The sequence below is a fragment of the Grampus griseus genome (assembly GCF_964374135.1).
Source record: "Grampus griseus genome assembly, chromosome: 6".
NCBI lineage: Eukaryota > Metazoa > Chordata > Mammalia > Artiodactyla > Delphinidae > Grampus > Grampus griseus.
Genome location: NC_139000.1, coordinates 72891174 through 72963262, shown reverse-complemented (window position 1 = coordinate 72963262; position 72089 = coordinate 72891174).

The following is a 72089-nucleotide window of genomic DNA, read 5'->3' as shown; positions in this document are numbered from 1 at the left end:
CTTTGTTTTCAAGAATGATAAAAGCAAGGCTGCATAGCTTATTTTCCATGGCTGTGTCTACGATCCTCAGTGAGATAATGCAGCTAAGTACTAAACAAGATACCTGAGATAGTATGCACTGAATACATGTTAGTAATTCATACTTCCATCATGATTAAAGAATTGCAACTGATAACTTGCAAGCTCCCCAAATTCATTTCCTTTTAGATTCTGTTGGACTTAGATCTCATCTGTTTCTACTAAGTAGGAGTAAGATTGTGGATCTCAAAGCACATGGAATGTGTCCCTTCTGGAATAAAGCTATTCAGAGAGGGAGGTCCCAGCAGCTTGGTCTCTAAATTAAGAGACCACAAATTCTCAGTGTGCAGAGAAAAAATTAAACTAAGTGCTACTTCTGATAGAAAAGTAACCAGTGCATACTGAATTACAGAATATTTGTATACAGCAAGGTTAATTCCAGCAAATACTTACTGAAAATTGGTGGTATTTTGCATTCTAATCCTTGCAATTTTTGCATTCACTTTTACGAAATTAAATTCTTTCATGATATTTCTGAATTACATTTAAATTCATCCATGGAACTGTGAACAATTCTTATGTGAAATTCTGCCATGTTAATCTTGCAAACTCAACCAGAGTGCCTTAAGATCTATGCTGGGAGAGGAGATAAGAATGCTAATTTCATTTATTTTTCTACCTGTTTGCTTTCTGTAGGGAAAACGAATTGTTTATAAAAAAAAGTTAATTTTTGTGCCTCATTTTAATGGCTGATACTACTTTCAGGACTGAACTGCTCTTGCAAGCAGAAGTTAAACACTAATTGGATCCAAAGGGTAACTACTCTCATAGACATCTGCAATGTGAATTTTTCCAGGTAAGGAGCTGAAAGGAGAGAGCCTCTGAGAGAAAATTTCTAAATCAGCATTCCAGTATCATTTCATTCAATAAATACTGCTTAGATACCTACAACGTACCAGGAACTGTCAATACAATGATGAATGAAAACCCTTCCCCTTTTCAAGGACCTCACTCTATATCAATACATGAGGCCGTCTTTTACCTCACAAAGTGTAAAGTCTGAGTAAAATATAAAGCAAAATATAAGAATGGGCATAAGGAAGGCACAAAAAGAAATGCTCTGAAAAATCAGGGAAAATAAAAAGCAGCTCTACTGGGTAAAAAAAAAAACTTCGTTATGGAGAATATATTTGATATGGACATCAAACAAAGGTAACATTTTCACAGATGTAGGTCACAGGGTAGAGGTAGAGAACTTCAGGTGTGAGAGAGGCATGAGCAAAGGCATTAGGTACGGATCTAGAAATCAAAGCATCTGAAAACAGAGCAAGAGCCAGAGAACTAGAAAAAGGCAAAATTTCAAGGTGCAGAGTAAACAGAAGCCTGCTGAAAGACAAAACGGCAACCTTAACTAATTTTTCACCCTTCACACCGAATTGAGCCAAAAGTAGCAGCTTCATCTTATGATACTGATTTCAGTTTTCATGAATTAGCAAATACACATATGAGGATGGCAAGATGGTGTCTCTAGATGCCCCTGTAGGAGTTAGGATACTTCTGACTTTAAGTGACATAATTTAAAGTGGATTATGCCACTCGGCCACATTATCTCACTGAGATGCCCAATGACAGATTCTTTCCAGGGCAAGTGACTTCAGTAACTCAGCTAAATTTTCATGGATGCTGGTTCCTTCCAACTCACCGTTCTGACATTTGTGGCATGTTGGTTTCTCCCTCACCCCTGGGGCTCCTGTTTGTAAATTCTACTCAAATCTCCAGAAATCACATGTTCAAAACCAAATTTCCCAAAACTCAGAAGAGGGTTAGAAGAGCATCTAATCGTCATATACCTTTTAAAAGAAGAGAGACTTACTCTAAAGTAACAGAGAAGGCTTTCCAATACATCTCCTTAGCCAGAATTGCTTTACAGGTTGATTTGTAATACTATGACTGACAGGGAAAATAGTTACCAACTATGGCTGCAACTAATGAAATTTCACCCATTCAGGCTGAAGACACCAGCTAAAACACATGGATACTGTGGACTGGAAGCAAAACACACAACATAAGAGTTGTGAGTGTCAGTTTTATTCAGGGACCTTACTGAGGAATACAGCCCAGAAAGCAGCCTCTCAGTAGCTTCTGAGAGAACTGCTCCAAAGAGGTAGGGAGAGAAGCCAGTGTATATATATGGTTTTGGGTTAGGGAATACATGTAGTCAAGCATATGCCTCAATTAAAGGTTACTGCTGTTCGAAGGAACAGATATCTTGGGTAATGATTTTAGTGTTTTTTTTTACTTATGGGAAGAAGCAAGAATCTGGGTTCATTAAAATTCTTCCTGAGATATACATCTAACTATCTAAGGAGCCTGTTTTTCCAAAGCACAGAGTGCCTCATTTTGTTTTTTGTCCTTGATTCCTCTCAGGATGCACTGTCAGTCAGCTACTACAGCAGCTAATCATTTAATCCTTGTAGAAAAGGATAGTGAGCAACATTCTTTGTTTTACAATACTCAGTAAGTGATCAAAAGTGGGGTTTTGTGCTTCTACGGACACAAACTTAGAGGGGTCGGGGAGGAGATAGCTATTGAGTATGCAACAAAGATGTTTACCACATTATGGCTTTTGTGCTTTTTTTAACTTCATATCTACTTGTAATGTAGTCAATGTATCCAAAGATAACAGCTTATTTATCCATACAATCCAAAAGATGCTTTCTACCCAAATTATGTGTGTCTTTACTAAGCAGATAGAAATAGAAAAAAAAAAAAAAACACAGGTATATAAACACACACACATTTTAGAATAAGTTAGGGGGCTTCATCTGGCTATAATGGGATAGATTTAAATAGACTAATACTCTGACTGAGAAGACCTACAAAAGCTGAAGAAAATATACAGAAAAAAGAAGTCTATTTATAAGCATTAATGAGCTTCAAAAGCAGTCAAATTAGAGAGGCCAAAATCCTAGGAAGAAGATCTCACTGAGCCAAATCCAAATTGCATTTGATGCTTTTCCCTTCAAGGCATTTGCAAATTCTTCGGCTACATGCAATGCACATAGAAGATGCCCAGCAGAGGGTGGGTACCAAGAAGAAAAAAACATCAGAGCGTTAGGTAATCGCATGGGGTCAGGTAGAAGAAAAATAAAGTTCTAGGCTGCTAAAGGAACCTGGAATTGGGTGTTCTAAATCTCAAAGAGGATCGAGGCATTAGGAAATAAACCTGACACAGTGCCAGTTTTCTCCTGAAATCATGTTATTCATAAAATGCAAAACACAGGAGAATTAGAAGCTCATACACATGTTGAAAAGCTGAATGAATCTTTCAGTAGATATACAGTGCTGAGGATAAGAAAAAATAGAAGAGCTTAGCACCTATCAAAAAAAAAAAAAAAAAAAAAAGCAGCCTTGGTAAACACAAAGGACTATCCAGAAGAAGACTGATTCCTCTAACAAACTCTGAAACACCAGCTGAGATTACCTCAGGCCCTGGTAGGACTGTGTAGGGGAGGAAAAATAAAATTCCCTCTACCCTTCTAGGTTCTTTGCTGAGAGTCCCCTAAAAGAAAAGATTAACAGGAGAAACAGAAGTTTAATAATATACATACTTCCTGTAGACATGGGAGATATCCAGGAAAACTGAGAAACTCCCTGAAATGGCCCAAGCCACCCCCTTTTGTCTCCAGCTGAAGACAAAAGAAAGATGTTAGGGGTGGGGGAAAGAAGAGTAAGCCAGTTATGGCAGGTTTCCAGGAAAAGCACAGTAAACAAGGGTGTGGTTCTTATGCATATTTAAGTCATTAAACTGATAAGTGTTTTCATAGATTTGGTCATCCCTCCTCTCTCTGGTATAAGTAGGGAGAGACCCTCACAAATGGAGATTCCCCTTATAAATGTAAATGTCTCCTACAAAAGGGTAACTTCTGCTCAGTTTTCAGAGCTTCTCCTTTGTCTGCTGTTTCTTAAAAATAATCAGCCCAAAATAGTACTTATGTCAAAGAGGCAATATTTTGGGGTGACAAATTCCACTCTATTTCAATTGAAATGATTTTTCCCATGTTTGGTGCTTTGCAAAAAATAAGGCAAATATTCAGTGGAAGAATATAACATTCTGTTTTATGTCTTTGAGAATTCTCTAAGGAATAATATAAACTTTTGTATAGTTTTTTTTTTTTTTTTTACTTTTTTTCAACTTTAAAGACTATGGCCAGTAATGAACTTTGGATAATATTTCATGATCTCAATATAAATCCCAGATTATTCATATTCATGTAGAAAAAAGATAGGAAATGAACAAAAAGTATAACTTTCTATAAACGTATTTTTACTAAATATAAATGTGTGCATTATTAATATATGTCTCTGTATAAATACATATATATATATATATATATATATATATATATATATATATGGCCATGTGTAACAAAGCAAACTTTTAAGGCACTATAAATTTTAGGGAGTAAAAGTGACTGACTTCTTTGTCTCATTGCTTTAAAATTTGAAAAATTTGTTTGGAACCTGTGGACAGGTTCCCTTCTGACAACGCATATGGAAAAAAAACAAAACAAAGAAAACCACATAAAAAGGACAGAACAGATTTTTTTCCCCTGAAGTTTTATATTTTCCTGAAGTCTTTAAATATAATACAGAAGACCTGTATTGAGAGTTTGCTAGGTTCTTGGTCACAAAATCCTACAGAGAAGTATTATTTAAGGTATTAAGAGTATAGACACAGAAGTATCAACTGAGTCCTTAAAATAACTACAGTGAAGGTAGGGAAGAAGAGGGGTTTCCAGCAAGAAGAGATCCTCAACAAACAGCTATATTAGTAGCAGATCCAGGAGAGAACAGTAACATAAAAAATAAAGGGTGACAATATCAGTGGACATCAACTTTAAAATCAAATTTATCTAAAAAATAATTATAATATTTCTAAACATTCTAAATAGTAGCGTGTCTCTAAAACATAAGTAGGATGGAGAGAAAACAACACAGTAACACAGATTCAGTTCAAAAACATCAAATATTGTGTGAAGACCTAGGCAGTCTTAATATCATCCTTAGCCATCTTTAGAAGGATATTTGTCTTTCCATTCATTCTGTACTCTACATAATAAGATGTGAAACTCTCTTGCCACTAGTTCTTTGAACTAATAATGTGGTGGGATTTTTCTGTGTAATGAGAGGCCACACATTTTGAGGCTGGAGAGGAAATGAAAGCTGGTTCATAACCTTATACACAAATTTTGACTGGAAGTGATTCTTTAAAATTTATTCAAAATAAATATAATAAAGTTTTTTCTTGTAGAAATTCAACTGAGATTTTCACAAACATTCTTTCAAAAATTTGATTTTTAAAATGACTACTTTTAGAAGTTATGTTTGCTGCATAACTTCTAAAGTTGAAGTATTTTGAGAATAAGAGGAAGTATCTGGATCCAGAAATTGTACCAGGAGTCACATAGTCTCATGTGATAGTGCAGTTACAGAGAAACAGTGAAAGGGGAAGAAAAATTAAAAGATCAGCTCGGTGCTTTGTGTCCACCTAGAGGGATGGGATAGGGAGGGTAGGAGGGAGACGCAAAAGGGAGGAGATATGGGGATATATGTATATGTATAGCTGATTCACTTTGTTATAAAGCAGAAACTAACACACCATTGTAAAGCAATTATACTCCAATAAAGATGTTAAAAAAATATATATGAATGTCAAAAAAAAAGTGATTCAGCCTGAATTATGAAGTAGGATAGCACGTATAGGCCTTCATGAAGTCTGAGGTTTGACACTGAACAAAATATGAGGGCTTTCTGGTTGAGAGAGAAGTCTTGGGAATATTTCATATTGCTACATAAATTTCCCGTACCTGACACTATTAATGAATGCACAAATAATTCATAAGCCATGAAATTTTAATCAAAGTCAACTTTACATTTTGACAAAATACCATTTAAATTTTGTTACAAAAGCAATAAAGTTACAGAAAGAAAATTTCTATTTATCAAATTGGGGTCAGTTAAAAGTTAGGTTTGTTCCTTTATCATTTACTTAGCATTTGCTTTCTCTCATTTGCTCTCTCTTCTGGTAACTGCAGCACCAATTTTTCTCTAAGGAACACCTTTCTCCTACCTGTAGTCACTTCCACCTACAGATGGGGACTGGAGCAGGTGTCCTGGCCCAAGCCCATTGGAACATTCCATTAATTGTTCACCATGGAAGATCTTGAGTTAATCAGAACAAGTGAAACAAGATAATACTGTTGATGGAACTTCTGGGAAAGAAACATGTCTTCTACTACCCAATTCAAACAGAGGTATGTAACATCTAAAACTGCTATGAAAGTCCAGGAGAGAAAGGAAATCTCAGAGAATATGGAGTGAATTAAGAGAAATAGAGTGAGAGAGAAAAAAAAAAAAAGTGCAGCTGTGAGACATTGTTGGAATGCTTACCATCTAACTTCCTCTTAAGTAACATTGTACTTAATATTACAGGGACATCAACCAGTAATTTCCCCTTTAAGACAGTTTGGTTTGAATTCCATGCCACTTGCAAACCAGAGTCCTAGCTAATATACCAACTGACCTTATTGATGCCGAAAGTTCAGCATTAGCATTTAATTTTTATGGAGAATTACCCTAGCCCTTCCTGCTCTTTGTCTAAAGTGGTGATTTACATGTTAAGTCACTAACACATCAATTTCAACGTGATTATAGATCACTTTTCATGAGAACTAGAGGAGCTGCTGCATCATAAAAACAGTGGAAACCTGAGGTGAATGATACAGTTGAAATGGTATAGGAAGAGGAATTAGGAAAATAATTGGAGACAGGCTTTTAGAGCATTACATTTTTCCCCCATTGGATTGAAAATAACAGGTCTTTTTACAGTAGCTATTTAAAAGATTATAAACTAAAATTTGACACATAATTAGTGCTCTCAGGGCTCATCTTGGCCTTAGGTTTAGTTTTCAGAAGAAACATTTTGGGTTTCAGTTTTTTCTCTGCCAAAGCTTATTTAAACAAGTAATATGCCAGTTATACAAAGTCAATGGAAAACTTGGGTTAATGAATATGATTTGCTCCTTGAAAAATTATAATCAAGACAGTCATTTCAATAAATCTCATTGATATCTGAACTCCTCAGCTGGATATTCAATTCACTCACTGTACCAGACAATGCTGACAACTACGTCCTAAACTATTTTCCTTCTTACATAGTTTCCTTCCATCAAACTTCAAGCTATTGCTTGGACTCATAATAAGTATTTTTATCCTATAACTTAGCTCTTTTGGAATATTTACAGTTCTTTAATGATTTCCAAATATTTGATATTTTCCAAATTTTACCAATTTTTCAAGAACAACATCAAATGCCATTTCTATTATAAACTCTCCCTTAGTTCTTTGGAAATAATTGCCTTTTCCTCTGAACACAAATATTTTCACCTTTATCCTTTTTTTTTTTGTATTTATCACATTTTATTTGTATTTCTTTATGGTTTTATTTCCATATTTATTATCCTTTTAGACTGAAAAGTTTGATTTCTACACACTCTTAATCTTCAAATATGATTCAGTATCCAGAAGAACGACATTTACAGAGTAAGTGAGAAATGAACATCATATGTTAAATTAATTAAACAAGAATCCCATTACACTGAAGTGGCTCTAATGCTTGGTGGCCTAAGTATACAAACCAAAACCTAAGCCTGTAAATACCTCAAGGTTAAGAAATCGAAACCTAAGGACAACCAATCAGAAATAGCCAACTAGGCTTTAAGCTACAGCCAATCAATTTTCTTCCTTTGTTTCTGTAACTTCTCTATAAGCCTTTCTCACGGCTCCTACCTGAGGAGTACTCATAACCACTTCCAGTTTGGCACTGCCCTATTAGAATCGATTTTTGCTCAAATAAACTCAACAGTTTCAATATGCCTCACTTTATCTTTTGATGGCTGACAATTTTAGACAGTCAAATAATGAATCAATAAGAATGCTTTCTTTTCCAGATAGCTGAGACAATTTTAGTCTAAAGTATTTAGTGCCCTAATTTTCATTTCTTACACAAACACAAAACCTCATGAATTGGTTTTTACATTAGAGACACTTCAAAAATTATAGTATAATAATATTTTATAAAACTTGTAATAAAAACTACAAAATTTCATACTCCATGAAAATTGATGTTATGTAGATATCATTTAGTGTTTCTAATTAAAGTTAAGTAGTTCTTATCAAGAATTTATTGGGCGTCACCTCTATACATCTTGATTAATTCATCTGGCCTATGAGAAAGATATAGAAGCCAAAAAAAAAAGGTTTACTACCCTGAGGAAACTTCACTATAGTTTTAATGACACGTAAACTTTATTCTTTGAAAACAAAAATATCCAAGAATTACAGAGGTACCTAACACATCAAAGAAGACATTTGTCCTGGTTAATTAAGATCTTAAAATTTACTTTTGGCTGAAATTATTTAGATAACTATTTTGGTTCTTTTAATTCATTTCATCTGTATGGGCATAGTCTAAATGACTTGCCCTAAACATACTTAACTAGGCATTAAATTGAAACTTAATAGGATCATTATTGAGGTTAGATACTTTAATGCTTTCTTAAAAGACATTTATGAGTGTATAAAGCAATATATCCATTATGTAGTTATAAATCCTCAATACCTAAATAATATATTATTAAATATCATTAAATTCATGAAGATCTAGTTATAATAAACATGGTTTATCATTCAACGATCATTATTAAAACATATTTTGGGGACCTGAGCTGTGCAACAACCTGAGCTGTGCAATAACACTGATATGCTTACTGATCAATTATCTGTGTTGACTGTTATGTGAACTTACATTAATGAGTGTTAAATGAGCTTAAATTACTTCCTTTTTAAATGAATATCATGTGGAATTTAATCAAACTATTTTTGGAATTCTCCATCTACATTTATATCACCTATAATTTTATTGGACTTCTCATCTTCAAATGTTCTGCTGTGTCATTATTTATAAGTTAGAACATTTCTTCAGGGATGGAATATTTTGAAAATAATATCAGGAGTAAATGAGGGGGACTGATAAATATGTGAATAAATAGATAAGATACCAATAACAGAAAGATCTCTGGAAAATTCCCCTAAACTCAGAAACTAAATAATATACTTTTTAAATAATTGGTATGTCAAAGAAGAAATCAAAAGAGAAATTAGAAAGTATACTAACCAAATGAAAATAAAAATGCAACATAAAATTTGTGGAATGTAGCTTCAGCTACAAAATAATGATGGACACAATAATTGATAATTTAAAAAATTATCATTAATGGATATTAGAAAAGAAGAAAAGTCTCAAATCAATGATCTCACCTTACAACATAAATAACAAACTAAATTCAGATAAAATAATATAGTACAAGCAAACTAGGAATGAATGAAATAGAAAGCAAAAAAAAAAAAAAGAGAGAAACAGATGAAATGAAAACCTAATTCTTTGAGAAGATCAATTAAGTTGATAAACCTCTAGCCAGATTGATCAGTGAAAAATGAGAGAACCTACAAATTGCCAAAATCAGGAATGAAAGAGGTGATATCATTACAGATTCTCGAGTTATTAAAAAGCTAGTAAGGAAATCATATGATGACAGAAAGCTGATCTGTTACTGCTTGCAGATGAGCAGCAAGGGTGGGAGGAACAAAAATGAGAGAGTACAGTAGAGCTTGCACAGGTTTTGGGGCTGATGATTATGTTCATTATCTTGATTGTCATGATTTTCCAATTTTATTCATTATCTCAAAACTTATTAAATTGTACAATTTAAATATATGTACGGTTTATCTTATGTCAATTATCCCTCAATAAATCTGTTTTAAAAATTAAGAGATGATGAGGTCATGAAGAAATCCAGAAGGTAAAGGGGATGAGGTTGCGTACAGAAAGGGAAAGTTGTATAAAGTTATGGGAATACAAAGGACAAAAGAAAAGGAATGAAAGAACAGTGTGAGAATGCAGGCGGCAAAGGTAGTGATCACAGTAAATTTGTTGTGTTGATGAAAAGAGATGGATATAATTTTTTTTAAGTTCTTTTTAATTCCTCATTTTGACTATGTTTGGAAAATTAATAACTCGTATTGCTTGGGAAATACAGTTACGTAGCACATGAATGCATACATGACTCTCCCTTTGATCTATGTAAACTGCAGGATGTAAGATTTTAAACGGTATGCCAGGACTTCCTTGGTGGCACGGTGGTTAAGAATTTGCCTGCCAGGGCTTCCCTGGTGGCACAGTAGTTGAGAGTCCGCCTGCCGATGCAGGGGACATGGGTTCGTGCCCCGGTCCGGGAAGATCCCACATGCCGCGGAGAGGCTAGGCCCGTGAGCCATGGCCGCTGAGCCTGTGCGTCCGGAGCCTATGCTCTGCAACGGGGGAGGCCACAACAGTGACAGGCCCACGTACCGCAAAAAAAAAAAAAAAAAAAAAAAAAAAAAGAATTTGCCTGCCAATACAAGGGACGTGGGTTCAATACCTGGTCTGGGAAGATCCCACATGCCGCGGAGCAACTAACCCTTGTGCCACAACTACTGAGCCTGTGCTCTAGAGCCCGTGAGCCACAACTACTGAGGCTGTGTGCCACAATTACTGAAGCCCGTGCGCCTAGAGCCTGTGCTCCACCACAAGAGAAGCCACTACAATGAGAAGCCCACACACGGCAACGAAGAGTATACCCTGCTCGCCACAGCTAGAGAAAGCTCGCACACAGCAACAAGACCCAACACAGCCAAAAATCAATAAATAAATTAATTAACAAAAAATAAATGGTATGCCAGTTATCAATTTATTGCCTCTCTACTCTAAATGTGCCCTTCAATATATGTGCAGACATAATGGACAGAATTCTTTAAGCATCCCTTCTGTATAATGAGCTGCATGCTATGCTTCTCAATGGAGGGCGCTGGAGAGACACTGTGGGAGGAAACCATCCTTTAGCTGTTTCCTACAGCTGCTTGGTAGGTTTATGTGTGGACTTGAAACACCCGGTGGATCTCTGCCCTAACACTGTGGCCTAGGTCAGACTTGGTAAATAGCCTTCCGCAAGCGATGTACATGGAAGAAAGACCTCCCACCTACATCTGCACAGTGATTCCTTAGTGGGCCCCTGTGCCACAGTTTTCTAGAGTGTTTGCAGCAAGATGCTCCACCACCAGTACAATGATGTTGCTTCCTACTTGTACAGTGACTGCAGACCAGCTCTGGCCTGGGCAAACTAATGAACTCTGCTATTCAGTAGGCTGAATTAAAGTTTTTCCCATCATCAAAATATCTACAAACAATAAATCCTGGAGAGGGTGTGGAGAAAAGGGAATCCACCTACACTGTTGGTGGGAATGTAAATTGGTACAACCACTACGGAGGACAGTATGGAGGTTCCTTAGAAAACTAAAAACAGAACTGGCATATGATCCAGCAATCCCACTCCTGGGCATATATCCAGAGAAAAACATGGTTCAAAAGGATACATGTACCCCAATGTTCATTGCAGTGCTGTTGACAATAGACAAGACATGGAAGCAATCTAAATGTCCATCGACAGATGAATGGATAAAGAAGATGTGGTACATATATACAATGGAGTATTACTCAGCCATTAAAAAGAATGAAATAACCCGGTTTGCAGCAACATGGATGGACCTGGAGATTATCATACTAAGTGAAGTAAGTCAGACAGAGAAAGGCAAATATCATATGATATCACTTATATGTGGAATCTAAAAAAAATTATACAAATGAACCTACTTACAAAACAGAAACAGACTCAGATTTAGAGAACAAACTTATGGTTACTGGGGGGAAGGGTGGAAGGGAAGGATAGATTGGGAGTTTGGGATTGACATGTACACACTGCCGTATTTAAAATAGATAACCATTAAGGACCTATGGTATAGCCCAAGAACTCTACTCAATACTCTGTATTAACCTAAATGGGAAAATAATTTGTAAAAAAGTAGATACATGTATATTATAACTGAATCACTTTGCTGTACACCTGAAACTAACACAACATTGTTAATCAACTATACTCCAACATAAAATAAAAATAAAAAAAAATTCTCCAACAAAGTTGAACTTTTCCACGTTTGGCCTTTCTTGACTACTACCCCTCATCCCTCAGCTACCATATACAGTTTCCTTACAATTATAGTCACTCCTTTAGCAGAGTTTCATAGTTTTTTATATCACATTTGCCCTGTTTAATCTACTATGTGATTCTAATTCTTGATTTGATATATACTGATATGAATGGTGAAATAGTGAAACTCAGCAAGGAGTATCAGGGAAAACACATTTAATTAAATTCCAATAAGGAAAGGGCTCTTCCGCTCAGAGAGATTAAACAAGCCTCCTCTTTCTAACAAGTGTGCCAGAAAGATATCAGCCAATGGGAAAAACAACAATTATGGCAGAGAGAATTCAAAGATGGTGTGATATGTCTGTTGATTAAAGGAGCTATCGAATGATGTTTTAGAAAAAAAAAAAGTTTGTTTCCAATTGTTCATTGCCAGTAAATAGAAATATAACTGACTTTTTGTATGTTGACCTTTTATTCTGTGACCTTACTAAACCCACTTAATAGGTTCTGTGATATTTTTTGTAGATTGTTTGGTATTTTCTACATAATCATGTTGTCTGCAATTAAGGAGTGCTATTTCTTTCTTTCCTATCTATATGATCTTAATTTTCTTTGTTTCTGTATTTCACTAGCTAGGACATTTAGTACCATGATAGATAGGAGTGGTAAGAGCAGATATTTTTATCTTGCTACCAATTTTACAGAGAAGGAATTCAGTTTCTCACCATTAAGTATGATGTTAGCTGTAGGCTTTTTTTTTTTTTTTTAGATGCCCTTTATCAGGTTGAGAAAGTTCCCTACTATTCTTAGAGATTTTCATCTGAGTGGATGTTGGGTTTGTGCTTTTTCTATATCTATTTAGAAGATCATATAGTTTTTCTTTTTTAAAAAAGTTGCATATGTGGTGAATTACATTTTGATTATTTATGTGTTAAACCAAGTTTTATTCCTATGATAAATCCCACATGTTCATGAGTATCATATATTTCTGTATATTGTTAGATTTCTTTTTCTAAATATTTGTTAAGAATTTTTGCTCTTATGTTCATGAAGAGTATTAGTCTGTAGTTTTACTTTATTTTCATGTCTTTTTTCTAATTGTAATATCAGGGTAATATTTACCTCATAGAATTAATTGGGAATTCCCTTTTCTTCTATTCTCTGGAAAAGTTGTATATAATTTTTATTATGTTTTCCTTAAATGTTTGGTAAAATTCATCACTGAAAACATTTGGGTCTGGTGTTTTCTTTATGAAAAGGTTTCTAGGTACAAATTCAATTTTTAAAATAGATATAGAGAGATTTATGTTATCAATTTCTTTTTGAGTGTGCTATTGCAATATTTTGTGCCTTTCAAGGAATTGTCCAGTCTGTCTAAGTTTTAAAAATTATTGATGTAATGTTGTCCATAATTTTATTAACTTATACTTTTGTTATTTGCAGAATCTATGGTGATGTCATCTCTCTCATTCCTGATTTTGGAGATGTTTATGTTTTCTCCATTTTTTTCTCGTCAGTCTAGTTAGAAATTTTTATTGATACTCTCAAATAGCTTTCACTTTCAGTGATTTTCTCTACTTTTCTCATTTCATTAATTTCATATTTCCATTCTGACGTTATTTCTTTCTTTTTATACTTATCTGCATTTACGTTTGTTTTATCTTTGTAGTGTCTTAGCATGGAAACTGAGGTCACTGATTGTTTTTTTTTTGCTTTTCTACAATATTATAGGCACTTATTGCTACTAGTTTCCTTCTATGTACTGCTTTAGCAGCACCCCACAAATCTCGTTATATTGTATTTTCATTTTCATTCAATTCAGAATACTTTTTGATTTTCATTTTTATGCTTTCATGTTTGGATTGTTCAGAAATTCTTAAGTTGTTGATTTATCTTTTAATTCCATTTTAATCAGAGATCTACTTTGTATGTCTTGAATCCTTTTAAACAATTGAAACATAACATGCTTTATGTTCTGGAAGATGGTTTATTTTGGCAAGTGGTTCATGTATCCTTGAAAAGAATGTGTATTCTGCCATTGATTGAGAATCTATAAATGTCAATTAGTTTAATTTTGTTAATAGTATTGATCAAATCTTCTATATCCTTACTGAATTTCTGTTTATTTGGTCTATTATTGAGAAAAGAATATTAAAATCTGTTCTTATAATTGTAGTTTTGGCTTTTCTTGCTTTTAATTCTACTGTTTTTGCTTCATGTATTTTGAAGCTCTGTTACATGCATAAATCTTTAGGATTGTTATTACCCCTTGAATAATTAACTTCTTACCATTATGAAATAACCTTTTATTTCTGGGAATATTCTTTGCTCTATAATCTACTTTGCCTGATGTTAATATCACCCTTTTATAATTAGTGTTACCACAGTATATCTTTTTTCCATACATATCTTTAAATTTATGTCTCAGTACATTTCTTATACACAACATATAAGTACACCTTGGCGTTTTATTCACTATGACAACGTCTGACTTTTAATCACTGTGCATTTACATTTAATGTGATTATTGACATCTTTATCTTTAAATCGATCATCTTGCTATATGTTTACCATTGATCTCATCTTATAATTTTTTGTGATTCTACTTCATCCCGTTGTTGGCTTTTTATCAATAACTCTTTTGTTGTTATTTTAGTGGTTTCTGCAGGATTTATAATATACACCTAATTTATCATAACCACCTTTAAATGATTTTATACTACTTAATGTATATGATAAGAAATTTATAATTCTATACCTTCATTTCTCCCCTCCCAACCTTTGTGCCATATTCGTCATATATTGTACCTTTACATACATTATATTACCTATGCTGCATTTTTATTGTATTAGTTTGCTTTTGCTGCTATAATAAATTACCACAAAATTAGTGTCTTAAAACAAAACAAATTTATTATCTTAATCATATTTGAATCATACCTATAGAGTAAGTAGACAACTTTGGAAAGGAAAATAGATTGTTTTGTTGTTTTGTGCTTACATCTATTTTTCTATATTTTTTAATTGTGTATTAACTTTAAAATTTGAAAAATGCATATGTTACAAATATGTGTATATAATGCCTAAATAGAAGAAATAATTGATATATATTTTAGTATTTGTCATCTTAAATACTTTTTCAATTAAGGTAGTATATTAATATATCATAAATTAATTTGAATTTTTTCAATTCAAGCAATTATACAAAATGAAAATGCATTGTTTTGTATTAAAATATATATTTAAACATAGTAATTAATAATTTAAAAATAAAAACAGAAATGTCAATCTTTTCCAGGGTATGCCCATGTCTTTCTATGTACCTCTAGGTGAGAAGCTTTCAATTTTTTTCCTTGAATTTAATTAAAGAAAATCAACTGGGTATTCTATCTTAATTGAACTTAACTACTGTGTATAAATTCATATTTGGAAACATTCTATGTACAACTGTTTACTTGAGAGTTTTCAATATTTATCTCAATGTCCATAGCCTACATTGAAGCTGAAGAAATTCTCATTCACCTCAGTTTCTTGAAATGATATGATAAAGCAAATGAACTTTGCAAAGAAGATATATTATTAGCAATATATAATATAGCTATGCACTCTCCATTGCAGAGTATTCAAAAATGGCACTGAAATATATTGACTAAAAAGAAGCCATGAACTATATATTCTGGATTAGGAATTTGTGGTGGCTACATCTACACCATCCTCTGTTTCTTAGAACTAGTTGGTAATTTTGAGGACTTTCAGAAAAATAAGAAGGAGAAGAAAGAGGGCAAGGAGAAGGAGGAGGAGAAGGAGAAAGACATAAAGCTTGAGAACTATGTCATTTCCCACCTTTGAACATATTACTCCCCATTGCTATTAAGCACCAGCTGATCACTTTCAACATCAGTGCATTTGTTTCCTCTTCATAAAGACAGGCTATGTGGTGTCATTTGTATTCACCTCAGGCAGACACAGAGCCTCTGCTCATTTCATCAAAGAACTATTTATGAGGCTGTAAAAAAGATGAGTTTCTCTGAATAGTCTCCAAATTAAACTTTTTAAAGTTTAATGTTGGCACACAAGAATAATTACAGTTATAAACCATTAAACATTTAGAAGAAATTTATAGGATTGGAGGGAGAAAATTTACAGCTGTGGCCTAATACAATAAATTTCCTCTGTAAAAGCAGAACCACAGAAGCATTTCTATTCCAGACTCCGGAAAAAGAAAATGCTTTATTAACATTACCCAAACATGGAGGCACTATATTCGGACATTATTTATACAGAAAGATGAATACCTTTAAAAAATATAGTTAATTAACCTTATAAGCAAAAGTCAATTTTTTTTAACATCAGTAAATAGAGTGTACTAAACTTATTTGTAAGATTAGACTATATATACTCTCTTATACTAGAAGACAATCTAGTGCTTTAGAGCATTTTTATTTTTTCTAAGAGTTATTAAACATCAACTATTACACTCCTGGGTGGGTTGGTGATGGCGGGGGGGATTTCTATGAAGTTCAAGCATGTTGTTTTAAAAAAAAAGTTACCCAGCCCCACAACTACACTTCAGTGCCTAGGGAGACGTCTTCCTCTGAAATTCTAGTATGCCTTCATAGTGCAGATATGTTTGTTTTTTACTGTTTGCTTAAACGAGGACTGTGTTCTACTGGTCCATTAGTGTGATGAAGTAGAGATGTCAGGCAACCACTCAGTCATTGTGAGAAAATATCTGGTCACCAAACAGATTGACTATTCAGTTAACTAATCACCTATGGCTTAGAGCTCACTTCTACCTGCCATGCCACTTTAGCCAAAAACACTCATGTCTTTCTGTTTGTTTGACTCTTCTTTTGTGACATTTAGTAGCATTTAAAATTGTTCTTCCAATAGATCTTGTACATTTCTTATTGATTCCTAGGTATTTTCTTTTGCTTGTATAAATAGATTTGTTTCCTTAATTGTATTACCTCATGGGTTGTTGCTGCCCACCTCTTTATTGAAATATCATATTACTTGTAGTGTTAATTAAGTGTCTTGGGTATTTGAGATAAACGGTAATATCATCTGTAAATAAGAATAGTTTTATTTCTTCCTAATTTTTACCTCTCATTTCTTTTATATACATATAGAAGACTTTTAAATGATTGCGGTGATAAAGGAGATCTTTACATTTCTCCTTGACTTTGTCGGAGAAGCCTTCATAGTTTCCTCATTAGATTTGTGTTGATTGAAATAATAAGTAAATAAATAAATAACTCAAGTATGCTTACAAAATATTTTTATGAGGAACTATTTTTTTTTCAGTGATAAATTTTTTATATGATGTTTAGTATAGGCAAACAAATACTCCATTTAGGTCAGCAGGCGGCATTTACAGAAATGCAGAAGAATTATACTTTTGCGCTTGTTCAAACTTCTGCAGTTACCAGTGAAGACAGAAATAGCCAGGGCTGTTATCTTATTTATTTATTTAACTAAACAAATATTTCTTTTTTCTATTTTCTAACATCTTTATTGGAGTATAATTGCTTTACAATGGTGTGTTAGTTTCTGCTGTATAACAAAGTGAATCAGCTATACGTATACATATATCCCCATATCCCCTCCCTCTTGCATCTCCCTCCCACCCCTCTAGGTGGGCACAAAGCACTGGGCTGATCTCCCTGTGCTATGCGGCTGCTTCCCACTAGCTATCTATTTTACATTTGGTAGTGTATATATGTCCATGCCACTCTCTCACTTCGTCCCAGCTTACCCTTCCTCCTCCCCGTGTCCTCAAGTCCATTTGCTATGTCTGCATCTTTATTCCTGCCCTGCCCCTAGGTTCATCAGAACCATTCCTCACGAGGAAGTGGTTTAATGAGACTTTTAGGAAGTGTGTGTCTCATCACTGAGTTTTTAGAATCTAAGAAGATAATCATATGCTTTCTTAAAATTTTGGTCTACTGCTGTACAGAATTATGTTAATAGACAGATTAATAAAGAGAAACCCTTACCTTCCTGGAATAAGCCCTACTAGATCGTGTTATATTATTATTTTGATATGCTGCTGAATGATTTGATAAAATTGTATTAAAATACAAGAATATTTTATTCCCTCTAGGAATGATGATTCAGTAATGAATCATGGAAATGATAATGATATAAAAGAAGACAAATAAAAGCATCAATATTCTTTGTCAAACATACATGGGAAATGAGACCAAATAAAGTGGCAAGTCAATGAGTTAACTTTATAACCTATTCATTTGTGCTTTTACAAAGCCTAAACTAAATATTAAAATTAAACATGAGTTTTTAGCAAGTGACTACTACATTTTTGAAAGTGATTATCCAATCATACTATTTTTACCAAGTGGCCTTTTACTATGATGGGTATGTCAGTAAAGTAATGACGAACAAAAACAAGGTGAAACAAAAGCCTCACACTGCTGCAATAAACCCTGTTTTTTCTTCTAGAGTGGTGGAGCGAGGACCTTGATGACACTGTCTCCAACAAGAGCAGCAAGCCTTTACCTACAAATAACTACAGCAAAAACATTTTAAAATCTCTGGAAATTGTCTAAAGGATTTACAGCAAATACAGAAACATCCACTCAAGAAGATATGCTAGATCTTAGTTAGAAAACAAGTGACTGTGGTATCTGATCCACAACCTACTCCCAATGCTGCTCCCCAGACCTGCATATGGAAACTCTACCCTGGGTGGGTGTAGCAAAAAGGGAGCTCCCCCTCCCTCTAGCTCCCGGTCTAGGGCTGTGATTTCTCCCCAAAAGGGGAAGGACACTAGTTTATCTTGTCCTCCTCAGCCCCATGTTGCAAAAACACTCTTCTGGGTGAGCACTGGCAACAGGACTGATGTTCCCTTCATTGTCACAAACCATGAAGATCCTGGGAGAGAGCAATTAAGAGGGTCTGGTAGCTCCATAATACTGATAGAAACAAGCAAAATGGCAGAGCAATCAGAAATATAACAGAGAGCAATAGAGGGACCCCTTGAGATCACACTCAACCCTGGGAATCATGAAGATTGTACACATTCACTAGGCTGCCCAATCGCAGAACAGGATGTGGAAACAATTCCTAAATATCACACTTATCTATTAACAGGGGGCAGAAAACAAATGGCACAGGGGACTTAACTACAACCTCTGATGAATGTTGCCTAAGCATTAGGCTACTCTAACCAAGGAACAACTTCTAGGAAGTTTATTTGTTTAAAAATAAAATCACATGCACCCTTGATAGTCTGGAAGACTGTGTGTATGCCCAAGGCTATGCCCTCTCAGAAGTAATCAGAATGAGAACATCCAGGCTACTAGTCCCTGGATGAATGTTTGCCAAAAACTGACTGTGTTAACAGCACACAAGCCACACACATACCCAACATTAAAGAGTAGAAATCTAACTGGTCAGGAGGCTTAAACACACTCAATGATCAATAAGTGGCTTATGCTGACAAAGGAAGAACCATTGGTAGCCATGCTAAAAGATAAAAACAAGCAAAAAGAAAAGTCTAAGCAGGGGTATCAGGAGATTCAAAACTGCAGGGAAAATAAACATCATAGTTTCAGTTCAACCAAGTCACTAGACAAATAAACAAATGACCAATCAAACAACAACAACAAAAATGACAACTCCCTATAGGTGTCTGTGGGTGGGAATCAGTCTCCATAGTCCTCACATTATATTATCTTGAGATATAATTTTCAACTGAAAAATTATGACATGCAAAGTTCTGAAAAGCATTATGTGAGACAAATGAAAAAACAAAACAAAACATACAATGGAAACGTTTCTGTGGGAACTAGATTTTGAACTTTGTCAATAGATTTCCAAGCAGCTAGGATTAATTTGTTCCGAGACCTAAAGCAAACCACGTACAAAGAATTAAAGGAATTCATGCTGACAATATCTCAACAATCAGTGAATATCAATAGTGAGATAAAAATTATAATAAAGAACTAAATAGAAATTCTAGAGTTAATAAAATGTTCAATAGTAGATTTGAGCAGGCAAAACAAAGATTTAGCAAACCTGAAGAAAGATTACAGAAATTATCAATCCTAAGAAGAGAGAAAAATAAAGCAATATAAATAGAGCCTCAGAAAAATGTGGGGCATCATTAAGAACATCAATATATGCATAATACAAAAGGAGAAGAGAGAGAAAAAAGGACAGAAAAATATTCGAGGACGCAACAGCTGAAAATATTCCAAATTTGATGAAAAATATTGATCTACACATCCAAAAATATAATGAAGTTCGAATAAGATAAACACAAAAAATCCACACTCATATGCATCACAGTTAAATGTTGAAAGCTAACAATAAAGAAAATATTTTGAAAGCAGAAAGAGAAAAACAATTCATCACATGTGAGAGAAACCAAATTAGAAGAGTCAGACTTCTCATCAAAAACAATGGAGACCAGAAAGTCATGGGCGACATATTCAAAGTTCTAAAGGTAAAAAAAAAAACCACCAAGAGTCTTTCAAAAATGAAAATTAAATAAAGATAATGCATTGCTATCATATCTATGTTACAAGAAATAATCAAAGAAAATTCTTCAGGTTGAAAGCAACTGATAGCAGACATAAATTCAAAGCCACATGAAAAAACAAAGAGTGCTAGTTAAAAAAATTATGTAGGTAGTTATAAAAGATAGTATAATTATATATTTCTTCTCCCTTCTCTTAAATAATTAAAAATTTAATAAAACAATGTATCTAATTGTGCTATTGGAGGTATATATATACATATAATACATTTATATATATATGTAATATATATGTAATTTGTATCATATTACACAATGCAAACATTATACAATAGCCATACAAAGGAGGGCAGGTGGGAATTAAGATGTATTTGAATAAAAAAGTGAAACCAGATGGTAACACAAATCTACACAAAGAAATTAAGAGAATCAAAACTGTAGTGATGAAAATGTTCTATATTATATACTGATAATGGTTGTCCAACTCTGTAACCTTACTAAAAAAAAATTTAAAAATTGAATTGTATGCTTTAAATGGTTTTCTGGAGAAAGAATCATTTGAGATAGATATATTACTAGCGAATAGAATTCTCTCAGAGAGATCATGCACAAGCCATGAAATACTACACTTAAATCCTAAGGATATTCAGACATAATATATGGTGTGGCAAATAATGAAAAGATGGTTTGCAAGCAGGATAATAAACAAGCAAAGGTCAGCCAATGAAAGGTTTTATATTACATGTTATAATACTAGGATTTTTTTTTTGTCTAATTGGATCCTAATTTGATAAGACACAGTATACTTTCATAACACGTCATCCAATTAAATATTCTTTCATTAGCTCATTCCACATTCATTTAGCATATGTTAAGTAAAAGCACTTTGCTTGGTGTTGGATCTTATGAAGTTGCTCTGCTTGTTTGAGAGATTAAAGAAAAACCAGTGACACTAAGGTTACCACTGAGACTTAAAAAAAATGCTTTAGGTTGAATTTCTATAGTGACTTCATAGACATCGATTATCAAAATAGCCTTCAGTAGACAACTGTTTAGCCATAGTATATGGATTAGGAGATATAAGATAAAAACAGCAGCATTGAAAAAGAAATTCTGTCTACCCTGTACATTGAGGATAAATCTTCCAGTAAGAAGAAAACAGAAAACAGAGGGGGGATGAAAAGAGAAAAAGAAGCAGATAAATATGTTTATACTAAAAACAAAATCATATTTAGACTAATATCTCATAACAACCTCACATTACCTGGGACTAGGTTTTCTTAGAAGTTCTTTGTTGATTCAGTTCTTAAGAAGTAGCACATTAATGGACATTTGGAAAAATCATATTTCTTCTTATTCTGTTTGTGTATTGGATACTGTTTGAAATGGAAAGAAGGAAGATGGTAGAAACTTGGAATGGTGAAAATCTGAGAGAAAGATAATAATTTCTTTAGTAGATAAGACTTGTGCTGTTCCCTATTTCACTGTCTTCCTGCCCAGGATTTGTTGACTGGTGTAATCAAGTGAAAGAGCAGTGGTGATGGATGTCAGATGATTATAATTTCTGTGTTGTTGTTCTAGCCATCACAAGTCTGAAATATTTTCAGAATGCTGCAGCTGCAACTGATGCCATTTCTGAGCAATGATCATAACAATTTGCAAATATACATGGATTAGCGTTGTACTAATGTGAGCCTTGGAAACCAGTACACTGTGCAGCTGTTCATTTACAGTGTATAAATGTCCAGTCCTATGGGAAAGGTAACTTTGTACCAGGATGAGCCTACCGCATGAATTTCAGAATGGTATAAATATAAATTAAAATTAAATACATACCTGGAAAGCATATTATCTCTACACAACAAAAGGCAAGAAATTAAAACTGACGTTTATATCTATGGATCAACTTCCTCTGCAAAGAATGTTCATGAAACTCTGGATTGATAGCTGCTGGCTGAGTTAAACTAACGGTAATGATTAGGAATTTTTAAAAATCATTTTTAAGCTGAAAATCTTTAGAGAAATTGGTTTCTCATAAAATTTAATTTTTACTCTAGAAGGGAGCTTCACCTAGGCAATCTATTAAGACACATTTTTTCCTTGATAAAATTCACAGAATGATTTGTGACTTTTACCCATAGGAAAGCAAAATAAAGACAAACAGGATAATTCCATTTTTCCTTTCAATTATATTTAGTATAAGTTTCTTCCTCTCTTAAAAAAGTAAAAAAAAAAATCTTTAGGAAGAACTAAGTGATATACACTGAATTTTCTTTAATAATGTCTTTTTTTGGAATAGGTCTATTTTAATTTTTTAAAATTAATTTGCTGTTGAGCATGAAAAGTGTTTCTTTCATTATACAGACTTGATTTCAAAGTACACAAATGAGATCGTCAAAAGATCTTTCACTGGTGTTACATACTTTCTTTTTGTCATATTCTAAATGTTACCCATGGAGAAGGCATATGTGGAATTAGAAGTACATATACTTATCCTAATAATACCCTGTTAATTAGTCTAAAAATTCCAAAAATGTTTGATGAATTGCAGGATCATTTCCCCTTTGATGCTCATCAACATTAAAATAAGGTGAGAAGTAATATTTATGTATTAGAAATCTACATCCAAACTCAGTTACCTGCAGCCTATACGCTGTATAAGATTTAGTGAGGCTCCTTTTTTTTTTTTTTTTTTTTGTGAGGCTCCTTTTAAAGAGTATTGGCCCTTACTCCATGGTTCTCAGATCCAGGGCAGGCCAGAAGAGACCATATTTCAACAAGCTTCTGGGTAATTCACTTTCATTAAAGAACCACAGAATTAAAAATGCTGCACTAGTACAAGATTCAAACAAGAATTAAATTGAACAATGCCTACTGTCTGCTATATACATAATACAATGCTGGGGAGTGTTAGAGATAAAACAGAAACAGAAGTCCTGGTCATTAATCTGAAGGGTCTAATGATACAGTTTGGAAAAAATTAAAAATGCACAAGACAAGTAATATAAAAGGGGTAATCAATTAAAGAGTATTTACTGTGGAACATCAGTATTGAAGATCAGTGAAGGCCAGAGTTGTTAATAATGTGTCATAAAGATGATAAAATATAAGATGTGGTTGGGTCTTCTAAAAATGAAAACCATTTGAACACTCAGAGGTGAGTAGATAGGGTCTTTCTGGTCAAAGCTATAGATTTGCAAGTTATGGAAGTAGTGTGAGATAAGAAATCTAATTACATATTGAAGAGAACTGAGAAAGTATACTGAACAAGTAGTGTGACATCAAATTATGAAGAAAATTGGAAACTGGGCAGAGTAGTAGATTCTGCACTGATTGCTGTAAAACTTGGTCTCTTCCATTATCAGAATATGCAGACTTTTTCATGTGATGCAAGAATGACTCTGATAAAACTTGCTTCAACATGAATAAAGCACTATTTTATAAAATCAAGGATGAGAATATGGAAGAAGTGATTGTTGCTTATTTAACAATCTATTCTAATCTTAATATATTATGTACAGTAGAAGGACAAATAGTTTAATTTTAAACCTGGAATTTGAAAAGGCCAGAAAAGCTTTCTAATCCATTTATCTCATTTTTCAGTGCACAATTTGGACTGTAGATGTGATAATATCTATTCCATTTTTTCCTATTATATCATGATGCAATATGCTGAAAAAGACTAACACTATGTATTAATTAATATCTCCATGGCGTTGAGTTATTGTTACCTTTAGAATATGCAATTAATTTTTTTTAAAAAATGCAATCCAAATGTGTCTATTATAACAAATATTTCTGTAAGTATAAAATAAATAATAATGAGGCTTCACCTCTATTTAGTGATTGTGACATGCAAATTGTGTTGTTTATTGCTTAATTAGTGGTATGTGCTTTTTATTTGTGCTTTTTACGTGCTTTTTATTTCACATTTTATGAAATCAGTGGTTGGCTATAAGCACTAGATGTAAATAGAAATGATCAAGAACATAAATGGAGGATCCACCTTAAAAAACAGTATCTCTTCTTCTGCAAAAAGAAAGAATGAGATGAGAATAGGCTGAAATTTGAGAATGAGAGGCAGATTTGAGAGACTTGTTGTAGAAGGTCTCTCTCTAAGAGACAAAACTGTCAAACTGGTAAGAGAGCAGCAGGCTTAAAATCTGAGGACTGGGGGGAGATGATGTTCTGCTATAACCACCAGGAGAAAGAGGAAATGGACCTAACTTGAACTTGAACAAAACTTCTACAAGTTTTGAATTCACTTATACTTTTGCATCAAATACTACGTGTCCTGTGATAGAGCCTCAGCTAATCATCCAAAGATGAGTAAGTCATGGCCTCTTCATTATCAGGCTTGACCACAGTGGTGAAAAGTTGATAGAAACATGGTTTTTTTGAAGAACCAATGACCATATTTATGGTTTTTTCTTCATATAATGTTTAGTTGTCTACCAGAAAGAGAGGTAAACAGGGTTGTAGCAATGTATCTAGATTGGAAATTGATAGTTGGGAGGAAGTGGGGGTGAAAATACAAGGGACTGAAGAGGGACAAAGGTCAGTGAGTGTGTAAGCAACAGTAATATGGAACTATATTGGGAAAGTCATTTAATCTCTAAATCAGTTTCCTTATTAGTAAAATAAGGATAACTGAACTTTATAAGGTTGTTGCATATATAAAATCAGACTATACATATGAAAACACGTTGAAAGAAAATACGATTCATATATACCATTTTAGAAAAGTTTGTGAAAGACAAACAATTCCCATGTTTTCTCCCATATCAATACATATTTTCTAAGGTAAAAGATAATAGATTAATAAAAGGAATAATGGCAGATTTCCATTATTTCATTTATCTTGATTTAATATGTAATATTCAGAGTGTTGTATGGAAATGTATATTCATTCACAAATAGTTTTGATGTTCTATGACCTACAGTGGTTACCAGGCAATCAAATTTATTGACCTGTGGAGAAAAATGAATAGTCCTGAGCTCTCTATAAAGGGTACAGTAAATCTAGTAGCTGTGTAATTAACTTATAATTGTGTAAGCAATAAAGGCATAATTATAAGATTATTAATATGTTAAAATTATAAGGAATTTTCTGGCATTTAATTAACATTTACCAAGGCAAGCTACAGCAAATTAAATATCAATTAATAAAAATAGTGACATTTATTTAGATACTCTATTAACTGTCACAATTATTAACTTGTTATCACTGGCTTTTAAAATTCTGATTAAGTGCCTAAATATTCCTTACAATTTTTATGTGTTAAAAATCTAATTATATTAGTGTCCCGTAATTTAAAATTGATTACACAGCATCTCTCATAATAAATCTCAATACTCTCTTAACTGTCAATTGATGCATAATTGACATGTACTCATTTATAAAGCCAAATAAACACTTCCACTGGAACTAAGCAAGCTTACAAAAAGTTCTCTCTTTAAGTATCCAATCTTAAAAACCTCAAATTAAAAAAAAAAATAGTAAACATATGGAACCATCTACATCTAGTACAAAACACTGGATATGGCTCCATGCCTTTAGCTCAGATTCATGATTTAGAATACGTTTTTCAAACACATAGATGGCTACCTAAGAGATATCCATGTAAATTTAGTTTATCTCTTTTAATCTTAAACACATGGCACCCCTGGAAAACTTACAGGTATAACAGCATTTCCCAAGTAACCACTGACTCCTAGGACCAGCAGATATAAAAGTATGCCTAGTTGGTACAGTTATAATGAAAGATGTCTTAACTAGTATAAAATATTCATCATTCATGACAGCCGTGTTAATCCCAAACTCTCATGATTCAGTTCTTTCATGCATAACTTCTCAGTTACCAAGATGAGATAAGAAGTTTGAGAAGTATACTACCAGATGAGCCAGGATCTTTGTAAAATATACATGATAGCATTAAAAAAGAACTGAAGTAAGTAAATCAAGAAAGCCACCAAAAGTAATAGATAAAATAGTCTTTGTTTTATGACATTTATTATAAAAATAATAATAGAAATGATTGCTGTTATTGTTACCTGGAATAAGTTTAATTTTACCAAGGCATAGTCTGCAAATCCTGGCCGATTAAAAACTTACTTGAAAAAATTCTATGGTCAAATATATTTGAAATTTTTTCTTTGAGAGTTAAGGTATACACTAGCAAATAGAAGAGTACGAGGAATCCTTCAGTGAAGAAATCTATTTAAATTTGTCAAACATAGCATTTAAGCACAGAACTTTTAATTCATATCGAGCTTATTAATCTATCAACAAATTAAACACAGAAAGGCTGTTAGAAGACAGGATTATCTTAAAAATAAAAAGACAGTGCAGTGTTCCCTAGACTATCTTAATTCTGAGCATTTTAATTAGAGAATATGATGTATGTGAAATTTAGTGATAAAAATTTCATGGCTTTTCTAGTTAACTTATGAAGTTATGGGTGAATATGTTCCTTTTAGCTAAATCTGTGACCTCTTAAGGGGACATGTGTCAAAATTCTTATTTAAAAAAAAAAAAGAATGTATGTATTCCTTGTTTCACAATAGCATAAACTGGCCCCCCCAAAAAAAGTAGGCTTAAATGTTTGATTGTCATCAGGTCCTCACATATTACAGACATTTGAACAGACTGATATCACATTAAGAGAAAATGCAAACTTCCTTTTAACTAGAAAACTTTTTAGAAAGATTAAACTATATTTAAATAAATAATAATCAGGTGAATTGTGGCAGAGTCAATGTATAAAATATATATGAAATCAATTAAGAATAATAATGAGCAAATGATAGTAAAGAAGAGCATACTATCTCTGGATGTGAGATGTCTTCTTCAGAAACTACGTCTTTGACTCTAATTTTAAACATAATTATTTATTATAACTGCCACTCAGACTTTGTGGTCCTCATTCAAACTAAACTATTTTCCTTGATAATATCCCCTTAACTGATCTATTTAGAAATTAACTTTTCAAAACAAAAACTGGCTTAATTTACTTATCATGACACAATGTGTCATTCTCACCACACCTGTCAATCTTCCTTTAAGAATCAGAATGCCCACTTAATCTCAAACATCTTTTAATGAATCACATATACATTTTAGTATTTAAAAAACATTTTACGGGGCTACCACGGTGGCGCAGTGGTTGGGAGTCCGCCTGCCAATGCAGGGGACACGGGTTTGATTCCTGGCCCAGGAGGATCCCACATGCCGCGGAGCAGCTAGGTCCGTGTGCCACAACTACTGAGACTGCGCTCTGGAGCCCGTGAGCCACAACTGCTGAGCCCGTGTGCCACAACTACTGAGCCTACGTGCCACAACTACTGAGGCCCGTACGCCTAGAGCCCAGGCTCCGCAACAAGAGAAGCCACTGCAATGAGAAGCCCCTGCAATGAGAGGCCCATGCGCCGCAACAAAGACCCAACACAACCAAAAATAAAAATAAATAAATTTATAAAAAAAAGAACATTTTACACTTCTTACTATGAAATATATATGGATAAACAATGTGCACAAAAAGGTATGTACTGTTCAATAAATTATTCTAAAGGAATCCTTGCATAATGCCTACCAGGCCAAGAGGCAAAATATTGCCAGCATTTCAGGTGATCCCTGCATGACTCTTTGCAATTAAAAATTCCTTTCCTCCCAACTGGATACAACCAATACTTTGATGGCAATGGTAAATAAATGCTTTCTTCCTTTTTTGTATAGCTTTACTGAGTAAGCATTTTGAAACATTATATTTTGTGTTGCCTATTTTTTCAACTTTATATAAATGGAATCATATATACTCTTTTATCACTAGCTTTATTTATTCAAATTATATTTGGAATTTCATCTGTTTTGTTGTATGTTGTAAAGTTTGTTCACTGTTCTTTAATATATCACAATTTGTTTACGCATTCTCCTGTTGTGGATGTTTTTATTTTTTCCAGTGTTTGGTTATTATAAATAATGCTTCCAGGACCATCCTTATACATGTACATGCACATGCATTTCTGGAGTAAAGAGGAATTACTTCATGGTAATTGGTTCAGTAAATGTATGTTCTATGTTAGTAGGTATTACAGCACAATTTTCCAAAGTAATTTTACCAATTTACATTCCCAAAAGAAATGCACAGAAATTTCCATTGATCTACATCTTTAATAAACTTTGGTATTATGTGTCATTTTTATTTTGCCCATTCTGCTGGCTGTGTAATTGTGTCTAACTTTCATTCCTCTGATGAATAAGCATTTGAACATCTCGTAATATGCATATTGACTACTGGCACATCCTCATTTGAAGAGCCTGAACAAGGTTTTTACCCATTTTTTATTGGCCTATTTGCCTTTTTCTTGGTATTTTTTTGGGACCATTATATATTATCTGGGTACAGGTCTTTGCTAGATATATGCATTGCATACATTTTCTCACACTATTTGGTTTAACTTTCACCTTCTAACTGATGCATTTTAGTAAATACCAGGACTTAATCTTAATGGAATTTAATTTATCAAATATCATGTCACACTGTATTCTGCTGAAGAAACTTAGCCTGCTCCAAGGTAATAAATATGTTTCATCTAGAAGATTTATTGTTTTACTTTTCTACTTTAAATCTATGATATATCTGTAATTGACTCTTGCATATGGTATTAATCAAGGGTTATCATTCCTTTTTAAAAAATGCAAATGTTTAATTGAACTAAAACCATTTATTTAAGAGGTAATTTTCCCCTTTTCTGGCTGTAGTCATTAATCAAAAGACCGTTAACATATGTTTCATTGTTATACCAAATACTATAATATGTAGATATTTATAATGGGTTTTTATATCTAAATCTTTAATTTCTCCAGCTTTGTATTTCTCTTTTGAGTTTTCCTTGACTATTCTGGACTTTTAATTACCATGTACCCTTCAGAATGAAGCTGTGGATTTATACAAATGTACAAAATTTTATAGGATTTTGAATATGATTTCATTGAATTTATAGAACAGTTTTAAAAGATAGTGTTTTCAAATCTTTTAAAATTTTCTAATTCAAGAAAGTTTACTTAGATTTTTTAAAAAACTCATACTTAATGACGTTTTATATTTATAAGTATAGAAATTTTGCACATATTTTGTTACATTTATTCATAGGCATTTGATGTTTTCTAATGCTGTAATAAATGACACTATTTAAAACTTTTCTGTTTGTTTTCTACAATGACCTGGTCTTCAATAAACTTGATACACTCACTTTAATTAGAAAAGTGTGTCCATAGTGTCATTTTGATTTTCTATATATACAATCACATTTTTTGGCAAATAGTGAAAAGTTCACGTTTTTTCCTAACCTTTATAATTTTATTTGCCTTAAATGTCTGGCTAGGAACAAATTTGCCATGTTGAATCAAAATTGTGACAGAGAGTGTATTACTAGAATATCAAACAGAATTAGCAGAAGACAGGATTAATGAAAGAAGGGCAATAAAAATGTTCAAACCAAATAATAGAGGAAAAAAAGAATGGAAATTGAAGAAAATAGCATAAGAAATAAATGAAAAACACTGAAAAGTTCTAACAAATGTATAATTGAAGAAATATTTAAGATGATGCCTGAGACTATTCCGAAACTGAAAAAAGTTATGAATTCACAAGTTGAAAACACCTAGTAGGACAACAAAGAAAACATACCTAGGCACATACAAGTCAAAGTACACAAAGCAAAAGACAAAGAAAAAAAAAGCTGGTATATCTTATTTTGAAAAATTAAAAATAAAAGTGACAGTGATGTCTCACGAGAAATCAAGTGGCAAGACAATGAAATAGCATGTTTAAAATGCTGATATAACTTCCAAACTAGAAATCTATATGTATTGGAAATGTATTTCAGAATGGAAGAAAAAAGTAAAGAAACATTGAGAGAAATTCTAAAATGAGTTTGTATAAAATGCAAAGCAAGCAGAAAATAACTAATAGAAAACTAGAGTAGAGGGCTTCCCTGGTGGCGCAGCGGTTGAGAGTCCACCTGCTGATGCAGGGGACACGGGTTCGTGCCTCAGTCCGGGATGATCCCACATGCCGTGGAGCAGCTGGGCCCGTGAGCCATGGCCGCTGAGTCTGTGCGTCTGGAGCCTGTGCTCCGCAACAGGAGAGGCCACAACAGTGAGAGGCCCGCGTACCGCAAAAAAAAAAAAAAAAAAACTAGAGCAGAAATCAAGGAAATTGGAAACAGGAAATCAATAAAGAAAAAAACAAAATCAAAAGCTGGTTCTTATGAAAAGTCAACAGAAATTGATAAACTTCTAGTCAGGTTAACTAAGAAAAAAAAGAAAAGATACAAATTGTTAATATTGGAAATGAAAAGAGATCATCTCTATTGATTCTTTACATATTAAGGGATAATAAATAAATATTATAAACAACTCTATGCCCACAAATTTGATAGCTTAGATGGTCTAGTTAAATTCCTTAAAAGACACAATCTACCAAAACTCACACAAGGAGAAATATGTAATGTTAATAGTCCTATATTTATTAAAGAAATTGAATCAATAATTAATAACCTTACGTAACAGAAAGTACCAGCCCAGATGTGTTCACTGGTGAATTCTACCAAACAATTAAAGAGGAAATTACACCAATTCTCAACTCTCTCTCCCAGAAAAAAGAATTAGAGTGAATACTTCCTAACTCATCCTGTGAGGCCAGCATCACCCTAATACAAAAACCAGGCAAAGACGTTACAAGACAAGGAAACTACAGACCAATAATTCTTGTGAACATAGATGCAAAGATCCTCAATGAAATATTACTGAATGAAATAATATTCAATGAATATTGAATCCAAAAATATATAAAAAATTATGCAACACAACCAAGTGGGATTTACCTCAGGTATGCAAGGCTGGTTCAGTATTTGAACATCAGTTGATGTAATCCATCATATCAACAGATTAAAGAAGAAAAATAATATCATATCAATGTATGCAAAAAAATCCAACAAAATTCATTACCCATTCATGATTTAAAAAAACACAAAAACTCTCAGCAAGCTAGGAATAAAGAGGAACTTCATCGACTTCATAAAGAACATCTACAAAAAATCTACAGCCAACCTCATACTTAATGTTAGGAACTAGATGCTTTCCCACTGAGATCAGGGACAAGGCAAAGACATCTGCTTTCATCACTCCTACTCAACATTATACTGGAAGTCATAGCTAATACAGTAAGACCAAAACCCAAAGAAGTCCAGATTGGGAAGGAAGAAGTAAAACAGTCTTTGTTTGCAGATGATATAATTGTATATGAAGAAAATCCAAAGAATCAACAAAATAATACTGGAACTAATAAGCAATTATAGCAAGGTTGCAGAATATAAGGTAAATAAGCAAAAGTCAATTGCTTTCTTATATTCCAACAGTAAACAATGGAAATTTGAAATTAAATAAAAAATACCACTAAAAAGAGAAATATTTAGATAAATATTTAGATAATCTAAAAAATATGTACAATAGCTACATTGCTATCACCAAGGCAGCTGGATTCTGTTTGAGTTTCCCTCCCTGAGTCTACGGCCCAGAAGTTGCCTCTAGCCTGAAACTCTGAGCAATCAGAGCTACACCAATAATAAAGAAAAAAATTTATAGAAATTTATGATTCCTGATAAAGGTTTTTCCTCTTCCTTGCAAAAAATCATATTGCAAAGCAGTCAAGCTTTCAGAAGAAACAATTGGCTGAATTTTTAGTTTTCATATGAAAATCAACCATTTTCACTGAATTATTTATAATACTATTCTGACGAAAATATTTTTAATTTTTAAACCAAACCAAACAATACAAAAAAATAGACATATATACATGCATATATACATACCTACATACATACATAAAAATAAAGTCAAACAAAAAAACTCAACACTCTGACTCACCTTCAAGGTGTAAAGATAAAATTTAAATCTTCTTCTGATCTTGTATACGATATGTTCCATGGCAGACAGGTAACTATGTTAAAGTAAGGACTAAATGTTAGTTTCACCATTTTTATTCCATAATGGTTTATGTAATTAACCGTTGCATATCCATATAAAACAGACCTTGAACTGATTTTTATTATTATTTTCTTTTGTTGGTTTTAACACTACATACCATATAAATTTAGATAAAAATAGCCATGGGAGATCCAGTTTAGACTAAGATTTTTCGGGAGAAACACTTCTCTACCCAAATTCCAGAGACATGTACAGACAAGTGTTGATGAGTTGTACCTGTACTAGTGGTGTAGTTTTTCTTTCTGGTCCAAACTATTACTCAGGGTATCACATTAGGAGCTCTAATTTTATGAATTTTCTATCTCCTTAAGTCCAAGTTCTGTCTCCAATCCATAGATGGAGATGAACAGCACCAGTCTTAGCTTACCAGGACTGAAACCACTTCAGACATATGAGATTTCTTGTCATTTCTCCTTGTGTTCAATGGAGAAAATACAGGAGGATTTGTATTAGTAAATGAGACTGTATTTTTCAAAATTAAATATATAATTCAGAAGAATCTAGATTAAGATAGGTATGATTTGTGATAACATATTTTAACTTTTTAGTATGTCTTTGTATTTACATTTAAATGGGTGTGGCAAATAGCTAGTATTGAGCAATACTTCAAGACAAACAATGAACTGCTTCTTTCTTAGATGCTTCAAAACAAATAATGAATTGTTATTTGAAGAAGGTGTCAGCAAGGTGACTTACTTCTCTAATTGCTAACTTATCTGACACTTCTTTATAGAGAGTTTTCCTTTTTAAATTGTGGAAACAGGAGAAGGGTTAAGTATGCAGGTTTTTAAGGAACTTCTGTGCATACAAAGTAAACCAATACAGGTGCACTTCTCAATAAGCGAGTGTTGAGCTACCTACCGATAAGGTTGCTAAAGGAGACATCAAATCTGTAGAACAGTGATATGGCCAATAAGTTGGGAGTTAATTTTTCTAGAGTAATCAGGAATTGATGATGCAATCAATAATAAACTAGACTTGTGCTTCCTTCTAGATTATTCTAATAATTAAAAATTAATGTTTATACATTAATCAGTTAGCTAAGGTATTCACAATTTCTGAACTATTATTTTAAAGTAAAACCTGAATCCTAGTAATGCTACTATGATCTTCTTTTTTTTTTTCTTTAATGGGCCAGTTAAAGTTTAGATCTAAGATAGTAAATGCATAACAATTTAAAAAATATTTTCTGTCTCTATTCGTAAAACTAGGATAGTAAAAATCTCCATGTTTCACAACTGGATGAGTTTGTGTGTGAAGAGTACGAGTCACAGTTATTTATTGGCTGTGTCCATTTAAAATTTTACATTGTATTGAATGCTTGTCAAGGTAACAATGGGAGATGGCTTACTGATGATATCTATACATTATAGATATATAACAGATGAAAATGTATGTTTTCTTTTATGACTCAAACTATTTTATATTATCGATATCAATTATTCATTATGATTTGGATATGATAGGTAATCAGTAGGGAAGTCATAGTTTGCTAGTGTAATCTTTTAAATCACAAACATCTACCTGCTATTTTATTCATACTTCATTAGAGAATTTCTTTCTTAAATTCCTCTTACAAGATATCAAAATTTTATGACCTGTACTAGGTAAATATTGAACACAACTTCTTTGATACATAACCCAAATTCAAAACAAACAGAAACACTGACCTTTTCAGAATGGTTTTATAACCAACTTACTTGGAGATGGTATAAAAATCAATTTGTGTTTATTGAGCATACAGTGTGCAAGCTATGACACTATCTCTTAAATGTTTAAACATTGCTTTTAAGAGTTGGCCCAGGAAACAAATCTTCTCTCATATTTTGGGAGATTAGCCAGCATTTTATCACAGAGGTTGATTCTCAAAGAAGATACCAACAAGGACATACTAATTATTGTGGAAATTTTGTCTGAACTCAAGTTCTTACTTTATGTACTGTATGTTTTAACCCAATACGTGGTTAAAATATTCAGTTTCTAATATTTGTATTCAGTAATGCTATTTTTTCAAAGAGAGAGGGGGCTCCTAAGTCCTTTTATTTTCTTGGAAAGCTTTCTTGATAACTGGTATGTCAAGATGTCCCAGGCTCATGTTGTATATTTTCTGCCCCAGAACGAGAATCAGTAGTTTCTCTACAAGACTCTGGTTTCTTCTAATGGGAAATGATAAATCAGGATCATTATTAGTGCTTGGAAAGCAAACTGCTGCTGAGCTGGTCATTGTTTGTAACATGTTTTTGATGGACAGAGCTAAGGATATTTATTAGGAATATATACTGGCTAGAAATCAGGTGTGTGTGTGGGTGTGTGTGTGGATTTACACAGACATACATATATAAACATATATATGTGTATATAAGTTGCATATAAATATTTAAAGGTAAAATACCTCATGTTTTTACACTGATATTACTATTATATGTGCAGCATTCAGGGTTTTTTACTTAACCTTTTCTATATTACATCTGAATCTCCTTAGTTCCACACTGAGAATTCTAGTTTTCTAGAACAATAGGGATGATGGAATTAAACTATAATTACATATTTTCAGTGTCTTCTTTACATACAACAATTTTAAACTAACAATGTTAATAATATTTTTATCACGAATTACTTGTACTGAAAATGGTTAAAAATGTTGATATATGCTATCCCCATTATGCCCCTCATTGTCAATCACTGTCTTCTGTCTAAATCATCACAACAGATGGGCACTGCATGCTATTTTCTCCCCCTTTTAATTCTCATTTAGTATAAGAATTACCTATTTAATGCTCATCTCTTCTCCACTATGTGTCTCTCTAGTCATTTCGCTTTCCTGAAGATTGTTCTTAAGTAGAATGTTTGGGAGAGTTTTATGGGAACCATATTCTGTAAGATTTTGCCAGTTGATATTAGTTTTACAATATCCTTTATGAAGTCCTTTATATTGATACTTGAAGGTCAATTTTCCTGGCTACAAAATCCATGGTTCTCATGTCCCCTCCTTGAATAACTCAAGTATTTTACTCTATTATTTTGCATAAAAATTGCTATTGAAAAGTCTGGTGATAATCTAATTTTATTTCTCTTTCAAGTCACATTCTTAATTTTTCCCTCATTTTCTCTTAAGTGCAATAATTTTACTAGACTAGGTCTTGCTGATCATTATAGTCAATATTCTCAGGTGCACAGTGTGTCTTTTAATGTAAAGTTTAAACATTTAAAGAAAAGTTTCCTTAAAAGGTACATTTTCATAATTTTCTCTGATGCTTTTCTTAGGTTCTTTAGAAACTCTAGTATCTATATGCCTAATCCTCTTTAGATCTTCAATACTTATCACTTTCTTTTGAATCCTTTTTATCACTTCCTTTGTTACTTTACATTTAAATTTTCTTCTCATTTTTACTTTGTACTTCAATACTTTCAATATAAGGATGATGTAAGGCTCTATATTCTTTTTTCTTGAAATAATTTGCTATGGAATTTAACCTTGATACTTTTCTGTTGTACATTTCTATTTGAATTTAATTTTCCCAAAAAGAAAAATGGCTTGACTAAAAGTGTCTCTAACTTCCAAAACTCCCCCTTCTGTTATTTTAGGGTAGTGCTAAAAACTATGGTAAACTACTTTCTGAGATTTTCTCCTTTTTGTTCCCCTCCTCCACTTTTATTTGGACCTATTCTTGCCTGTCTTCCTGTGGTCCTTCTCCTGTTTCATTTTGACACCATCCTCAGTAGGAAAGGAGCCTTCAAGAGTTCACTGGAACTAGATTGCTTCAGAACTTTTAGGCCTTACTGCTAGTCATTACAGTTAGACCCTGTTGGAAGATAAAATATCCAATTGTTTTGGGTGGGACCAAATCAGAACACTGCAACTACTGTGTTTATTACCTTTCTCTGAGTAATTAACCAGATTTAAAATAAAACATTTCAATATCAAAATGTATTTACATACACCTGAAATTAACACATTGAAAATCAACTATACTCCAATAAAAATTTTAAAAAATAAATAAATTGAAAAAAAATGTATTTACAGGAAAGTAGTTTTTTTTTTTTTTTTTCTTGTATCAAAAGCAGAAAATGAAAAAGCCCAGATTTATTTTCTTTCACTGCACACTTTTCCTGACTTCAGCTTTCTTGCTTTAGGAGAAATTCGCACACACAAAAAAACCCCTGGAAATGAAGACAATCTTGGAGAAGATTCTGAGCAAAGATCACAGTGTTTCTTTAGATATTCAAACTCATCCAAGGATGTCAAAATTAGATGAGCTGCTGTTGTTGCCTGATACTAACTATGAAAGTAAAAAGATGGCCGAAAGACCAGGTTCTGTAATTACAGTCTAAGAAGTCTAAATTCCCTAAAAGTAGGAGGTAAATTTGATATTCATGGTTAGAACATTTTTGAAATATGTTCTTGCAGCTGTGACATTTGGAAAAACAATTATCAATTCAGCAGCAACGAAAAGAAAAATGCATACATAGAACTGTCCTGCTGAAAAAAAAGCATAATTCCTGTAAAATACTAATATTGTAAACAAACTCAGTTTTTTCTCACATATGTGTACTACATAATCTCCTAATGAACACACTTGTCATAACTTTATTTTTCAAGACATTGTTTGGATGTGCTATGCTTTATCTGAATGTTTTATACCATTTGATTATGCAGTATGTACATATTGCAAAATGCCAAAATATGTATCAAAATGCATATGCTTGAAGCAAAGTCTGAATAATATTATGGAAGTGAGAGGATCACTATAGTGCTTTAGGACACATTTTCAATTAGCAACCATTTGTTTAAAAACCAGGGGACCAAAATATTCATGTTTTATTCAAAATTAGTATCTCCTTAAGGAAATCCTAAAATATCATGGAATTCTGCTCTTACTTCTTACTGTCCTTCCCCATAGGTTTGTTAAAAGTTAATGATAAAAACTCAGTAGTTGGGATTTTTGTTGCTAACCATCAGAAGTCTCTTGGAAGGGTGAACATGTTCATTTAGCAGGCACTGATTCTATAATAAATTAGAATGAATAAATCTTATTCAGGAAATTGAATGTTCATCTATATGAAGGCAAGCAATTCTTTCAGGATTCCAAATACCATTTGAAGATGCACACAGCATACATTGTACCTTCCCTCACACATATGTATTTGTATACATATATGTATTTGTTTACTTTTGCTCCCACACATAAATTTTTTACTAAGTATATATAAATAATTCACAAAATGAGTGAAATAGATATTTTTATAACAGCTTTATTAGTATATAATTCACATACCTACATTCCCTATTTAAAATGCACTATTCAATGGTTTTTAATATATTCACAGAGTTCTGCTGTTATCACCACCATCAATTGTAGCATATTCTATCACTTCAGAAAGAAACCCTGTATCACAGCGGCAGTCACTCTCCATTCCTCGTTACCCTCCTCACCCAGGCATCAGGCAACTACTAATCGATTTTCTGTGTCTATAGATTTGCCTATTCTGGACATTTTATCAAAATGTAATAATGCAGTAGGTGGTGTTTGTGTCTGGCTTCTTACATGTAGCATAATGTTTTCAAGGATTATCCATTTTATAGCTTCTAACAGTTCTTTATCCCTTTATTTTGTTCCTCAATAATATTCCATTTAATGGCTATATCATGCTTCATCACTACATTTATCAGTTCATGGACATATGGGCTGATTGCACTTTTTGGCTATTGAGAATAATATTTACAGGAACATTTCTGTATATGTTTATGTGTGGATATGTGTTTTTATTTCTTTGGGGTTTATCTAGTAGAATTGCTGGGTCAGATGATGTCTCTATGTTTTACCTTTTGAAAAACTGCCAAAATGTTTTCCAAACAAGGTAACATAGGCCTCATATAATGAGTTGGGAAGTATTCCTTCCTCTTCTATATTTTGGAAGAATTTGTGACAAAATGATATTAATCATTTTTTAAATATGCGGCAGAGTTCATCAGTAAAGCCATTTGGCCCAGGGCTTCTTTAGGGGTAGGTTTTTTTGTTGTTCTTTGTTTTTAAACTCAATCTCTTTACTCCTATAGGTGTATTCTGATTTTCTATTTCTTCAAGTCACTTTCACTATTTCTTGGCATTTGTCTATTTCACCAAAGTGAACTAACTTTTTCTTTTTTTTTGCAGCTTTAACTGCATCTCATAAGTATTAATAAGTTTTTGTCATTTTTAGTTACCACAAAGTATTTTCTAATTTCCCTTGTGATCTTCCTTATCCCATTGGTTGCTTAGGAATGTGGTATTTAATGTCCACATACTTATTAATTTCCCAAATTTCTTTCTGGGTTTGGGTTTCTAATTTAATTCCATTGTTATTAAAAAACACAGTTTGTATGATTTCAATCTCTTACATTTATTGAGTCTATTTCATGGCCTTGCATATTGTCTTTCATAGAGGATATTCCATGGGCTCTTGAGAAGAATATGTATTCCACCGTTGGATGGAATATTCTATGGATGTTTGTTAGGTCTAATTGCTTTACACTGTTGTTCAAATCACCTATCTCTTTGTTGATCTTCTTCCTAATAATTCTATCCATTACTGAAAGTATAACACCGAATTCTCCAACTATTGTTGAATTATCTATTTCTCTCTTCAATTTTGTATGTTCATGTTTCATGTAATTTAAAGCTCAGTTGTAAGGTGCATATATGTTTTAAATGGCCATATTTTCCTGATGGATTGACTCTTTTATTATTATAAAATGTTCTCTAACATTTTTATTGTTAAATATCTATTTTGTCTTAAGTTAAATCTGACATCTGGGCCCTTTCCCAGGTAGTTTTCATTGTCTGATTTGTATTTCCTGTGTATTGATCTCACTGTCCTGTGTTTTTACATTTCTCAAAATTTTTTATTAAAAAGTAGCCATTTTAGATAATATACTGTAGCAACTCTGAGTACTGATTCCCACCTCACCTCAGAGCTTGTTTTGTTGTTTTCATGCATACCCTTAGGACAATTTCCACAGACATTAAATGGTTTCTTAAAGTAATTTTTACCAGTTTTAGTTTTGCAAGGGAGCGAGTCCATGGAGTTTCTCACACTGCCATTTGAAAGTGGAAGTTGTACATTAATTTTTATAATAAAACATTCTCAATTTTTTGTACTCTAATTGTTATAAGAAAATTTACAGTCAACAAGTTTATTCTGGGGGTGGGGCTTAAGAACACATGCAGAAGCATTAGTCCTTAAATGTCCAGGATAATTAAATATCTAACAATTGAAGTTCCCTACTCCATGGTGTTTTTCCAGAACGCTCTATTGTTAAGTTCTATCCATTTACCTCATCTTGTATTTTCCTATGATCTTTCCCACTACTGAAAACACAAACTATCTTAAGTCAGATACATGGTATGAAACTTGTAATAATTTAGGGAGGATGGCACTAAGGGATAAAGAGGCAGCAAGGCCAACCACTCCTTCCTCTAATTCATATTTCCCAGGAGACAGGCTTGTTCAAAAAGTATGATTATATACTAGAATTACTAGATCTAAGCTCCCAGAAATAACAACTGCAAAAATATTGGAGGTGGAGCAATGTATAAAGAGATAACCCATGAAAACTGTCAATACATTTGATAACATGAAAAGCAACTTAAGGAGTGGTAAGTATAGATGCAGGAAGAAGAAAGCCACAGCCTAGATTAAACACAGCTAATGAGGTATCCAAAATGTTTTGTAGGGTACAAGAAAGCCTGTATGTATGACAGAATATAAGAGGGAAATATTGGTCCAAAAATCTGAGTTAACTGAAATCCAGGACATAGAAAGCTCACATCCCAGTCAAATCTCTTATTCTTCCACATCATTAAATGTTTTAGGTATTCCAAAAAATTACTTCCATTTCTTTAGAGGAGAACCCTTAAACTTTTGTCTGGGATAGAAACACCAATGTATATACTCAAAACCAATAATATCTTTCTTTTCCATTTATTCAATATTGCTTACATTTATTTTAACTAGAAATTTTCATTTAACCTTAGTGGTTAAACTCATACAATCAAGTCAAATTCTATCCCCAAGCTGTGAGGGACCTTCTCAAATTACTTAACTTTTGTCTGCCTTAGCATCATGCATGTTAAATGGAGATAATAATAGGACAACATGATATAACAATTAATTAAATAACATAATCTACATAAAGTATCACTGTTATGAATTTTATAATTTCCATGATAATTTTAGAAATCAAAATTACATCTATTTTCAGACTTTGATCTATTTTGATAATAGGAGTGTTAGAAATCAGGAAGCCCTCATATTCTGAATTGAAAAGGAAGTAAAGAGCACTGAGAAGGAAAAATATAAACAGGTTTTAGATATAATGGTTACATTTAGGAATATACCAATGTGAGAACAATATCTACCATTAATTAATAATTTTTGTTTGTGCTCATACAAACAGAAAGTCCTTTAAATTGAGAAAATTACCTGTCCCTGTGTTAAATAAAAGCAGTAATAGGCATAGTTTCCTATGTTAGACAATATTGAGGACAATTGAAAATAACTGATCTGCTTGCACCAGGAAGTATCTGCTCCTGGAAAGTGAGCCAATTAAAACAGTGTACTTTTCAAGACTAAGAGTTTGTTCATCACGACATGCTTCAAGATCCTTGATTTGCTATGCTGGCGAATCCTAAGCTATTATGTCAAAAATTTTGACCAACCCTAACCAGTAACCTTCCTTGCAAGATCTACCTTAAAATAATCAAGTCCAGGCCCTAAAACCCTATACATGTTTTCCTCTGATACCTTCCTCTAAGGCACTATTGAGACTCAAGATGGGTTCTTCCTTAAGGGAGTAGGTCTAATAAATATTTTTGATGAAAAGGTTTTTTCAGTGGTCTCTTTGGGAGACAAAACATGACAGCATCTTTCATGGATACAAATGTACATGTCAGTTGGACTCAGGCTGGCTAAATGATATAGAAGAAGTTTAATTTATTAGATAATTTGACCTTATGAATTAGTCTTATTTAATTTTCAAATATTTTTTAAAATTATTCATTTAAAATTGTTATTCACTATAATTTAAATTTAGATATTCTAACTCTTTATTAATAAAAAAGATTTACTCTTGTAAATGTAGAGTTTTATTAACTATATAACTATACAAATTTACAACTAAAATTTAGGATTTATAATAAAATTTAAGTTACATCTTAAGGACTTTCCTAATGACTACATAGGGAATCTGGTTGAATTTAACACCCACACACAACATATCTATGCCTACATATTCTACCTAATGATTAGGGGTGTGAGAACCTATTTATTATAATTTTCCAAGTGACAGTTGGTAAATGTTGTTAAATACCTCACAGTTATTTAAATTATCACCTCTTGATTTCAGAAAACATTCAATCTTATTACAACCTTCCTCATGGATGTTACACTGTAATAATTATATTCTCCTTCTATGCCCTGTACTTCGTTTACAAAAGAGCATAACAATGTTATATGAGTTGAAATTCTAGTACAGATCGATAATATAGGAATGAAAAATGTATCTTTTTAAAGAAAATTCAAGAATACACTGTTAGAAGAACAAATCACAATTAAAATTTGAACTGAGAAATACTTTTTTTTTTTTTGCGGTACGCGGGCCTCTCACTGTTGTGGCCTCTCCCATTGCGGAGCAATAGGCTCTGGACGCACAGGCTCAGTGACTATGGCTCACGGGCCTAGCCGCTCCGCGGCATGTAGGATCTTCCCAGACTGGGGCACGAAGCCGTGTCCCCTGCATCGGCAGGCGGACTCTCAACCACTGCGCCACCAGGGAAGCCCTGAGAATACTTTTAAGTATAGTTTCAATAATACTAAGTTTATGGAACAATTAAAATTAAATTATTTTGGCAGACATTCTTTGTCAATTTTCTATTAGTGATGAAGAACTAATAATTCGTTCATTATGTCTCTCACTGTAGATGTTATGATATAATATAAATCTTGTTTATAATATAAATTTTCTTAGCAAAACCTGTATCCATAATCAAAGCAATCTTTAGTACTTTTGCTTTATCATATATTCTAAATTAAATGGGATCTACATTAAAGAAGGTTCTATTAAATATATAAACGGAGCAATTGAATTATAAGTAGAGCATAGAAAACACACAGAATACTTTTCAAAGGTACAATTCAAAATTAAACCCAAAGCCTTGAACTTTGGTTTCATTAAAGCACCATTAAACAAATGACTGTAAAAGCAACTGCCTATTATCTTTCTGGGAAGCAATAAATTCCAGTCCATGTAAAGAGATGATTTGTTGTTGGTATTTTGTTCTTGTTCTCTTCAAAAGTGAGATTGGTGTCTTTAGATACCAACATTGTCCCTGGTCTCACAAGCTTTTACCAAACAGAGCATATCATAAGCTCTGAGGTTTGATATTCAGTGATTATTATAGCTTCATATATGTGGAAATGCTCTTTCAAGGTTATTTTATTTCCTATTTGCCACACTTCATACCACAGAGTAGTACCTAAAAGTTAAATGCATTTTCTTGAAATGAGCCGCATGATAAAACAGTGCAGAAGAAGAAGGCAATAGGGTACAGTGCAAGTGTGCTCTGAAAATGAGTAAACCAGATGTCAGCAATGCTTGAGCTCAGTTGTGGATGTGTTAATTTTCCCCTAGATCTGCTCAGGAAGCTGGCAGGCAGAATCCCTTGCCTCACAGATCAGGGAAATAGCTCAGGGAAGGCTCAGAGGCAGAAAATGCAATTGACAGTGGAAACTCATTCAAGCCTTTTTTTTTTTTTTTTTAAGAGAAAGAGAGATTGTTTTTAAGTAGTTTTTTTTCTTGTTCTTTTCTTTCCTTTTTTTTTTTTTTTTTACTGTTGCTGTTTGTTTAAAAGCAGACTTTACTACTAATAACTTCAAGATGTAGAATGCAATGGAACAGAATAGGATTTATTGAACTCTGGTTTACCTTATTGAACTAATTAACCACTATTCTTTATTGGATGGATCAAAAAGAAGAATGAGAAGCTGAGTTAGTGAACAATATTCTCTGAGTCCATGGCAAGACTTAGAGTTCAACTCATGTACTTAGATTTTATATACAGTGTTTTTCTCCTAAATCAAAATGAAATATTTCAATGAATACTCAGCATTCATTCTTGCAATAGTTTGTTAAGAATGTAAAACAACATTTCTGGGCCACAATCATTATAACTCCTTATAATTGATGATATTTTGGTTTAGAATTAACTGTTTTTGCAATTTATGGAATCAAAATTGAATTTAAAAACTTGTCCTCTCTAATGTAGTTTTCCTACAAATATTCACTTAGAAATGTCCCAGAGTCTGCTAGTTGTTCATCAATATCTATTCTCCCCATCTCCTATAATAACAAAACTATGGAATTTTAGCTGTACATCTGGCTGCCCAAAATACTTTATTTTACAACATCTCTTGCAGTCAAGTTTGGTCATATGACTAATGGCCAATGATATATATTAGAAGTGGTAATTGCATTTCACAAAATGTCCTTAAATGGAGTGCGTATGGTCTCTTCTCTTTCCTCCTTTCTCCTGACTAGAATACAGACATGGTAGTTGGAGAGTTGGAGCTGGAGCTAAAGCAGCTACCTTGAAGCTTAAGGCTCTGAAAATAAGAAACCCATAATCTAACAGTGGAAGTGTCCCACCAGCCCTGGACATGTATGGGGGACTTCTATGAGAGCAAAACAAGTTTCTGTTTTGTTTAAGTTACTGCTACTTTGGATTCTGTAACTGTCAGTCAAACTGTTTTAAGTTCTTTCTCTGTACCAGGAACTGTTGTAGGCAGTAGAGGGAAAAAAAAAATTCCCTGCTTTCATGGAACTTATATTCTGGTATAGGCTAATAAAAAAAGGCTTAAAGGATGCATGATCCAAGATGGAGGATTTTCTCTTTTATATAAGGAGGCCAACAAACTTCTATGATAAGGTGACATTTAAGCAAAAACCTTAAGGAAGTACAGAAGTGAATCAGGTAGGAACCTGGGGAACACAAAAATTTAAATCCTGAGGTAGAAGTTTACTTCCCCTGGAAGGCTGGAGTATCAGCAAGCAGGTCAGTGTAACAGGAGCAGAAAGAGTCATAGAGAGAATGGTAGAGAATATAAAACCTCATAGGCCGTTCAAAATATATGGCTTTTACTTTGGTTGGTATGAAAGGCTATTGGAAAGGGTCTTGTACAGAGAAGTAACATATTCTGGCATATAAACAAGGGTCGCTCTGATAATGGGTTAACCTGACTAAAAGGAAGTTGCAGTCTTGCCAGATGTCAAAAGGATATGTAAAAATACTTGATCCCCTAGTACAATATTCTGGGGAAAGACCAGAGAATGTGATGAATTTTTCAGAATTTAATCCATGATTTGTACATATGAATTGCTACGATCCATATACAGGGATTTTATATTCAGCAATATGTGTGCTACTTACATTTAATCTTCACAACAGTCTTAAGATACTATGATTCCTCATTTTATATGTGAGGACAAAGTGAATAGAAGGTTCCCAAGGTTACATATAAAATAATTAGCAGAGACAGTTTTTAGACTTGGAAAATCTGAGTCCAAATCTGCTTGCCTTTTTCACTACTCTCTTAACCATTACGCAGTATTGCCTTACAATGAGATTATCCTACAGCATATATAAAGAAAGAAAACACCTTTGGAGTGACTTCTCAATTAATAAGGAAAGAAATCATATCAGACAATTCACATATTAATCACAATTTTACTTTAATGTATTTTTGTGTCCCCAGAATAAAGGTGTATTTTTGTGATTTAATTTCATTTAAACTTGTGGTAAATAAATGGAGTAGTCCAAAGAGGGTTAAAGAGTCCCAAATTCATAGTAGTTAATAAAACCCTTTGGGGGTTTGTTTATATCTAACTGGTGGAGAATTAATTTGTCATGCTCCAGGGGGTGCCAAGCTCCAGTTAATACCCCATGTGTCGTTAGCACATTTGTAATGGATTGGCTATTTAGTATGATAAAATCAAGAGGCTCAGGTCCCTATACTAACAAGTGCTGGGTGTACAGTTTCTGGGCCTCATGTTAAGCCAGGGGTAGACACAAGCACCTAGCTAGCTCATTAGTTGCTTATTGAAGACTGGAACATCATCCCTGGCCATTCTCTACTCCAAATATATCCAAAAAAGCATCTTGATTAGATCACCTCCAAGGGTGCTTCCTGATTATAAGGCAACAGGCAACACTTTTTTTTTTTCCCTGAAAATTTTAGTTCAAATTCTTAAACCATATACTTAATGGCATTCACATTTACACAAAATGGTATCTGCTAGTTTCATCCAACTATTGGTCAATTTAGTAAACAAATAATCAAATTACAACTAGCTATATCGTAAAGCAGTCAGATTTTTTTTATCTTATTGTGTTACCAGTATATTGTCGTGTACTGATCAAAGAAATATTTTGATTGAGCTCTGGTTTGGATTACTTAACAATAATTTCGATTCAGGTTTTTGAAAGAAAGAACAGAGTTTCAATTTTCAATCAGTGCCTTATTAATGTAATAAAAGTAAAGCTTCTTTTTAAATTGCAAGGTCACTTCCGTAATCGTTACTATCTCCTAGCCTTTGTATTTAATATGGCAATGCTTGTATTCTAGGGCAAAAATGGAGATTTGAAATGGAGAAATAACTGTAAATGTGCAAAGTGTGATATTAATAAAATAAAATGGTGAGAAAGCACTGGAAACTGCAGTGATGCAAGTGAAGTATTAATAAAGAGAATTGTGCCGAGTGCAATAATTACTAGTCATATCATGGCACAATTTCCCTTTCATGTTAACTGCAGTCCAGTCATTTTTTTCTCCAGACTGTGGGGATGGGACTGGCAAACCAGTACACTATGCAATGTAAGCACTCATTTATAAAGGTTTTATTTCATTTAATATAGTAAAATTCACGTATTCCTATTTTAGAGAAAGATCTGGAATTCTAGTGAGTGTGCCAAAAGGTAACTTTCACAAGTAAGAATGAATTACTATTTTGAAAGATTGAATTTTACTTTATTCATTATCTCAGTCCATCAGTGCCTTAGATGATCATACCTATTGACCACCATTTTTTTTTTTTTTTAATTCTGTTCTCCTTCTCCCCACCATTGCCCATTCTGGTCCTGTACTTAAAAAATAGGCTTAGGGGGGGCTTCCCTGGTGGCACAGTGGTTGAGAGTCCGCCTGCCGATGCAGGGGACACAGGTTCGTGCCCCGGTCCGGGAAGATCCCACATGCCACGGAGCGGCTGGGCCCGTGAGCCATGGCCGCTGAGCCTGCACATCCGGAGCCTGTGCTCCGCAACGGGAGAGGCCACAACAGTGAGAGGCCCGCGTACCGCCAGAAAAAAAAAAAAAAAATAGGTTTAGGGTCATTTCATTTCAACTTGGAACCATTTTTTAAATGAAAACTCTGAGAGGAAGCAACAAGAATAGACATTCTCTCTTCCCTATCATCTGCTGCAGTACACAGTACTATTTTTAAGAGACTGGAAAAGACGTCCATTGCTTCAGCTATCACGGGTCTCTGTGAAGAATATGGGCAAATAACAGGGCAGCAAGAGAAAAGACTAAGAAAGCTGAGAGGGAGACTTAAAGTAGCCAAGATTTTTGCTCCATTCTGTTAAATGATATCGCCTCACTTATGATGTCAAAACAGCAAGTAGTCATTGTTGTTTTTTTTTTTTCTTTAAAGAGAAGGACACATGAAACTTTTTCTATTTAAAAGCATGCATTACAGAAAGGAATAGAATACTAACAACAAAGCATCCAATAAAACCTTTCATTGAATAATGAAAGAAGGATGATATCAATATGTTTTTTATCTGGTCAAGAAATTTCTCTCTAACAGTCTTTTGGTGCCCAGAGTTCTAATGGGCTTATGACTACTAATGGCTTTCTAATCTCATAGTCTGTAATGTTAGAGTTTTAAATCTATTTACTTCAATTTCCTGACATGCATCAGAGACAAAGAGTGTATTTACTGGCTTTGTGGGCTTTGTATTACATTTTTTATTACATTAAAATGTGCCCAGACTTTTGCACCAGCAACTCAACTGGATGGTTTTGGGGGAAGGGTGAATAGAAAGAGAAAAGTCATCAAATATATAATTTTAGAACTATCATAAAAGATATAAAGGTTCATGTTAGACTCATAGTGTGTAAGTAGTTTTGTAAACCTAGAAAATTTGCCAATGTTTTCAGCTTGTAAGTTTGGAATCAGTCAGATGTAACAAACATAGTTCTCCTCTATTTCATTTACATTAGATTATATTTACATTATCTTCTGTGATTTATTTTACAATCCTTTATGGTTCAAGCTCTTGCTTTATTTTCACCTGAGTTACGTTCTGTATCTATAGCTAATATAGTTTTATTTTCTCCTAGTAGAGTGTTGCAGAGGAGGGTCACTTGGGATACCCTAGATAATTCACTGAGTTTCTCTTGTTTTGATTTTCCTCGGATATAAAATTAAAAGGTTAGAGTAAGCGTTTTCTTACCTCAAATCTTCTTAAAAGCAGATCAGGTATGTCAAAATGTCTCTGTAAATGTCCACTTTGTAGGGAGAACAAAGCACGGTCTACATTGGACAAAAAAATGGAGAAGCAAGTAAGAGAATCATAAATGTCAAATAATAGCATATGCTTTAAAAGTTATATTTATCCAACTCTATTTACCAGCACCTTCTCTCAAAAAATTCTACTGTGAAACAACTCCTTAAACATGTATCATTTATTTTCAAAACATCCATAATAAAGTCCACCTTTTACAATTTGAGGTAAATAAAAAGAAGATAAACTAAAATTGGGATTTAAAAAATTTCAAAATATATATTCAAATATTAACTCATTTATTGAGCCAGTTATCAGTAACCAATTTGTACTTCTTCACCCTTTCCCTATACTTTGCATATGCTCTTCTCATGGTGCATAATACATTATTTTAAAAAGTTTTGATTGTGTAATATATCATCATGTCCTATGACTTACACATTATTTTACAACTTGGTACTAACCAATAGTGCTTGGCATCCAGTACAGTCTCAGTCACTTTGGTTGACTGAGCCACTAAATCATGAACGCAAGTCTATTTCATATTATAAATGATAAAAATCATGATATATTTTGTAATTAGATAAGCCAATAAATATATTTGTAAAAGATTTTTAACACCAAGTACTGAAAACACGCAACATTGCTCACTGTCTTTCCATTAATCAGAAACTTAATCAGAAAGGAAAGGGGGGAAGGGAAGGAAAGGAAAGGAAACAAAAGAAAGGCAAGGCAAGGTAGGGCAAGGCAAAAGCTGGAGAGTTGAAAGGGATATTTATACTGTCACAACCTAGAAGAGGTATACATCATTTTCTCTCAAAATTTACTTGCCAGGACTAGTCCAATGGTCCTGCTCAAACAAGAAGGTTGAGGAACGTGGGAGAACACATGGATATTCAGGGGACATTAAATGTTTTTGCCACAGGAGAGAATAATGACACTAGCCCATCCAAGAAGCTACTCAAGGTTACTTGAATGGATGGTTCTAATAAGCTGGGAAAGTTTAATAGAAAGTGGAGAGTACCATCTAACAGGCCAGTCTGACCTATACCTTAAAAAAAAAAAAGTAAAGGCAACTCTAAATATGATGTAAGGCAAAGGGACACAGCCAACATTGGTCTTGATGAGCAGACTAGTGATGGCAACTATATTATTTGTAACAAATTGTTCTACAGATGATGCGGCAGTGGTTAAAAACACTGATATTGGAGCTAGAATACATGGCTTCAGTCTTAATTCCTCCACCTACTAGTTGTGATTTAGAACAAGGTTTAATGTCTCTATAAATCAGTATCTTCATCTATAATTGTAAAAATTAGATGAACCTAACTAACAGAGTTATGGTGAAGATTAAAAGAAATGATATTTGTGGAAACATTAGATAGTGCCTGATTTTACTGACATATTCTAAGTAGTTTTGAGGAAGCATGCTAAAAATCAGGGAATGATTTGGCTTTTATTAAAAAAAAAAAAACAGGTGGAGATCAAGGTGGCAGAGTAGAAGGACATGAAGCTCTCTTCCCCCTACAAACACATCAAAAATACATCTACATGTGGAACAATTCTTACAGAAAACCAAGTGAAAGCTGTCATAAGATCTCTTATACAACCAAAGCTGTAAGAAAGATCCCCACATAATCGGGAAGGACAAAAAGAGAAAAAAAAAAGAAAAGAAATCAGGACAGGACCTATGCCCCTGGGAGGGAGCTGTGAGAGAGAGGAAAGTTTCCCTTGCCCTGGGAACCCCTTTGCCACTGGCTGGGAGGTGTGCCAGGACAGAGAGCTGGAGTGCCCTGGACTTTGCTTGAGAGGACTGTGTGCAGTGCTGGCTTGCTAAAAAACAGGGCAGAGAGAGACCAGCACTGACAGTTGCCACGTCACCACACATCCCAGCTCAAAACACATGCCTGCTAATACATGCAGTGGCTAGGTGCTGAAACTCGGGCTTCAGTTGATGGACCCAAGGAGATGACTCAGTTTAGCTGCACAGAGGAAGCCTGAAGGGCCTGATGTGTGGTCTGGGCCTCCACTGTTAGCTTGCACATGCCGGAGGCAGGGCTAACATCTGAGGTAGTTATCAATGCTCCCTCAGCGGGGGAAGGTCCAGGGGCTGCTCTGGCGGCAGCAGACGTTGTTGGCATACACACTGGAGGTGGGTGGTGTCACAGAATTGCAGGTCCCCAGCATACAGCCAATGGGGAATAATATACAGCTGCTCTTATCCCAGTGCAAGCACGCCATCCCGCCTACCTCCACTGCAGCTTAGAATCTGATCTGGGGGCTTCTACTCCAACAACTGAGGAGCACACCCTGCTCCCAATAGAGCTGTGACAGCCACAGAGCAAAGAAGAGGTCCCACGCAACATCCAGCACAGGCTTTGGTCACCACAACACCAAACACACCCCCTATCAAAGGGACAACGTCTAACAAACTCTGAGGAAGATGTGGCAGGCATCCATACCAAAAACAGCCATCACACCAAAAATGCTGGACAATCTACACATGGATGATCCCACATAAAATCAGCCCTTCAAGACCACAGTAGATAACCGTTTCTCCTAAATTCATAGTCACAGAAATTTAAGTAAAATGAAAAAGCAGAGAAACTACTCCCAATTAAAAGAACAAGAGAAATTCCCTGAAAGAACAATGAAACAGGCCTCTCCAGTCTACCAGATCCTTAGTTCAAAGAGGTGGTAATAAAAATGTTAAAAGGAATTAAAGAAGATTATCAGTAGAAATGCAGATCACTGTAGCAAGGAGCTAGAAACTATAAAGAGGAATCAATCAAATTAGCCAATTCAATTGCTGAGATAAAAGCCCAGCTAAAGGCAATACATAGCAGACTAAATATGCAGAGGAATGAATAAGTAATCTGGAAGATAGAATAATGAAAGTCATCCAATCAGAACAGCAGACAGAAAGACAGCTGAAGAAAAAAAATGAAAGCAACATTCGAGATCTATGGGATAATATAAAGCATGCCAACCTACACATAACAGGGGTTCCAGAAGAAGAAAGAGGAAAGGGGATCAAAAACGTATTTAAAGAAATTATGGCTGAAAACTTTCCAACTAAAGAAGGAAACAGATACCCAGGTACAGAAAGCACAGAGGATCCCAAACAAGATGAACCCAAACAGACCCATACCAAGACATGTCATAATTAAAATGTCAAAAATTAAAGATAAAGAGAGGATTCTAAAGGCAGCAAACAAAAAACAAAAAGTCAGTTACAAGAGAACCCCCATTAGGTTATCACCTGATTTCTCTACAGAACCTTTGCAGGCCAGAAGGGAGTGGCATGATATATTCAAAGTCCTGAAAGGGAAAAACCTGCAACCTAGGGTACTCTGCTCAGAAAGATTATCATTAGAATAAAAGGAGGAACTAAAAATTTCTCAGACAAGCAAAAACTAAAAAAAAAAAAAAAGCAATACTAAACCTATCCAAAAAGAAATATTGAAAGATCTTCTCTGAATAGAAAAGAAGAATCTATAGGAAAGTGGAAAACACAGTAGGAAAGGCAAATACATAAAAAGACTGAAAATCACTTAAATAAGCTAGTACACAGATCAAAAAATAATTTAAAGTGTTGTAAAAGGGATTATAACTACAATGAACAGCAAAAGGATAAACATGAAGGTGATGTAAAATAGGACATCAAAATTACAAACTATGGGGGGGAGGGGAATAAAAATGTATATCATTTAGTTTGTTTTGTTTAGTTTTTTGTTTTGTTTTTTTTTTTTTTGGCCCCACCATGTGGCTTGCTGGAGTTCCCCAACCAGGGAATGAACCCCAACCACAGCAGTGAAAGTGCCAAGTCTTAACCACTAGGGAACTCCCAAATGTACATCATTTAGAATGTGTTTGAACTTACATGACTATCAGTCTAAAGCAAGTAGATATAGTTATGGGTTAACATACTTGAAAACCAGGGTAACCACAAATCAAAAAACACAATAGAATCACAATAATCAAAAAGAAAGGAACTCAAGTATAATACCAAAGAAAACGATTGAACCACAAAAGGAAAAACAAAAAAGAACGAAGGAACAAAGAGGAACTGTAAAATCAACTGGAAAACACAGTTTAAAATGGTAATAAATACATACTTATCAATAATCATTTTAAATGTCAATAGACTAAAAGCTCCAATTAAAAGATATAGAGTGGCAAATTGGATTAAAAGAACAAGAACCTATGATATGTTGCCTACCTGAGACTCACTTTAGGGCAAAAGATACACAAAGATTTAAAGCGAGGGGATGGAAAAAGATATTTCATGCAAATGGAAATGACAAGAAAGTAGGGGTAGCAATACTCATATCAGACAAAATAGACTTTAAAACAAAGTCCATAAAGAAAGAGAAAGAAGGACACTATATAAAGATAAAGGGATCAATACATGATGAGGATATTACACTCATTAACATATATGCACCCAATATAGGAGCATCCAAATATATAAAACAAATACTAACAGACATATATAGAGAAATTGACAGGAATACAATAAGAGCAGCAGACCTTAACACCTCACTGTCATCAATGGAAAGATCTTCCAGACAGAAAATCAATACGGCAACAGAGATCCTAAATAACAAAACAGAACAGTGGACTTAATTGATATCTACAGGACACTACATCCAAAAAAACCCAGATACACGTTCTTTCCAAGCACACATGGGACATTCTCTAGGATAGACCACATATTAGGACACAAACAAGCCTCAACAAATTTAAGAGGATAGAAATTATTTCAAGCATCTTTTATGACCACAATGGTATGAAACTAGAAATCAACCACAGAAAGAAACATGAGAAAAAATAATGATTACATGGAGACTAATCAACATGCTACTAAAAAACCAATTGGTCAACGATTAAATCAAAGAGGAAATAAGAAAATACCTCAAGACAAACGACAATGAAAACACAACCTTACAAAATCTATGGGATTCAGCATAAGGAGTTCCAAGAGGGCAGTTCATAGTGATACAGGCCTTCCTCAAGAAACAAGAAAAATATCAAATAAACAACCTAACCTACCACCTACAAGAATTAGAAAAGAAGAACAACCAAAACCTAAAGTCAGCAGAATAAAAGAAATAATAAAGATCAGAGAGAAAATAAATAAAATAGAGATAAAAAAATAGAAAAGATCAATAAACTTACGAGCTGGTTTCTTGAAAAGTTAAACAAAATCAACACACCTCTAGATAAACAAAATCAACACACCTTTCACACACAAAAAAGAAATGACCCAAATAAACAAAATAGGAAATGAACTAGGAGAAATAACCAACACTGCAGAAATACAAAAATCATAAGAAAATACTAGGAACTATATGCCAACAAATTAGACAACCTAGAAGAAATGGACACATTTCTCGAAACATACAGCCTGCCAAAACTGAGTCAATAAGAAATTGATAATTTGAACAGACTGATCACTAGAAGTGAAACAGAATCTGTAATTTTAAAAAAATGGATGCAAACAAAAGTCCAGGACCTGATGGCTTCACTGGGGAATTCTACCAAACATGCAAAGAAGAACTTATACCTATCCTTCTCAAACTCTTCAAAAGAATGAAGAGGAGGGAACACTCCTAATGTCATTTCATAAAGCCACCATCACCCTGACACCAAAACCAGACAAAGACACTACTGAAAAAGAAAATTACAGGCCAATATCTTTGAAAAATACAGATGCAAAAATCCTCAACAAAATATTAGCAGACAAAATCCAACTATACATTAAAGGGATCTTACACCATGATCAAGTTGGATGTATTCCGGAGTCACAAGGATAGTTCAACATACACAAATCAATCACTGTGATACACCACATCTATAAAAGAAAAAACAAAACCATATGATCGTCTCAACAGATGAAGAAAAACATTCGCTCAACGGTGAAAAGCCAAAAGCCTTCCTGCTAAATTCTGGAATGAGATGAGGATGCTCACTCTCACCAATTCTATTCAACATAGTATTGGAAGTCCTAGACACTGCAATCAGACGAGAGAAAGAAATAAAAGGTATCCAAATTGGAAGTGAAGACATAAAAGTGTCATTATATGCAGATGACATGATACTCTATATAGGAAACCCTAAAGACTCCACATAAAAACTATTAAAATTAATAAATGAATTCAGCAATCTATCAAGATATAAGATTAATATAGGGGAATCTGCTGCATTTCTTTACACTAACAATGAAAGATCAGAAAGACAAAGAAAAAAAAAAATCCCATTTAAAATTGCATCACAGGGCTTCCCTGGTGGCGCAGTGGTTGGGAGTCTGCCTGCCGATGCAGGGAACACGGGTTCGTGCCCCGGTCCAGGAGGATCCCACATGCCGCGGAGCGGCTGGGCCCGTGAGCCATGGCCGCTGAGCCTGTGCGTCCAGAGCCTGTGCTCCGCAACGGGAGAGGCCACAGCAGTGAGAGACCCGCATACCGCAAAAAAAAAAAAAAAAAAAAATTGCATCACAAAAAAACAAAAAGAGGCCTTCCCTGGTGGCGCAGTGGTTGAGGGTCCACCTGCCGATGCAGGGGACAAGGGTTCGTGCCCTGGTCCAGGAAGATCCCACATGCCGCAGAGCGGCTGGGCCCGTGAGCCATGGCCGCTGAGCCTGTGCATCCGGAGCCTGTGCTCCTCAACGGGAGAGGCCACAACAGTGAGAGGCCCGCGTACCGCAAAAAAAAAAAAAAAAAAAAAAAAAAGAAATCCTAGGAATAAACTGAACCAAGAAGAAGGTAAAAGACCTGTATGCTAAGAAATATAGAACAATGATAAAGGAAACTGAAGATGATTCAAAGAAATGGAAAGCTATCCCATGCTTTTGGATTCTAAGAATTAATATCTTCGAATATTTTTGGATAGTATGGCTAAGATGGCCATACTATCCAAAGCAATCTACAGACTTAATGGAATCCCTATCAAATTATCCATGACACTTTTCATAAAACTCAAACAAACAATTCTAAAATTTATATGAAATCACAAAAGACCCAGAATTGCTGAAGCAATCCTGAGGGATAAACAAAACAAAACAAAACAAAAAAAACAAAGCTGGAGGCATAACCCTCCCAGACTTCAGACAATACTACAATACTTCAAAGCTACAGTAACCAAAACAGCATGGTATTGGTACAAAAACAGACATCAATCAATGGAACAGACTAGAGAACCCAGAAATAAACCCACACACCTATGGTAACTTAATCTTCAACAAAGGAGACAAAAATGTACAATGGAGAAAAGACAGTCTCTTCAGCAAGTGGTGTTGGGAAAGTTAGACAGCCTCACATAAATCAATGGAATTAGAATGCTCCATTGCATCATATACAAAAAGCAAACAAACGAAAGCCAAAGTGGTTTAAAGACCTAAATATAAGGCATGACACCATAAAACTCCTGGAAGAGAACATAGGCAAAAGATTCTTTAACATAAATTGTAGCGATATTTTCTTAGATTTGTCTTCCAAGGCAAAAGAAATAAATGCAAAAATAAACAACTGGGACCTAATCAAACTTAAAAGCTTTTGCCCAGCAAAGGAAAACATCAATAAAATGAAAAGACAACCTACAGAATGCCAAGAAGATATCTGCAAACTATGGTACCAACAAGGGGCTAATTTCCAAAATATACAAACAGCTCATACAACTCAATATCAAAAAGATAAACAACCTAATCAAAAAATGGGCAGAAGTCCAAAATAGACATTTCTCCAAAGAACACATACAGATGGCCAACAGGCACATGAAAAGATGCTCAATATCACTAATTATTAGAGAAATACAAATCAAAACTAAAATGAGGTATCACCTCACACTGGTCAGAATGGCTATCATCAAAAATTTACAAATAAGTAACGCTGGAGAGGTTGTGGAGAAAAGGGAATCCTCCTGTACTGTTGGTGGGAATGTAAATTGGTGCAGCCACTATAGAAAACAGTATGGACATTCCATAAAAAACTAAGAATAGAGCTACCATAATGATTCAGCAATCCCACTCCTGGGCATAAATCCAGAAAAGACGAAAGCTTTAATTCTAAAAGATCCAATGTTAATAGCAGCACCATTTACAATAGCCACGACATGGAAGCAACCTGAGTGTCCACCAACAGATGAATGGATAAAGAAGATGTAACATATATAATATATAATAATAATAAATAATATAATAATATCAATATATATTATATATCATAATTATATTATAAATATATAATATTGTATTACATCTTTTTTATATATATGTGTGTGTGTATATACACACACACATATTATTCAGCCATTAAAAAAATGAAATATTGCCCTTTGCAGCAACATGGATGGATCTAGAGAATATTATCCTAAGTGAAGTAAGTCAGAGAAAGACAAATATTATATGATATCACTTACATGTAGAATCAAAAAAATAATACAAATGAATTTATTAACAAACAGAAATAGACTTACAGATATAGAAAACAAACTTATGGTTACCAAAGGTAAAAGGGAGGTAGGAATAAACTAGGAGTATGGGACTAACAGATACACACTACAATCTATAAAATAGATAAACAACAAAGATTTACTATATAACACAAGGAACTATATTCAGAATCTTGTAATAGCCTATAATGTAAAAGAATCTGAAAAAATATATATGTATATATATATATATATACACACACACACGTATATATAAATATATATTTAAATATATAACAGAATCACTTTGCTGTATACCTAAAACCTAACATAATATTGTAAATCATCTAAACTTCAGGAAAAAAACCAGTAGATAAGATAATAAAGTATCAGAAAAACATATTTTAATTGAAGGTTCTAACTATCCTATCACTCCCATTTATCCTATTCTCCGACGATTCCGTTTTCAGAGGGATTTTGTGTGTATGTGTGCAAATAGCAGACCCAGAATAGACTGAGTTTATTCAAAGTTGAGTCATAAATTCAATGACTCTAGAATGGGAAGCTATGCATAGGTACCAAAACATAAAATAAAATAAAATAATAAAAATAAACAACAAAATAAGCAAACAGATGAATAAATGCATCAGTTTAAGAATTATCAAAGGAAACATAGTAGACCCTAAGATAAATGCCTTTCCAATTCTCTCAAAGAAATTAAAATACCTGGAAAAAATGAAAAGAGATATATAGCTATTTTTAAAAAAAGAAATAAGCAACAGAATAAACTCAAAAATTAGAAGAGTCCAGGGAATAAACTGAAGTTAAATAATAAAACTATTACAGAAGTGTAACAGAAGCAGTGAGAATAATCGTGAAAACAGAGTTAGTAACAGAAAGGAAAATCTTTAGAAAATCACACTAAACATAAATTTTAGTAAAAGTGATAAAAGGGAATATTATCACTAGATAATTCCAAGAATATTTAATGCATAGTTAGTATTTCCTAAAAAGAGAAAAACTCAAAGATATCAATCAAAGACAAATACCTAAAAGAAAGTCCCAAATCTGTACTTTCTTCTTTAAAAATATGTATTGTTATGACATCTTGTCTTAATACTATCGTTGTATTCTGAGTAAGGTTTATATATTTTGTGTCCTTTCGCTTGACATGAATATTGGATAGTTTCCTTTTTTAGATTGTATACATGTGTATCTACCTCAGTTTTGAAGGCCTTGTTTGTGTTTAATTGTTCAAGTTCTTATTCGGATAAATGTAAATTATAAACTGGTATCTATTTCCAGATTTTCCAAAATTTAGACACTATTCTACTCCATTGAGAATGAGAAGGGAATTAGAGCAAACCATACACTTAGATGCCTCTATAATGCAGAGATTCATAAAAGTTGAAAAGAAAATGATGAATAAAAACCCAAAAACTTACAGCAAAAATAAACAAAAAGAAGGAAAGGAAAAGAAGGATTAGGGAATTAGCTCCTACTATACCTATGCTCCTGTAAGTGATAGTTATAAACTCCGGACAAAATGAAACTAAAACATAACCCAAATAAATCTCTAAAAATCAGACTGTTTTTGGAAGAGAGTCAGAATTTGTTGGAAGTAATCTGCACCAATTCTCCATTATTTCAGGCTACACCTGAAAGTTAACAGCAGTTTCAGTGGTGGTGGCTCAGGGTGGCTAAAACTCCCACAGTAATTATATCCCACTGTCTTTCTAAAACCAGAACAAAGAATTTCAGAGCAACCAGAGACACTAAAATACGAATGTGAAATTCCAGAAAAGATAGTCACAGAAGGGGAATCCTAACTTTTTGTATAAATTAAGGTCAAATTTTAAGCTAAATCCTAAAATGTCGTATGATCGCCATCAATATGTCATCAATTCCCTGGAGGTAGTATGTTTTTAAGTCTTGACTACTTTTAACCAACCTTATAGTTAGATATTTAGTACACTTCTCTGGAAGGATTTCACACTTTTTCAGAGATTCCTACCCAATATTTTTGATAAAAATACTATTTTGACTTTGCACAATAATGTTTTGGAGGCGTATTTGGCATATCACTAGGTAGAAATGCTAGGGTTTAACTGCTGTGGTCTTGTGCTTCTCTGGCTGAGTTACAAGATAACTCTCAGGCATTTCTGTGAGTTGTTCAATAAATTCTCCATGGAAACTTAAAGGCAACTGTGTTGAAGTGCTCTTAAAAATGATTTACCATATCCTACTTCTTTTTCCCATAATTTGGAGAATGTGAATCAAAGACACTTCTCTGGTTTGTAAAATAACACAGGGTTTTAAAATAAAATTTAAAAGAGTAAAAGCATTCTCTGAACAGATAGCGGTAAAATTAACGAATTAACAAGTGGGCAGTACAGTAAAGTATTTACTCTTCAAGTCTATTCGGATATTTTTGTGCATCTACCATGTGTTAAGAACTCCTCTAGGCTCTTGTAGATAGGATGGAAAATAAAACAAAGCCTCTGCTGTCAAGAAGTTTCCCTTCAATTGATAAATTCCATGGAACTGGGATTAACTTTTCATTTTAATACACCAATGCACATAATTTTGCAAAAGACCTTTTTTACTTTGTTGTTCTATCTGAAGAAATGGGAGTCAAAGCATTTACAATAATGAAGCAATCATATTAAATAGTTATTTCTAAGACTTTTTCAGCAGTCTTGAAACATCCATATAATCCATTTACCTCCTAAGATTAAAAAAATGTATATTGTTGGTTTTGCCTTTGTACATTGTATTGAAGCATTGCGGGGGAGCTTAGAATGAGATTATTTTTAAGTTTATTGAGGCTAAATAACAAGTCACCCATTTAGTATCTGGAAGTCAAGAAAAGATGATTGAGGTCAGATCAGATTAACACAAACACTGAACAGTTTCCAACTGATGGGCATACTTATAAAATGCAGGATAGTTTTATCAATATCATTTTTCTACTTCATTAGCTTTATTTAGCCTGGAGGCTGCAGAGCGGGACCACAGAACTCTTCACCATTAGTCCACTTCTATCAAGCTGTGAGGAAAATGGCAAGAAAACTTTATTAAGCCCTAAAGGGCAACCATGAATAGATCCACTTCCTTTCCCTGACTTCACCTCCAGAACTCTCTGATGATGCTTGATGCCCATTCAAAAAAGCATGCACTTTAATTAATAGAAATGTTCACTCACTCTCTTTCTATTGCATGTCTGGGAATTGTGCAAATGCCTCTTAGAATCTAGTGGAAGAAAATTGGGATTTGTCTGTAATCAGGGTGAACTAGATCAGGCAATTTTTTAATAGAGAAAATTATCTGGTTTATATCACCTAGACCCAATATGGAGCCAGATATGCAAAGAAATTTTGATGCTTGAGACACAAAATTGTTAAAGTAAACTTACACTTATCAGAATGGCAGAGTGGAGGGGAAAATGCTCATGTGGGTCCAGTGTACTTCTCCAATCCTTTCTCACTACATAGGATTTTAGATAGCCCAATGTTTCCCATGGCAATTCAACTAAAGAATATTAGACTCTTAATCCTCAGTTTCATCAACTCCTTTTTAAAAGAGTAAAATAAGATTCAGCTGAATCTGACTCAGATATTGAAACATGCTTCTCAGGCTCTGCTATCACTTGCTTAGTATTTCTAAAAATTTCTTCAAGGCTGAAGAAAGATCACCATCATCATCATCTTTGACTCTAGTCCTTCACTACCATCCATTTCCTTTAAGAAAGTATGTATCAGGGGGTTAGTATAAAAATAGAATTTTGGTGGAGTTGTCTAAGGTTTAAGCCTTTAAGTAAAATCTGAAATGGGTTTCTTGACATATTATAACATTGACCCCCCCCCCGCCCCCCCCGCTATATAAACTCTTCTCTGAAGGGAAGTCAGAATCAGGAATCCCAATTGGCCAACTACGGTGCTGAGTACCACTATTAATAATACATTGCTGTTTGCCTAGGAACTTGTCAGCTATTATACTTTTTAAAAGAGTAATCATATAATTCCACTCTTGTAACCACAATCCCCTGCTCAGTTCTTTCCCTAGGATGGCATTAGACAGAAAGTTCCCCTAACTGAAAGCTTTTTTCGATTTGATGTGGTAGCTGACAGCACTTTGGGGGAAGCAGGGCATCTTTAAAGTTTCAGTATCTTTTCAAACAATCTTTCTTGGCTTCCCCTGCCCCTTGGCTACTAAAAATCTGAAAGGCACTCAGCAAAATCAACTTGCAATTTCAAAGAGTTTGGCTGTTTTCAAGTCAACTTTGTTTAAAAAGAATTTAAATACAGTTCATCATTCGAAAAATATAAATTTGTACATTACAAATAACCCGAGGGCAGCCCCAGAATTTCTGGAGTGCTGAGAGAATGAGGCAGCCACGATGCATTCTTGAGGGTTGGGACACAATGTTAATTCAAAGCATTCTGTCAGTGAGCAAACCTGAAAAGCTACCAAATCAGCTGAAGTTTCTCTTTCCATTTAAACTAGTTATGCTGAGAATCTTATAAAAGGACTTAGTCAGTTGTTAAGCCAATGCCACGGTATTAGAAATTGCAGGCAGGGAGTGAGGAAAACATAAGGAGAGGGAGGTAGAAGGTAGTGGCCAGGAGACTAGGAGGGTAAGAGTAAAGGGAGGAGAGAACAAGTGTCAACTTGTTCAACAAGTGTCAACAAGTGTCAACTATTTCAAAGAGACTACATCCAAATAAGCTGGATTGATAAAAGACAAATGTTATCCTTAATGTGTTTACTTTCACCCATCCATTCAATTATGTATCTTATTTATGTATCTTATTTATGAATCTTTTGCCATGTGTAGATGCTGTCCTGTATGCTGAGGGAAAAGCATAGCAAAGAAATATAATTTTACCACCAAAACTCCTATAATCTTGCAGAGGAGACAGAAAATACGACTGGTAGAGAGATAGAAAGATGATAGATAGATAGATTGGTAGATAGGGAAACTCAAAGTTATCATGTGCACTGACTGAGGAAAAATTGGGAGATAGGGGTAGGGGATTACTGAGGAGATGAATTTAGGGAGAGATGCGTATGCCAATGGAGGAGATGTGTGCAGAAGAGAACAATCCTATCAGAGAAAAAACCATAGCAAAAATATGTGGAGGGAAAACCATAATCTGGAAATGATGTAAGGTCTAAGGTGGTAGAAATGTGGTGTACACAGGAACTTGGAGGAAAAGGAAAAAAAAGCAACTTGGGATCAGATTTTGGAAGATTTTGTTACATTAAAAATATTTTGCTTTTAATCTCTTGTTAATTATAAGGCAACAAAGACTTCTAAAATAATAAGTGCTTTTATCAACTCTTCAGCTACAGAAAGAAAACTCTGACTATGTAGTGCACAGTATACCCGATGGAAGAGAGATGAAAATAAAAATCAACAATGTTCATTGGCAGTTGCAATAATGTAAAAGAGAATCAACACAAAGGGAATACAGTGGAGGCAATACATTAGCGCATTCTCTCCTCAGACTTGCCTAATGTAAAATTTGCTTGGAATTCTTATTAAATATATATATCTTTCCATGAATCTATCATGGGATCAAAGATATTTTATGTCTGTGAGTCTGAGATGGAGCTTAGGAATTTGTTTAATAAGTATTTCAGATAATTCTTACCCCCAGGGTAAAGAGTAAGAGTAATTCTTTCCCCATGGGGGAAAACTAAGATAGAGGGCGTGCAATCAGAGTTACTTATAAGGAAACTCAAAGGATTGTGCTAAGGAGTTGCAGGGGTATGCCAAAGGGCATGCGGATATGAAAAGACCCCATATTAATAACGTTACATAGTCTAAATATAATTAAGAGGTCAAGTGGGTTGGATGTTGGGTGGATTTAATTGCTTGTAAAATTGGATGATTATAGTAGGAAAGGTAGCAAAGAAGCAAGTAGGCACTGAGGTTTTGAAATATAACTTAAGGAATTATAAAGTAGCACAAAATGGACTGGCTTTTGGTATCACCTTCCCCATTTACAGTGTCTTTTTATGCTAGGGTTAAATAGAGACCATAGACATTTATGTTTCCTACATAAAAATAGTGAAAATCCCAGATTTAATATTTACATGCCTAGATTCTTCTTTTACGGAGCACAGGCTCGGGACGCACAGGCTCCGTGGCCATGGCTCACAGGCCTAGCCGCTCCGTGGCATGGGGGATCTTCCCAGACCAGGGCACGAACCTGTGTCCCTTGCATCGGCAGGCGGACTCTCAACCACTGTGCCGCCAGGGAAGCCCTCTTCTTCTTTTTTTGCTGGAAAAGTTTCACATTTAAAAGTATATGAATCTCAGTGTGATACAGACATTTGCTTCTTTTCCTTGTCTTGAAGGTCTGTTTCCTCTGACTTAGCAGTAAATGCAGAAAGTTGAATCTTATCAAATTTTTGAGCTATCTGCTTAGGAGAGACTTCCTTGCGCTCACACTGTTCCCTTGTGTTTGGAGCTCCAGCCTGGCTTGATATTTGCTGCTCCTGCCACCATGCAGTGTGAGGCTGAAACTCCTTTATTTCCTAGAGGAAGTGTGCTTGATAGGATGATGCTCAAGCTTCAGATCTATCAGTGCTGACATGGACAAGTTCTGTGGAAGGCCCCCCATCTTTTCATTTTCTCCATGACTATGCCTCCAGGCTCTGTTGATACCAAATACATTGCTTTAATGTAGTGTGGCAAGTTAAAGAAAGATTTTAATATGGAAGAAGATAAATTTGTTTGCTTAAAATAAAGAAATTTTTCAGGATTCAAAGTACAAATTCAGAGGTTTACTCTTCGTAAGGGATGATCCCTTGAGTCATGGGTAGATCCTTCAGTTTCTAACTTGAGGCACCTTTTCTCAGCTGCTTAATGTTACAAGAGAGTCCATCTTCAAATACCCTCCACTCTTAAAAAACTTCCTATTTTCTTGACTGAGGTCTCTTACTCTCTGAATCACCCCTCTTTCCTATGTATGTTTCCCAAAGTTTGTTTCTTCAATTTTTCAAATTAAATCAAAGGCTTTCCTACACATTGCTCAAGGGAAGACTTTAGTTCTGAAGAACAATGTAGAGTCTAGCCAATTGAAGAAGGTTATATTTCTGTGAGATCGTTCCTTGTTTTAGAAACAGCTGATGAAGCTTAAGATTGTTGTTTGATTTCTTAAGTGATTTTCATTGCAGTCTGCCAGACTAAAAATGGAACTGTTCTATTTTCTTACTCCGCTTTAGTCCATGATGCCATTCTATTTTACAATTTTTAGAGGAAGGAGTCTCTGGAATATCCATTTCAGGAAATGCTTGATAAAGCCATAAATTACTTTAAAATACACCATTACTATATAAATCAGTAACCTTAAAAAAGAAGGAAGATAAGATTGCAGATAAATCTCAAGTCTTAATTTTTAACCATATCTGCTTCAAATTTTGGACCCTCATTCATTCCTTGGGTTTAAATAATATTACCAACTTTTTATGCATCTTTCTGTATTTTTAAATATATGTTTATATGTATTCACTGGATATAAATTCAAGTGAATTTATTACTTCATTTCTGAGATGACCAGAACTTTATAACAAACACAACTGATTGTTCAAACTTTTTGTCATCTTTAGAGGAGTCATATGGAACTACATCTCAAAATGATGTATCATTGGAGGAAAGGTAAATGATATATCCATTGGATTCCTCCAGATTCCCATCTCCCAATGGCCAAATACCTCTGCATTTTTAGGACTTGTCATATTGGTCCTCCAGGCAGCCACTATGGTAGGTAGAAGTCTCTCTTTGTAAGTCAATTTCAGCCAGTGCTCAAGAATCCAAGTAAAGGGCATGGAGACACTGGCTCCACATATGAAGTAAGATCTTTGTTCTTTAACGATGGCTTATAATGCTTGACTAAGTAAAATAAAAGTTATTCTCAAATATGTCACAAGAGGTTTGGACTTGGTCTAACAATCAAGTGGTCTAATGCCATCAATATTCTTATTGAATTTATACAAACAAGTAATTTAAGAGGAAAAATAAAGGGCTTACTCATGTGTCCATCAGAAAAGAGAACATTAAAAATATTACCAACAACTTCAAGTTAATAACCACAATCAAATTTCTTTCATCAGTCTATTCCAATCTGAGTAAATAATTCTTGTTCCTCTGGATCTTAGGTCAGTAATTTGCTTTCATGAAGTATATCTGCTTCTAATCTAAAACACGTTCTGGAAATCCTAATCTAGACCTCTGGTATTGTCTGAAAGTTGTTTGAGCAATGTCTACTCAGAGCCCTGTACCAAGACTCTATTATGAGTCACAATTCATTTTTATTTTTTTCTTTTGTATTTTTATTATGATAAAACACATATACCATGAGAGCAAACCTATGGAATTTTTAAGTGTAAAGTATTGTGATGAGCTTCACCAAAAATTCTCTTCCCTAGAATTTTTGGACTTGTGTCAAGTATAGGCACATCTAGCAGCAAATTACGTTGGGTCTACAGCTTGCTATATGACCACCTAACTGCCACGTGAATAAAGCCAATAGGCAATGAAGTATCATAAAGCTCAGGATCTGAGAGAAGTAGAAATGAAACATAGAAGCACAAGGTTCAAGTTTTTGGTTTCAGTGTTTGCTGAGGCAACACAAGTGTTATATCCATGGTCACACAGCCATTATGTAGAAGAAAGAACTGGTTCTGACACAGGTAGCCTCAGTCCATTTTAAACTATTCAACTAGCATAAGCTTTAGGAGGGCAGTGATGTTTGTCTTATCTGTCCACCACTCTATCCCCAGTGAATGGAACATCATAGATGCCCAATAAATAATTTTGTAAATAAATGAATACCTATGGTAGATTCTACTTATATTATTAACCAAACTTAAGCTTCTCCATCCAAAGGGTTGAGAGTAGCAGTACTAGTTGGCACAGATACACAGGGATCTTCTTTGCATAAAAATACAAAATCATCCTGCTTAAGACCCTGTATTCATGATTAATAAGCATATTTAGGTACGATAGTAGCAAAATATGACTCTGTTTATACTAATTCCTTATGTTAGTTCTTGTGTACTTTCTAAAATGCATTTTGATATTATGACAATCTCTAAGGATAATGGCACTTAAATACTTGCTCTGACATTTAATGGGTGATAGACAAATGTCATCTTATTACTACATGCACATGCACACATATACTTTACAGGGACTTGAATTGTTTAATTCAGGTTTGGCCTTTCTTATTATTACCGTTTCCTAAGTTAATATGTTTTAATTGTATGAGTGTCAGTGAGTCAATTGTTAATCTTTTTAGAAACTACCACACAATAGGGGGGATAACCTAAAAGCATGCATAATCTGTACATTCTACTTATATACAAACATGACTTATATTTTTAACACAATTTAGGCAAACTGAACCATTCCCTGGCTAATATCTACTGAGCACTAATAACATACTTTGAAAATTGAAACACAAAAATGGCAGAGACAAAAGAAAAAATGATAGTCAACCAACACACATTAAAATCTGAGGGAAAAAAATGGCAGCTTTCTCAGTTTTGTTGCATTTATTTAAAGAGAAATGATGAGATTGTCCCATTAAAAACAGTAGAATGGAGCAGAAGAAAGGGGGCCAAGAAAGAAACTAGACCTGTCTACTGGAAGAAGAGGCTGAGAATAGCCTGCTAGTTATGGAAGTTGAAGGGTCTTGCCCAGCCAGCAGGTGGCACTCTCTAAGACATGTGGCAGCAAGAGAGGAAGTTCTCAACAAAGAAATGAATGGCACAAGAATAAATGAAGCAGGTGAAAGGCATCTAAAAAAATCCATCAGAAAGAAATTCTGGTTCCATCCTAGTGACCAGAGCTCAGAAGCAGGACTCAAGACCCTCAGTGTCAAAGAATGAGGACACTTAGTACCAGGGGTGGGATATCGAGATTAGAATCCAGAAAGGAAAACTGGAGCATAAGGTCATGATTAAAAATAAGGCAACATCCCACAGAGTAGAGATAGGGTGCAAGGTCAGAGCAAGAGTACAAGAAAGGAAGGGTTTGATGCTGAAATTCAAAGAGGCAGTCTAAAGCTCTTTAAACTTTTCTTCTTCTGGTCAGGATGGGTCCTAGATGGGTAGCAAATGGTCAGAGATAGGAAGGGTATGCAGACCAGGGATCCAGGATCAGTATCTTACAAAGTTTTCTTAAATAGTCAAGTTAGGGTGGGTGGTAGGACAAGTGAGACAACTATAAAGCAATTTAGCACACATTTTTATTGTTGAGCAGATAAGTTATAATTCTGACTTTGTCTCTCATTAACTGTATGCCCTCAGATAAAGAAGTTACTTAATCTGAACATAAAAAGTACATACTTCATTTATAAAATGAGGAAAATAAGATTATCTTTGTTTTGAAGATGAAATTGAGTTACATAATGCATAACCCTTTAGCACAGTTGTATACAAGCAGTTACCTATAACCAGCCACATTAGCATATGAGTACTTACTAAAAGTTAATCAGCACTTAGGCCCATACAAGGGTTCGTAAGGTTAGCTAAGAACCTGCTACAGAATTGCGTGTGGGCAACATTAAATAGGAACCTTTTTAGGAAATTTAAACTAAGTTGAAGTTTTTATTAATTTTGTCCCAGGCATAACTTGTGTACATGTTAACTATAATAGTAAATATGCTCTTCATCTTTTCAATTTCATGCATATTATTATTAAAAAATAAGTATCTGTCTCAAAACAATGCATTATAAATGTTAAGGTTTTGTTTGTGGGTTTTTTTTTTTTTTTTACTATTACTCATTACTACTTGCTTTTGAACATTTGATAAATTATCTCTCTATGGTTAGTGGCTTCTGTACACCTTTCAGATGTTTCTAAATTAAAATAATAAGAAACAGTTGTTCTTAGACTGCCCATACAAATTTAGTTTTCCAGCATCATGAAAATGATGTGGATTTCAGATTCATCTCCAAACTAAATATGACTTTGTAATTCTCATGTCTATAACATGGCAGTCTCCCTGGGAGCAGGTTATCCAGGTTTTGCCATAACTTGCTAGAAAACATCTCTACTTTCACAACAAATGATTCTTAAAAATAAGTCTTTAAGTGGAGAGAGAAAGCAGAGGAAGATATTGACTCTTTTTCCTTTGAAATACATCAGTTTTAAAATTTCAGCTGGCTTCCGTAATTAATATTATTATGAGTGCTTTTTATGAAAAAGATCATTCTTGGAAAAATGATCGTATCATTTAAACCAGTAATAGTAATAATATACTTTCATAAGGATACATTTCTAATTATATTTCCGTTGTCTCTCAACAGGTACTAGTCTGTTCAGGCTATTCAGGGGAATTTCTAGGGTTCTGTATTCCAGTTTGGCAAATCCAACAATAAAATGCTTGATTCATTCATGACTAAATAATATAATTACTGTAAATAATTTAGTAAAATGCTTAAAATAAAAAGGATTTACCACTGAAATTCAGACAGAGCTAAGATAAGCAAACGCTAACAAAAGAGGGGGTTAAGGTAAAAGATGTTTAATTTACTGGGAAATATAAGATAAAAAAATAATCTCAAACTTGCACCTTTACTCCTATATGTTCCTACATCAAGTAGATATTTTTATGAGCATGTATAAGTATTTTGGTGATTCTCATTTATAAAAGCTACTCAGACTGACTTTTTATATTGGGTTTTTTTGTTTCCCTTTGTAGTAAATCACCCTTTTAGATAAAACTTTCACTACCTATACATTTGAATATTACCACTGGGAAAATACAGTACTTCTAGAAAATTATTATAATTTTAGATAAATAGAATTATTTCATACATACATGCACATCTAATACTACAATTTTATAATAAAAAAGTTACTTTACTTTGGGGGGATTAGCATTTAATTATTTAATATAAATAAAATTCATTCTGTAATGAAAGATAAGTGGTAAACATTTTTCCACACTTACTCTAATTTGTCAAAATATAAATTTCTAAAGTTCTAGTTGAAAAAAATTATAAACACAAGATAAGGAAACAATACATATTAAGTGCGTAATATGTCTCTGAGCTTTACCTATCTTAAACCACTCAACCCTTAAAACATCCCTGGTCAGGTTGATTTATTATGCATATTTTATAGATGAAGAAACCTAAATTTGAATTGGAAATGCTACGTGCTCAGAATCACAGTCAGTAGAGATGCTGGTATTATTGAGAAGCTGAATACAACCTGAAAAATGGATGCATTATTTCTATTTTTTGCAGATGCATGCAGGTATGCATGGATAAACCACATGGGCCAGGACAAGAGTGTGGCTAGCAAAGTGCCCAGGGAACAAAATTGTAAGGGGAGCTTGCTCTCAGAGCTCTGAGAGTGCAGAGTCAGTCCTGGCAAGACCTGAATAGTGGAGGCTTCCTTAAATTGTGCATTCTAGACGCATCCATTGACATAACCCAAAGAGTAGAACAAGCGTGTTGTCAAATCTTAGTTTGCATTTATTGATCTTTCTTCAGCATTTCTGACTCTCTGTTTTCCTTTTAGAAACCTTGGCCACTGGTACAGCCTTTTGATCAAAAACTTGCTTTCAAAAATCAGTTATGAATATTTGTAGTGGTACCTTTTTTTTTCCTAGTTCAAAATGAAAGAACAGAGCATCAATTACCTGCAAATAAAACAAATTCCTTAAGCCTTTTCTCAATACTAGAAGTTGACCTTTACAGAAGCCAGAAGTTCATGGACAAAAGCAGAAAGGAAACTAACTTATGCTGAGGGCCTATTCAGAGTCAAGCACTTTGCTCACCACTCAATAGATACCTGTTGAACATGTACAGTGTGGTAAGCATTATCCTAGACACTACAGATAAATCAGTGACAAAACAGATAAACATTTCTGACCTAAATAGAGTGTACATTCCAGTAGGGGAGATAGAGACAATAAATGAGTAAATTATCTAGGTTAGAGTACACTGCTATCCTTAGACTCCCCAAACCACTGGGCACTATTAAGAAGCCTCCACTGTAGTGCTTCTCAGGAAACACCCTCCTTACAGGGCAAGCAGTTTACAGGTCTAAGGGGCTGGCTCACCAGCAACCCAGGCATTCCCCCCACCCATCATGATTCTTGTACTCAGACCCCATAATTCCCAGTTCAAAAGGCACCAATCTCATGCCCAGAGAGTTCTCCCTGTGCGTGCACCTGTAGACCAAGGAGCCAAGGGTTCCTGTGTACAGCAGGTATGCTCAAAGCTTTGACCTGCTGTATGGGAAGAACATAGGGGTTCTCATGGTGAGGAATGGGGCCTGAAGAGGGACAATACAGGGTTCAAAATTTGAGCTAGAAACTGGAACACTAAGGAGCCTGGTAATTTAAATGCAAAACTAGACTTCAAGGTTGCTATGAAGCTAAATTTATCAAGGCGGACAAATAAAACACATTTCATTTAATATGTGTTACCTTGATTTAAAACAGTTAAATATTTGTATTTACAGTATGTGGGTCACCATTTGTACCCTTGACCCAGGCCTGGCAATCATTAAACGTAGACCAGTTAGAAAAAATAAATGTCATAGAAAAATAATGCAAAAGAGTGAAGGAAATTAGGTTTAAAATATGGAATGGGATTGCAATTTTAAACAGAATGCTCAGAAAAACATTCACTAATAAGGGGATAGTGGAGCAGAGACCTGGAAGACGTAAGAGAGTTAATCATGCAGTTATATGGAGGAAGGGCATCCCAGCCAGAGAGAAAACCTTCCCTAACTAAGAGAGGAGTGTAACTGGAGAGCTTGAGGTTTGAGGAATAACAATCAAGCCAGTGTCTATGGAATAGATGAGGTGAAGGATGGACAGTAGGAGACATGGTCAGAGACATGGGAGACAGGCACAGCATCATGCCATTTTAAACACTCTGGCTTGTCTCTTCCAGAGATAAGGAGCATTTGGAAGGTTTGAAACACAGGAATGACTGAAATCTGACTTAATTTATTTTGAAGGATCATTCAGGCTATTTTAAAGAATAATTCAACACTATGCATTGAAAATAAGATTTAGTGGGTAATGATGGGAGATGGGCAGCCAGTTAAGAGGTTATTGCAGACAAAAAATTATGATGACTAAAATTTGGATGCTAGCAGTAGAATAAGACAGAAGTGCTTATATTCTGGATACACTTTGCACTTTTGAAGCAAGGAAACTGAAGCTCCTTTCCAAACCAAAGCCCTGAAAAGAATCTATGATTGCATATCACTTACAAGTCCTACTGATTTACTGAAAAAAGTGGTATAGTTATACAACAAATTAAAATGGTTATTGTATATGATTTGCTACAAGTATGAAATTTTGAGTATATTAGTAGAGAAGTGTATGTAATATATAAATTTTAAAATGTGTACAATGATTTGCCCAAGATGTGCATTATCCTCCCAGTACACTGGCCTACTTAGGTATCAATGTGATCAACACTAGAAAAAAATAAGTTTAATTTACTTCAGGAGTCATGTTGTTTCTTCATTTATATAATATACTGCCATGAAAAGAAAGGCAATAGGATAGAGCAGATTTAAATTATGATCAGAGCTTTAAAATATTTTAAAAAGCACTAATTCTTTAGACAGAGAAATGATAAGTTGGCCACAAACAATTTTGTAAAAAAAAAAAAAAAAAGTTATTTTCAGTATAAATACTATGATAGGCAGAATAATGACCCCCCCAAAAATGTTCTCATCCTAATCCCTTGAACCTATGAATATTTTAGGTCATATGGTAAAGGAAAATCAAAGTTACAAATGAAGTTAAGGTTAACTTTATGGAATCAGCCAAAGGTAAGACAGGATCGTATTTCGGATTATCCAGGTGGGTCCAATGTAATCACAAGGTCCTTATATGATGGAGGCAGGGGCACGGGAATGCGTGCCAGAGAATATGTGATAATGAAGCAAGATTGGAGTGATTTGATATGATGTGATATGAGCATTCACCTGCATTCCTGGTTTGAAGATGGAAGAGGGCCATGAGCCACAGAAGGTGAGGACCTCTAGAAGCAGGAAAATTTAAAAAAAACAAAAAATAGAAGAGCAAATTATCCCCCTAGATCCTTCAGAAATGAATGCAGTCCTGCCAACACCTTGATTTGAGCCCAGTGAGACCCATTTTGGATTTCTTACCTCCAGAACTGTAAAATGATGAATTAGTGTTGTGTTAAGCCACCAGGTTTGCAGTAATTTGTTATAGCAGCCATAGAAAACTAGTAAAAATATGAATCTAGTGTGTATCGGATTGATCTATGGTTACAATTGTAACTATTTTAGCTGAAACTTTTGAAAAGATTTTATTCTTGATAAAT